Here is a 62,589-nt window from a genome sequence, read left to right as displayed (position 1 = left end):
AACAAGAAGAGCAGCTATTACAGGCTCAGGATTTACTTTTACAAGTAAAATATTATTTTTTGTCAATTTTTCATATCAAGTAACATAATGAAAATCATAAACGCGCCTCGTACACCAACACTGCAGGTACACGTATATAGGGAAACCAACTTTTTCTTCATTATTCTGATTTTTTATGTATTGTCTGAGTTGTTGTCGCACGAATGTTTACTCCATAACCATTTTGTTTTTTTATATGTCATATTTTGCCGCATTTGTTGCTTTCCCCACATCCTTCCTTTTGTCTATATTATTATGATATTCTCCTGGAAAGAGCTCTTTTTCAATAAAAGGGATCAACGAACCCATTACCTTACCTTTAAGATAGATCAGTAAACATGGGCATAACAAGTGAAACTGCGAGCTACTGCTCACTGATGATACCCCCGCCGCAAGTGGATAATATTAATAGTGTAAAAATATGCAAGTGTTCGGTCAACAGGAAGTTGTCGAGTGATGAATCTGAAAACGCATCACACGGTATAGCTGACTTATATAAATCCTGAAACCAAATTTCAGAAATCCTTGTATTGTAGTTCCTGAGAAAAATGTGACGGAAATTTTCAACTTGGCTATCATGTGTAAAATCATACAAGTGTTCGGTAAACAGGAAGTTGTCAAGTGATCGATCTGAAAACGCATCACACGGTATAGCTGACTTAGATAAACCCTGAAACCAAATTTCAGAAATCATTGTATTGTAGTTCCTGAGAAAAATGCGACGAAAAATGGTCATGAGACGGACGGACTGACTGACGGACTGACGGACTGACGGAAGGACAGACAGAGGTAAAACAGTATACCCCCCCTTTTTTTTTTTAAAGCGGGGGTATAATTATGGGTGATTATTCAGACTAGTGCACACATTTTACAGTTCAAACAAGGCAATGCCGAGCGTGGCATCCCCTCGTATGTAACATATTGGGGACAAATATGGACACTATATTTGTATATGACACATGCAGAAATGGTAAATTAAATATGCATATTTGATACATAAACTATTTTTTTAGAAATCAACCAAAACATTCAGTAACTGGAAATACCTTTAATATTGTCTTTAGAACCAGCAGGTAAAAATATGAGCAACCAATTTTCTGTGTATTATGCTATTTAAAGGAGAAAAAACAAGTCCATCTGCATGACCTTGACCTTTGGCCTTGAACGTAAAAAATGTCAGATCATTACAAGGAGGAACAATATACCAAATGTAGTTAAAATCTTTTGAAGCATATTGATTTTAGATTGTCCACAATGGTGATATTGCCTTGTATTACAACTGCCACTGTGACCTTGACCTTTGAACTTTAAAGTCAATAGCGCTTAAGATATTCTTAACGAGTAACACCATACCAAGTTTTGAGCATTTTGGTTCTAGAGTGTCCATAACAATTTTATCTACACGCAACTTACATGTAGTAGGCGAGGGGAAAATAAACTAAGTTTGATAAGAATTAGACAAAATGATCGATTTCCCGCCATGCATGGCAGACTTGTACAGAAACGATATGTTATCTAAATTCTGTTCGTATCTTTTAGACATCGTATGGCCATCGCGCCATTATCGTAATCCATCGTGTAGCCTTCGTGATCCATCGTGTAGGCTTCGGCTGAGATATGGAGCTTAAATACCCGTCTTCGGTTAACCTTCGTATGTCCATCTTTTGCTATCGTATATAATTTCGGCACCATCGTATAGACTTCGTTATTCATCGTACTTGCTTCGGTCACTTTTTGGTATTTTAACGAGATCGGGACCAACTTCGTACGAACTTACAATTTTCGCATTCGGGTGTCCATCGTATATAAAAATCGGGACAGTGTGACGCGGGCATTACGGGACGCACCTACCTGTCGGGGTGCTTCGCCGAACTATCAGGACCATTAGTTTAAACAATTATATTTTATTCAAAAAGTGCATGAAATATATTTATACAATATAAATACAGGGGTTCGGAAACAAGAAAAACTTATATAAATCCGTCTCCCTTTAAAAAAAAAAATGACAAAATTAGGAACATTGTAAATATTAGAAACTCGTATAATCTAATTTTCAATATGTAAATGTTTCGAAAATAAGATAACATTAAATCAAAATTTCAACATCTAAATCGACATCGACATACAGATAATTGTTACGGACCAAACCTCCCTGTTTCTAAAATAAATCTTTGTACAACTTTAAAAATATTTTCGTTTTCCTAATCACTGTTGATTTCACTACCTGATAACAATGTTTGTACATTATATATTGGTAGTGTAGAAATGGTTTGTGTCCTGTTGAGTCTATAATTATGACATTCTAGCAGATAGTGTTTGTTGCTCTCAACTTGCCCACATTTACAGAGGCTGGAAAGAACAATATTTTTCTAGAAAAGGTGTTCATATAAGCCACTGCAGTTCAACCAGAGTCTGACGTGAAGTATTTGGCATTTTCTGCAATCAGTATTAAAATATGTAGGGACTGTCTTAGTATCTCTTATTATATTTATCAGGACCATTCTCGACCCGTAGGAATCTGTTACTAATTGAGGATAGTAATCCGATTTTTTCCTCTTTTCGTGTCTTATCGCTGTCTGATCTCAAACGGGAGCAATTATCGGCAATGTGTGAACGCAGCATTATGCACATGCCTTGTTTATTTGAGTTTACAGTATCGGCATTTTTTGGAATGTGTAACATCATTGATCTTTGATCTCTGGTGAATATTTAAAGTAAACAGTAAAAATAAGAAATGTTTAAAACCTTTTACAATAAAGAAAACATTAGCCACTTAATGGTATATTTAAGTCCAATTGTCAGACATTGTAGTCTTGGTCGGTAACAGTCATTTTTAAGGGGGGGTTCCAACCATGTGTCCCCATTCAAATGCATTATAAACTTTTTAAAAAAGTGAAGATTACAACCCCGGGAAGCACTGACTTTAACTTCCAATGATGTATGTTTGTATATATTTTCAAAATTCTTATGTATCCTGTATAAGGGCCTTATTGACAGGTTATTTCATTGTTGTCATATGAGCTATAAGGTAAAAGAACATATACTTGGTACCAAACCGTATAATGTCAGAGGGTGGTGAAAGAGGGTTATAAACACGAGACAAGCAAAAAACGTTACACGAAAAATAAAAATCGGGAAAAACAAAACACGAAATATAAGATCGTAAATATTAAGGAAACATTTACTAGAAGTTATTAGTCAGCTGTTCTTTAAGATCATGCAGTCATTATAAATGGACATGAAGTCCCTGTGGTCACTTTTAGGGTTCGCTAGTTGCATCTAATTTGGAGACAAAACATTATTCATAGTAATTTGATGGACTTTATTGCGTACCATACATATACCATATAATTGCAAAGTTAATGTACATCAAGTTTTAATATATTTCACTAGTTTCACTTTGAATAAGTCCCAGGGTTTTTTTTTTCTTTTCATTCAATGCCGTACAAGCATGCACGAGAAATTAAGAGCACCCATACGAAACACGAAAAATAAATAGGTGGAAACACGTAGCACGCACATCGAGCCAAACACGAGAAAACGAGAAATAAAAACTCGAACACTATAACACGTGAAATAAAATGACAGGAAACGTTGCACAAAAAGAACCCTTTACCAACCCTCATGTCAGGTACATCACCATCTGCGACATTAGGTAAAAAAAAATGTATTTTATTTTTTTTCTTATAAAAAATGTTAAATGATTTTTATATCTTGTTTTATCTAATAAACGGACTGTTACTGATGTACGTGTATTCAACTGAAGACGCTTATATGAATTACCAATCCTAAGTCCTTACTCCTAGACCGAAACGTAAAACGATTTGTCAGGTAAGTTCATTTTTATCTAAATGTTGAAAGCGCATTCCGTTAACGTTAAAGTCCTATTTACAAAAAAATAAATAATTAATGTTTCTGTAGATTGCTTATTATACATGTAGTATATAAGTCTAATGAAAAATGAAATGTTATGTCTTAAATTTTAATATTGATGGGGATAATTCCCAAATGATATGAAGAGGAAATATATTATACCTAAGTTGATTATATATAATATAAAAGTAAAAAATGTTATGTTTTGCGCCTGTCCCAAGTCAGGAGCCTCTGGCCTTTGTTAGTCTTGTATAATTTTTAATTTTAGTTTCTTGTGTATAATTCGGAGTTTAGTATGACGTCCATTATCACTGAACTAGTATACATATTTTTAGGGGCCAGCTGAAGGACACCTACGAGTGCGGGAATTCTCACTACATTGAAGAACAATGTGTGGCCTTCGGCTGTTGTCTGCTCTATGGTCGGGTTGTCGCTTTGACACATTCCCAATTTCCTTTCTCAATTTTATATCATTGCCAATGAAAATCTCTCCGCCAGAGACCATATAACAAAGAAAGTTAGCAATTAAAGGTCGTCAAAACATTGAGCAAAACGGAAAAAAGAAGCGTGTGACATATGCATATGTCCGTTGTCCTTGACCCCATTTTCATGGTTGTTCAGCGATTGCTTAAAAGATTTATCTTTTCCACTTATAAATTGGGAAACTAATCATTATAAATTTGATATATGGGTTCCTTGTAAGGTCTAAATGTCCTGTCCAACAGGAAACACACGACCTTAGACAAATTCTATTAGTTAATTCAAAATTAATAAAATAAGCCCACACAAGAGAAACAATTGACTTTAATTTGGTGAGTCCATTTTAGCGACAGACTTATGAATCGTTGATTCTAGAAAAAAAAGACTTCACGGTATATAAATAGACTGACGTCACGACAATGGTTTAAGTTACACGATTACGGGTCCGTGTCTCGTATGCTGTTAGTAGTGTGCAAGTCAACTATATTTCTTGTATTAATTGTGTACGGAGTGATTGTAAGGTGCACATGTTCATGATATAAGTCTGTTAGTGGTGTATGTAATGATCGATTGTAAGGTGTAAATGTAAATGCAGCATATATTTCATAAGACCTTGATCTAATTTTCATGGTTCGTTGGTCAATTATAAATGTTCTGTGTTTGGCACTTTAAGCATTAGTTCAACTTTATTTTGTGTTTGGAATGACTGAAAAGTGTACAATACATGTCTATCGTGTAGAAACGTGTCACACCAGTCTTTAGTTACTTTATTCTCCTTGTTTATTGGTCAATGTTACGTTTCGGAAGTAATGTCGTTTTTGAAAATACTATTAGCAACACTCAAACTTTACTTGTTGGTGTATGTAACGATTGTGTTTGGCAGGGTTTGTCTGACCTTGACCTCGTTTAAATGTAAGTTTTCCTGGTTCAGTCTTTATATAATAAGGTTAATTATACTAGTACTTAAAATATGGAATGATGGAAGATGTATATGTTTTCGGTACATATTTTCTTACCTTGACCTCATTTTCATGGTTCACTGACAATCATGTTATGATTGTGATGTGAACATTTCTGTCTTGTATGCTTTGTCTGATGAAAGATATACATGTCTGTCCGACACAGATCTTCTGACCTTGATCTCATTTTTATGGTGCGTTTGTCATTGTTTCTTGCATACTTTATACAAGCAATCGGTCAACTATATTTGGTGTCCCATGAATTTAAAATTAATAGGCTGTGAATCCTTACGGAATTTAAACACCATATATTTTTTTTTGGGGATTAAAGTTTACCCGCCATTATTTTGACCAATTAATTAAAAGTTTCTAAATCCACATGTTTTTCCTTTCTATATCTATAATAGTTCCAATCGAAGAATGCATAAGTTAAGTACCATCGGCAAAAAGTCTTACTTAACATTAAATTACATCTGCTATGTCATTTATAAACCTAAGAAATAATAAGGGCCAAAGTACTAAGCCTTGGGCCCACTTGCTTTCAATATTCCAAAAGTTGATTCTGATTTTTTAAAGCACTTTCTGTTTCATATTACGTTAATAATTTTCAATCCAACCAAATGTTTTGCCTTTTTATGTCATAAGTTTTGATTTTTGCCAATAGACCGTTATGCCAAAGTCAGTCTAATATGCCTTCAAAGTATCAACAACAAAAGAATCATACAAATAATTTCTTTAACTTCGATAGCTAAACAATTTATGTTATAAGATCTCAATCATATTTTTAAATTTTGAATGACCAGGAACGAAACCTGACTGGAAATTGTACAATTATAGCATGTGTTCAAAAATGAAAAAAAAATAATGTATATTCTGTTCAAGAAATTAAATACAAATTGTAAGACGAAGTAAAATATCTAAAATTAATTTCAAATCATTGTGATTAAGATACAGATCCGGTGTCAAGAATTTTAAACGAAGCGTTGACACGGAGATGGATAAAGCCACTTACATTAAGACATTCGGTCGTAGTACTAATGTACTATTGTATCGTATGAGATATAGAAAAATCAGTCCGTTCGGTACAATTTTAACTTATTTTATAAGCAGTTTTATGTGTTCAGCCCTGTATTTTAATTCGGTTGTTTTTATATCGAACTTTTTAAAAATTTACAGAAAGCGAAACATCTATTAACGGGTCTAAGTGTCTCCTTTCTTTGGATGTTTATATATATATATTATATATAGTTTTACACGCGCTGGCGCCATGCAAGGTAAGCTTAAAATATGACACCATTATCAAGTATAAAATTTAAAAAAAATTTAAAAAAATTTAAAACATCAGCAATCAAATATTTACAAATTACGCACAAATAAAAAAAAGAATTGCATGATGATCTAGTGTTTAACCAAACTACAAAATAAAACTCATTTATATAGTATGATATGAATAAATAATTAAGGTGTTGCCAATAGTCTACTCGTGTTTAAGTGTGGTAGTATGGATAAGAATATTTTTCAGACTAGATAACTCATAAACAAGGTACAACAACTGAGCGGGCAAACTTATTATTCTTCATCGTATGGCAGACGCGGATCCAGAGGGGGGGTTCCGGGGGTTGGAACCCCCCTTTTTTTGGACGATCAATGCATTTGAATGGGGACATGTAATTAGAACCCCCCCCCCCTTTTGTCCTGGGTTAGGAACCCCCCTTTTTAAAATGGCTGGATCCGCTCCTGTTTGGTATACAAATAGAAATTGTAAAATTTAGTGAAAACGGGGGTAGAGGTGAGGTCCCATCATCTATTAATTAATTATAACCTTAGTAGTAAAATTAACAATATTTTTCAAAGTATATAACTTCATTCAAAACAAGGTATTACAACTAAGGCAAGCTTCGTAGTCATCAGCGTATGGTTTAAAAATAGAAAAATGAATAGTCAGTGCAACCAGGGGAGAGAATACGCTGAGAAAAGTTACAGGGGTCCCACCATTCTATAATTATCACCTTTCATGTCTGCCAAACTTTCAGACAAATAACATTTATCAAATTAGTGCGGTCACTGACCGATACTATCAATTATTTCGACTGTTTTTTATTTGCTAATATCATATTATATTTTCATTTTATTCATTCTAATTGATATTCAATAATCGAACAAGACTGACATTCCAGATCCTTTTTTATTTGACGTTTGTTATAATTTTGTAATGTTATTAACTTTTGCTTACCATTTTTTCAATACTTGAAATAATAATATTACAAATGTATCTTCATGTGTAATATATAATAATTTAATTATATATATATATATATATATATATGTTGAATGATTGAATGAAGGTAAAATAAAAAAAAGTTGATACACAAAATCAACGAGCTATATTTGAAACTTAATCTGATTACATTTGAGAAGATATAAGAAAGAATATTCACACAAGATTAGTTTTTGTCATTAAATCAGAATTTTTTCTTGACATTGCATTGTGTAATTGATAACAAAATACGAATAATTTATCTGAAAAGAATGTATTGAATAAGGAATAAGGAATAATGTATAAAATGTTATCTGTTAGACAACTTATTACTCTTTTGTCTTTATCGGCATGCTACATAATGTCTGAATAAAGGTTGAAACGAGAAAAAAAAACAAAAGTTGTATCTTCACAGAAAGAATTTACTTAAGAGGTCAAACAGTAAAGTTGACCTTATACAGTATAAAACATTATATAACTATTCTGTATGAATACTTGTGTGATGCAAGATGTATGAGAAATATTTTTGAGCAACACTTTTTAAAGAACAACATTGTTGTACTAGAAACCGAAGGATTCATAACATTCATTTTCTAATGTTCGTGTTGATTATTTATGTCATTATACTTAAAACATTCTTGTGATATTTTTGAGTAATATGTAATATATCTGTTGTATTTAAAAAAAAATGCATCTGGCTGAACGTAGTTTAAATGTTTTGACTTGATGAATGTTGCATTGAATAAATTTTCTTTTTTCGTTATTATTATATTTTTATTTGTTTTACTGCTTTCAGTATTATCTGAAGTGTCTTGGACTATACCCATTATACTGTTTCGAGAACCACTCCCCTCAAACCTAAATGGTTTTCAGGAAATACTCGATATGTTTCTAGTTCCTTGATCACTTAAACATTTTATTTATCTCACCGTAAGTTGACATTTGAACGGCTGTACTTAGATTTTTTTATTCTGTTTTACAATACTTACGAATATGTTCCGAACCATATCAATATTTGGACCATATGCGTGCGGTCATGACCATATGCGTATACTCATATGGTCTGACCGTGCGCGTATGATTGGACCATATTAGTATTATACTCGTTTTATTATCAACGGGCTGGACCATATGAGGTATTTGGACCATAAAGATTTTTCTTTTTAAATATCTAATCTGGAAACAGTATATCTAGTTAAAACAAAAATCTTGATTTGAAATAAATGTATAATACCATGTAATATATAAAGTCTTCAAAAACTGAATAACTGATTTAGAATATTAGCCTCCAGCAAGCAAGCCACGTTACTCATGTTTTTTTGTTGGAATCCAAAATAAAATTGAAACAAAATTAATAGGTGTTTCCTTTGCAATGTTTCCTTTTCAAAGTATATTTAGTATGTATTGTTTCTATCAATAGCGATACCTCATGTTTAAATATTAGTAGAACGTTGTAGTATAATGTCATTTTGTGATTTTCAGACATATCTCGAAATGGTTCTGTTATGTGTTTATGCTCAGTGTTAACTTAAGTGGTCGATAGAATTGGTCGCTAGAATTGGTCGCTAGCTTGAGTCTGGTTTATTAAATGGTTGATTGGTTATTCATCAATTCATTTCATTCATTCATTCATTCATGTCATTGTCTGTTTCATCATACTCATTATGACGATTGACTGAGACTGACGACATATTTCTAATATACGTCACTGCACAATTTCATATACACGTCACTACACACGACAATTAATAAGCTGCCATATTTTCACATCATAACAGACCGACAGAAATATTTGTTGGCGATTGTACGATATGAATGCTTAAAAAATGATAAAATCATGCACAGAAGACAAAGTTTATAATATATACATGCATTAATTAGTTCAAGAATTTGATAAAAATTATTTTCCACCAGTCACTCGTTTTATATGACTTTAAGCTTATATTAAAATAGATTAAAAACGAAAACGATATTGCACAAATAATATTGACTTAAATAGAATTGGTGGTTGGGTCAATTTATCATAAAATTATATAAGGGTCAAGACAAGATGACACAAAAGCGAGATGAAGATATAATATTTCCTCGGTAATGGAGGCATGTTTGTTTTTAAGGTGGGTGTACACTTAGTTATGGTAGATTTTTACGATATGAAATTATCATTTATAAACAATTTTGGAAATAATCTGTATACGCATTTTGGAGAGAGGACTTTGAGGTAAATAAATTAACAATTTAAGTTATTAATTGTCTGATTTTTTTTTTGATTTTTTTTTTTTTTTATTTATTTACTTATTTACTTGCCAGTAGAGATACAAAAGTATATCATGTATAGTATAGTAGTTCGTATATATAACTATTCAATTGAAAATTAAATCGCATGGGTTAATGTCCAACATTAATGGTTCATTTTCTTTACCTATGAATGGGCTTCAAAATCTTCTGATATGGACATAATTATCTCATTCAGTCTTCATGCTCTTCGGTATAACAATCTTCACGAAATGTGATTTGTTAAAACTTAGAGCTTGCATATTTAGAAACTTAATGCAAATCCTATTGAAAGGGTTTCCTTTTAAGAATGTCAATGGATTATCTGATATTTTACGTTTCTATTTTGACACTGACCCATTCTATATAATCATGTCGCTTTAAAGATTAGTCGAGATGTAATTTCGTGTTTCAACACCAATTTCTATTTTTTTCTAGTTATGCAGACAATACAAGGTTATAACCACATTCTTCTTCGAGAATGGTTGTTTTTCCACAGATAATGACTCACAGAGTTTGCATTGAATTGCGTTTTTCGTAAAAAATAATATTTACATGATTTTCAAAAAATCGGAACATGCCATTCTTTCAGTTCGAGCTACGGAAGTTTTCAAAATATAAAACGATTAGGTGCTCATTAGAGAGATAAATATCAAAAATTAAAACATTAAAAAATCGTCCTTTAGAAATCTATAAGAAAGCCGGATTTCCCATTAGTAATGTACATGTGTGTATATTTATAAAATATTGACAAAAATAATTATCAAAATTAATTTCACTGACCTCTATATGAAAGTGTATGACATAATTTAAATGTCCAAATGTTTGTAGTTTCTGTGTAATTAGAATTACAAAAAGGTTTTGTGAATTTATCGATAGTTTCGATTCTTGTACATGTATTTAAACGGTGTTAAATATGTCTCAGGCCGAGTGACCATTCATACAGAAAATAAAATCTGTCTAGAGGGTAAGGAATTAATGTTTATTCTACATATATAATTCATTCCACACAACATAAGGTTTTTTAATATTTCAAATTGTATTATTGAGCAGATACATATAACTTTTCACTACTGTACAGACGTATATTGATTTTACGAGTTCTCCAACATAAATGATCATAAAAACATCTGAATAAGATGATGCACGTCACAGTTGGTATGTGTACAAAAACCTTTAAATAAAAATTTAGTTTTGCAAAAAATATATTATTGGTACAAGTACTACATGTACATGTATCATGTGTCGTCTGAAAAACAGTCTGATTACATAAAATAAACATATGAACTTTATTTGTTCAAAAATTGAATTCTTTGGGTTCTTTGATATGCTGAATCTAACCACGTATATAGATTTTGGATAATTAATTAAACATTGATTTCCATAACCGTTGGCTTTACAAACTTTTGATAATAGCAAAGTCGTAATATTTATTCTTCATCTTTTAGTATAATTATAATACACACATTACATGTAAGAATGAAAAATCTACCTTGAAGAAATAGTAGGGATAAATCGCCGTTTCAATATCTAGTGCATTCTGGGTAAAATATTCAAAAAGTGTACACCAAAACCTTCTTACTACTAAATCAATCATAGTCGTGACGTTATTATTGTTTTGGGGGTACGAACAATGAAATTATCTTAAATGATCGTTCTTTAAATTAAAAGGACGATTTGAGCAGTATGCTTTGAATCGACACGTTTTAATGATACAAACCAGAGTTGCTATAAGATTTATATTAAGGAGATTGTGCAGATTTTAAAAGGTGCATATTTGTTTAAGGGCCAGCTGAAGCTTAGGACGGCTCCGGGTGCGGGAATTTCTAGCCACATTAAAGACCTGTTGGTCACCTTCTGCTGTTGTTTTTTTTCTATGGTCGGGTTGCTGTCTCTTTGACACATTCCCCATTTCAATTTTCAATTTAATCATACAAATTATCATTTTATGATATGCATTAAAATATAAAAAAGCAAATAAAATGCTAGATGCTTTCAATAACTTGTGAAATATAAAACAATTTTGGGAATCCTCAATCAATATCTCATTTATGGTGAAATATTCCAGCAAACAATATATTTTAGGATGCTTATTGCCTGAAGGCATTTTTTTAGATAGTTACAATCATAGTTGGATTGTTTGGGATAGGACAATGATGCATTTGATTTTCTAATGAGACACAATCATTTTAGATAGACAATAACTGTTTAGTGTCTTTAAATATAAGCTGTATTTGTACGAGGCTAGGAAACAAGGTGTATGCGAGCTTTTAGCGAGCTACTACACCTGTTTCGAGCCGAGTGCAAATACAGCTGATATTTAAAGACACTAAACAGTTATTGTCTTTATCCTGCAATTAATTCTGTATATTGTTTGTGTTTTGAAAGACACAAAAACTAACATATTTAGCATTTATTTTCGATTTGTAATCCCTTGAGGCCCGCGTAGCAATATCAAAATCACACATTACGCTGAAGACGGGTTCGCAAAAAAAAGAATCTCGAATGGTCAACAATAATACAATCGCTTAAGGTGAATAATTATCTATTTTAACATAACAACTAATTTCAGCAGTAAAAACAAATAACAAAACATTGTCAAATTTGAAACAGAAGTGTACGAGTTGTCCTACGCTTCAGACTTGACATTCACTAAACATGCATGCTGAAATTGACATGGTTGATTTTGTAACACAATCATACACATTCAAGTTTTGAAATCGACAATTGTCATCGTCATTGGAATGCAACAGGAATACACATTCTGAGGTCACACAGGTTCAAACAATACTCAGTCCGGCAGTGGGCGGAGTTTTAAAGCGATATCTGTATAGTATACAGATACAGCATAGCGATATCTGTAGGGCTTTATCTGTATAGTAGGACACCCAATTGCAGGATAAATAGAAACAATCATCACCAGAGACATATAATACCTGTCATCACCAAAAGAAACTTTAGATATTTAATTTAAAAAAGTGATTATCGAGCAGTACGGAATCCACTTAAGTTTGTTCTTTCCTCCGGTTTCTGTTTTTTAACCATATTTGGAATCCTCTGGTACTAGTTATTTAGTGTCATTAAAACGCTTACTTTTTTACATTAATTTATTAACTATAGCTTTGAAAATATTATCGAATCCATGTAAATTTTTCATAACTTTTGAGAAAAAAGTGACAATATGAAGGTTAACTGTATGAAAACTGTACAGAGAATCATTTCCTGTCAAATTTTTAATAACTTATATCAGGAAAACAAGCACCAGGACCATTATTATTTTTCTATTTTTTTTAGTTCCTTTATTCATATGCTGTCAATTTTTAAACGTCTTAACACCGTACAAAAATGTTGTTGTTTTTTATATAGAGTAACGAACATCCTTTAAATTGGATCGACTTCATGTGATCCGGAAAATACAGCAGTATCTACATCACACCAATCATGTACCTTGGTTGAAACACATTGATAAAGATGCAGCCATAAATGTATTGAGCGATTATGCATTTCCAAAGTTATTCCAAACCCCTTATATTTGACCGAATGGAAGGATTTGAAATGATAACCCCAAGGGTGACTGGGGTATAGAAATATGGTCATTTGGTCTTCTCCCGACCGGCAGTAAAACGCTTGCCGAAGTGGGGCGTCCGTTTGGCTGTGCGGGATGTATCAAGTTCGCAGTCACGTCCGGTCAGAAGGGGGACGTTAAATCCGATGCCTCGTGTAAAGAGAGTGCCACGCTCTTTGCACGTGAAGAACCCGTGCAACAACTCTTTGAGGGGTCCATAGGTCGCCTGTTGCAAGGCAAAATTGCTGACCCTATCCAATATACCCTCATTTTCCAGTGGCAGTCCAAATTTCCCTGACCATTATCCAAGATGGCCTCTATTGTATCAACCTACCTATTGTATTTATTGTGAACTTGTTCTCGTCCTGAATATGCATGAAATATTTGCCACTGGACGTTAAGCAACCAACAATCAATCAATCAATGAAATGATAACAGTGGTTTCCAGGACGAAAGATTAACACTACTTTTATTTTTGTATCCTGCAGGGACAACGCAGACATTAAAATATTCAATATTATACAAGCAAAAAGTACTGAAAACTGAATTATTCAAAACTAATCCAGGGGTGAACTCAGAGATACACAATTTATATATTTTCAGGTACATTAGAAATATGTTAAACAGATGTTGAGATGGAGATTACCGAACAATTCCTAACTTGACAAAAAGTAAGTTACTTCAGTTTTTCAGCAAGTAACAGGGACATTCGACTACAATTTTAATTACATGTACAGTAGGTATGCCTGGTATTTCCACAGGTTGGTGTATTCATTTGTCACTTCATCCACCCCCCCCCCCCAAAAAAAAAATGGCCATCAAAAGTGCATGCTGAAAAGGAAGTTAAACACCAATATAACAATAAATCATATCAACTAATTCACTTTAAATAGTTGCTTCTTCTTTTTCAAGTCGTGCTAATATACTGTTGTGTTGTCAGTGATACTTTCAATTAGCGCTTGGTGAATGCAATTGTCTTTTAGATTATTTTTTAATTGTAATTTTCAATGCAAAGCAGATCATAAAATCATAAAAAAAGAAATTGTGGCTTGATTGCCAATGAGAAAACTCTCCACAAGAGACCAAAATGACACAGTAATTAACAACTATAGGTAACCGTACGGCCTTCAACAATGAGCAAAGCTCACACCCAATGACATGTCCTTTATTATAAGTTCCAGAAAAAAGATTGTGTTCTGAAGCTGTTCTAATCAATATATGCCAAATTATATGAGATATAAAGGAATGACTGTAATAATAGAAAACAAAATTAACACTTGATAGAAACAAAAAAAAACAACAAGAGCTGAGCTTGTATTCTTTGCTTCCTTCGACTAACTATGATTGTCAATTTTCCTACCGGTTTTGTATTAAAGTTTAATCACGTAAACATCATATTGGTAGTGGTTTTTTTTGCCATACACCGGTTATTATTTGTACGATTTTTTGGCTCACGGGTGAACTACAATGTAGGCTGTGTTTGTCGACACGCTGTTCTATTCATGCAACTTTCGATTTCCTATTTTGAACTAATTTCGTCACCTTTTTTGCTAATAACCAAAATGAGAGATTAGTAATTATATTTTCGTTTAATATCAATATTTGTAAACATTGTTAATATGTTCAGACGTATTACAAATCTAGCAATGGCCCAAACACAGTTTTCAAATATTACAAAAATTGTTATATAGACTAGATGTCACTTGGTTATGTGTATCGTTTGGTTGCTGTCTTTGCGTCTCTTTTATCTAGACTGAAAAGCAATTATATGTTCTTTTGAAGACATTACTGAAAATGCAAATACTCCTTGAAATAACTACTTGACATGTAAATTTTGTAATAGTGATACTATAATATTGTTTTCTCTATTGTAGAATTAAGAGAGACAGTCATCCTGTTTCCATAGTAACGTTGCATAGTTTGCACCGCATTAAAAAATCTGAGGCTACCCTTTTCAGTGATGAGAATACCCAAAAGTGCAAAGTTCAAAAATAACATTATTTATATTTTATCATTTTTGCTTATATGCATATACTTCTATAATTATAATACTCGAATGTCATACATTCCAATGAAACAAATAACGGAACGTGCTAATTTTTCCACCTTCATATCTTCAAAATACTCTGAAAGTAATGGAACGCTACACCTAGAAGGCTACTTTGAGGGTGGTGCGTTCGGGAAAATATCTGTTATTGACATTACAAACTTATCGTTTTTATCTCTGTGGAATAAGAAATCTACAGTTTCCTACCAAGAAAGAAGCGAACCAATAACAGTTTCAAAGAAAATAACAGGCTGTCCAGGATTTTACCCGTACCATAAGGTGAAAATAAATGAAGTAAATGAGATTGAAAAGAAAAATCTACCGGACTGGAGGTTATTTCAACAGGAAAGGACAGTCGAAAATGTCAACTGCAGGAGTCTGTTCGATAACAACACGTTAGAACAGAACAAGACTTTAAACAATCTGTTGAAACACCCATATGTAGAGATACCGCCTTCGTCATACATAAACATAAGCAAAGACTGCGAAAAATACAAACAAGACAGAGGCTATATAACATCTTCCCTGACTGAAGAAGAAGAAAATTTCCCAATAGCTTATAGCATTCTTGTCTTCAAAAGCATACAACAAGTTGAAATGTTATTAAGATCAATTTATCGTCCGCAAAATGTATATTGTATACATTGTGATACAAAAGCTGACCCCAATTTCAAACTTGCACTTCAGGGTATAACTAGTTGTTTCGAAAATGTGTTCATATCTTCAAGATCGTTCAATGTAGTCTGGGGGACTGTTGGAGTTTTATTACCTGAAATTGCATGCATGAAAGATCTCTGGAAACACAAGAAGTGGAAATATTTTATTAATTTGACTGGCCAGGAATTTCCATTGAGAACAAATTTAGAGTTAGTGAAAATATTAAAGAGTTATAATGGAGCCAATGACATGGAAAGTACAGTGAAAAGGTCAGTGAAAATAGTTGGAATGTTAATATAACAAACATTCATGATACGTCTGAGTATGACTCTAAATGTTAATCAACGTTCATGCATGATATATGCTTTCAGTCAATCTACATGTACGTTTAGGGACGACATCAAAAAATTCAATGTAGGATAAAAAAACACTTAATTTACATAGTTTTTTCGCTGACCCCCTACCCCCTTCTTAACTTAATTTGGGAAAAATTGATTTACCTATATGGATATATGTAAAATCTATTTTAGATTAACAAAACTTGCAGCAATGTTGACTACCCACCCCCACCCCCAAACTATTCGATTTAAGTTTGTTTTTTTATCCTACATCGATCTTTTGATGTCGTCCCTTACATGTGTGCTAATATAAACTTTATTTAATATGTGATATGAAAATAAAATTACTTTTTGTGGTGTGGTTGCATATGAAACAACTAGGAACCAAACTAACAACTTTATGTCACCATAAGGTCTTCAGCAACGAGCAAAGACCATTTCACATACTTAACTATCAAATAACCCGAAATGACTAATGAAAAACAATCCAAACGAGAAAACTATAACATATAAAGAAAAAATATGTCGTATGATTGCCAATGATACAAATCTTCACAAACGGCCTTATTTATGTACAAAAAATGAACGAAAAACAAATATGTAACATATAAACAAACGACAACCACTGAGTTACAGGCTCCAAATTTGGGACAGGCACATACATAGAGAAGTTGGCGGGATTAAACATGTTAGCGGGATCTCAACCCTCCCCTAACCTGGAACAGTGGTGTAACAATACAACATAAGAACGAACTATAAAAATCTGTTGAAAAAGGCTTAACTCATCGGTTAAAATATAAAAATACAACAAATTCAGTCTACTTGTCTGCACTTAATGTCTCTTATTGATACTTTAATACATGTTTTAATAAAATAACCAATATTTTCTTAACCATGTTACTCTTGTTTTTGATGATGTCTAGTAATTTTTTTGATAGTCCCTGCCTTTATCCCATTTTATAGCGAATAGAACATACTTCGTAACCATGCGTTACCCTCACTTTTTTCCTAATTGATCTTTTTTATAGAAATTAAAGTTAAACAAAACAAAATACCGACCTCCGAGGAAAATCCAAAACGGAAAGTTCCTAATCAAATATGACAAAATCAAAAGCTCAAACACTTAAAAACGAATTGATAACAACTGTCGTATTCCTGACGTGCATGGTACAGGCATTTTCTTTATATGTAGACAATGGTCTATTGAGCCTTGTTTTACAGCTAACTTAACCTGTATGACAGTCGCATAAAATTCCATAAACAAACAGACATAATAGGTAAAAATGTCAAAATAGGGGTACAACAGTCCATATTGTGTTATAATATCAATCACCATAAAACTAAACAATTTGATTTTCAGTACTCTACGTAACGTAAGAATTTCTATCATAATAGGGCACCGATTATATCCGTTCGTTGATAAGAATATTTGATTTTGAATAAAATGAAATCTTTTCCTTGAGTAATCATGGTAATTACTATGTCGAAAACTGATTTTATCAATACATTTTGTACAAGTTAATAATGTTGACAGATATATATCTTCTAACCTTTAACTTTTGTCACGAATATTCATCTGCAAATTGATATTTGTGGTTTGATTAGAGTCCTTCTGTATTCTTTAATTTTCTAGATCATTTTTTTCTATTCTTTATACTTTTTGTTCATTGTTCTTCATTCTTTAAAATTAGGCTCTTTATTATTCTCTATTTTTAATTTCTTTCACTTGTTTTGTTTTCTATTCTTTATATTTTTTGCACATTAATTATTCTCTATTCTGTAAACCCCTATCCACACCTTCATAATAAAGTAATTATAGTCAACTTGAAAATTTTGGAGCAATAACCTTTGAAAATATTTATAGTCATTGGAATAACCATCTGTGGATTTCAGAAATATCTGTTTTTATTTTTCTATTTCCATATATCTGTTGCAAGCCTACAAGTCATTATTAAACGAGATTTTTATTAGTCAAACATTATAAAAATAAAAATTAAAGTAATAAAGCTTCACCTATAAATTCAATTACCGAAGCTTCTAAAAAGTTAGCCCGTCTAATACTAATAATGTCCTTCTTTGTCAAATATTCATTTGAATAAAATGAAGTATGTGGTAAAAGTCTACTAGACAGCAATCCGACGACATGGAAAGATAGACATCTAGAGATATTTATAAATTTACGCTGTTTTTTTAAATGAATATTACGTGTCTGTAAATCATACACGTACATGCATTGTACATGTATCTTTACCAATCGCCCGAGTTTAAAAATCTGTGAATGAATGTGACAGTAGTGAGAAATTATCACAAGTTTGACAGGCACAGAACTATCATGTATAATACCAGATTTCCTAAATAGTAAAAAACATAGATTTAAAATGATAACAACAAAAGACGAGTCACTGTGGCTCAACTTTGGTACATACATTCTTACATTTTTTGTTAATATGGTCTGTAATCGTTCTTTTTTATTTACATATATTATAAACTCTAAAGTGATAAGAAAAACGTATGATTACAATCAAAACAGTAATAAATCCCGACATTCTATTCCGGTTGACAATAAACTCTACCATTTACACTCTAATATCGGCAGTTGTCTTTCGAGTACTTCTGTTAATCATTTAAATAACATAAAATTTAATCATTACACAAAATATTGAGAGGATTCGAAACCATTAGCATTCTCAACATACATGTATGTTTTGTAAAGCTGGACATGAAATATACGTGTATAATAATTTTTCTATTGTAAAAACATTAACAAATTATACATTTTTAAAACAATTGAACAAACAAGCACCACAATACACTCAGGCAAATGGAAATAGTTTAACCCAAAGAAAAAAAAACTTTGATGGCGACCAAAAAAGCCAGTGCTTTAAAGATACATTTCCATATTGACTGGCCAATTAAAGTCTCCCGTGGAATATATAAAGTATGGCAGTCAATTTATGTCTCAAACATTTTAGATATTTCAGCTAAAAATATTTTTTTTTATATGTAACCAATTATCTAAACTCGTGTGAATTATGATTGAAAAATATGGTTATGCGTTAATTTGTTTTTCAATGAATGTGTTGTTTAATCGAAACAGTATTTATGTTTCAGAGCTAACAAAGCTAGATGGAAAGATGCACCTCCACCACCCCATGGTATCACTCCTGTAAAAGGGTCCGTGCATGTGGCTGTTAGCAGAGGATTTGTAGAATACATCCTCTTTGACAAAATAGCCAAGTCTTATTTCAATTGGACTCGAAGTGTTGAAATTCCTGACGAAGTCTTTTTCTCTACACTTAACCACAATCCACAGTTGAAAATTCCAGGCTCATACAAAGGTAAATTAAAATAGATTTACGGGCTCGCATAAGAACATTTCCTGCTATCCAAAATAGTAATGATCAGCAGCCCGTTTAACAACCTCACAGCGATAATAAAATATATTAGGACCGTACCTGCTATTCAGAAATAGTAATGTTTTAAAGTTTTTAACAACCTCACAGCGACAATAAAATAATAACCTCCGCATAACACAATAATAAAAACCGAACCGATTTATTATTATTGTTTAATTAATTGCTTAACGTCACATCGCAAATAATTCATACATGGTATGGACGAGAACTTATATACAATTAAGATAGGATAGACATAGAACATACAATTGTTCAGTTAGAACATGTCTAGGATAAGTCAGGTTGCAAGTAATAGCTAAGCAATGTTCACATATTTTCATTCTTTTTGAGACCACATATAAATTGAGAATGGAAATGGAGAATGTGTCAAGGAGACAACAACCCAACCAAAGAGCAGACAACGACCGAAGGCCACCAGTGTCAATGCAGCGAGAAACCACCGCAACCGGAGGCGTGCTTTAGCTGGCACCTAAACAAAAATGTGTACTAGTTCACAGCCTAAATCGAATAAATAAACAAGTTTAGCAAAGTGAATATTTTTCCCATAAGGAACGGAAGCATATTTAGTTCCCTTAGGAATGGCGATTGTCTGTTGGAGAAACCGACAATTCATTTGGTTCTACTGATTCAAATAGATGTACATTTCAAAGAAGAAAAATGTTTAAAAAACGGAATACATTACTGTCGTGTCATCATTATATATTAAGACGATAATACTGGTAAACATTTACATGTATTTATATCTTCCAGGTGTTCCGGAAACAGATTGTGACACAAAACCCTTTCTAACTCGATTTAAAAACTGGGGTAATCACATCTATAACTGGCCGTGCCATGGTTCGCGTGTGAGATTGGTTTGTGTATTTGGAATAGGAGATTTACCATTGCTAGCTTCAAGACCAGAAATGTTTGCCAACAAGTTCTATCTCCATTACCAACCACATGCCCTACAATGTATGGACCAGCTAATTTACAATCGAACAAGGGACGAATATTTCAATGTTTTAAAATTTGACGTTTCTAAATATCAGTCGTTAGAATTTATTAAACATACTGTATGAAATTTGAAATATTAGTATACATACGGACTTCAAATACGCAGCACTATATATCTCTTTTTATTTTCCCTTTTGAAATAAGCAATTTTAAACCAATATACAAACACACATTTCATTCATTACTTCAGTAGCTGAATAAGATGAGCTTACCATACGGAACACAGTTTCATTAAAAAGAATCCATTATATCATTTCAAGACGTCTTTGGTCATATGTCTCTCAATATAAGTAAACATTCTACAAATTACCTAAAACTCAACACTCGTCATCCAATTTGTTGAATATTGTTTGAAATTTTGTCGATTTTCAAAAGTAGGTACTATATTTTTAGTAATTTTCTTTAATATGCCTGTCGATGTTAGACATTTTAAAAATTGGCATAAATTGGCTGAAAATTGAGTTATTCTGAAAATTAGAAAAATCCTGTAACATATAATACGTCTCTATAAGAACAAAACACGATGTAATTTTTAAACTGCAAATTTTCTCTTGAATGTATGAACTCCGCGAGGAGATTGAATAAAAAAACACTTTATATGCAGTAAAGAAAGTGATTGTATGTATACGACAAATGTTGTCTGCTGACTGATAAATGCAAATGATATCCGGTTCCTTCAGTGGAAATAATACGCTGCTCACACGTATCAGAATCGATATCCAGCAAAACACGGATCAAACCGAAGTCCTCAATTTGTAGTGTTCGAGCTCTGGTCTGTTTCGTAATGTCGAAATCCTCTGCATTACCTTATCACTGCTTATGTTTGGTTACTTAACGTTGGTGTCTAGCTATTATTTCGAAAAATGAAATGTGTGGTCGTTTATGTGTTGTGGTGTATTAAAAAAAAAACAATGAACATATGCTGATTTAATATCACACACATTTTTATTATAAACATTTTTTTCTGTTCAGAAAACACCAGAAAAGAGAGGCGAAGGATACCAAAGGAACATTCAAACTCATAAGTCGAAAGTAAACTAACTAAGAAACAACAGTACATAAAACACAACATAAAAAAAGACAAGACAGAGCAACACCTTAAAAACTGGGGATGATCTCAAGTGCTCAGAAAGATGTCATTGCGAGTAGCCTGGTAATCATCTGAATATAAGTTAATACATTTGCCAATTTGCAATCATGGCATCTTTATATAGAGGACAACTATTTTATTCTGAGGTTGGAGCCTGGCAAAATTGGTCAGGCCAGAATATTCATGTCTGTGTCTCTGCGGCTCAAGCACCACTGAAGCATACATATACAATGATATAAATGACAGGAAGTTAGAATATGTTATACTATGCAAAAATATTAAAAGTGACATAAGCAATTAATGTTCAAATAGATATAGGAAGATGTGGTATGAGTGTAAATCCAAGTCACAATTTATAAAATTAAACCATTATAATATGTCAAAGTACGGTCTTCAACACGGAGCCTTGGTTCACACCCAACAGCAAGCTATAAAGGGCTCCAAAAAAAAATTACTGTGTAAAACCATTCAAACGGTAAAACAAACGGTCTAATCTATTTAAAAAAAGAAGAAAAAGAAATGAGAAACAATTATAAACTATATCAACAAACGACAACTACTGAACATCAGATTCCTGACTATATATTCCTAACTGATTCAAAGCATATAAAGCACTTTAAAACATATAACCAGTTATAGCAAATGAAAAGAAAAAAGTACTATGAATGAAGCATTATTTATTTAATAGAAAAACAAAGGATATAATATGGAATATCCATGATCTATGACATAAAATCAGTAAATGCACAAAAAAAACCAAAAAAAACCCAAATAGTTATCCATGATCCATGACAAAAAATTCAGTCAATACACAACAACAACAAAAGGACATACACAAAAAGCGAAGGAACAGCAGAGGCGGATTTAGGAGGGGGGCTAGGGGGCCCGGCCCCCCCTTTTTGGGAAAAAATTTGGATGCATATATAGGGAATCACTGAAGCGTGACTGGAGCGGGCCCCCTCTTAGGTCAGTCAGTGGGCCCCCATTTATGAAAATTTCTGGATCCGCCGCTGAACAGTGCTTGTATTGCTGTTCTTTGTCACAGACTCAGTGAGTCATTCAACACGGAGCTAAAACTCTCACCTCACTATCAGTTTAAAACACCCCTGCCACCGCATTGGGCGGAATTAATTGCAAAAGAATTTTTATGGAATTTGTAAGATGTAACACAACCTAACCTTGCCAGGTCAAAGCAGGCATAACATTGTCATAAACTACTATTACAGGTAACCATCAGTTCAGAAAATTGGTTGAAATTGGGTTTTTTTTTCACTAAAACTCTGGGATAGTTCATCCCAATAGTTTGCAACTGTGTAGCGAAAAAAAATGATATCATAGCTTGTTTATCTTATATACCTGAGGCTGTTCAAATGTTTATCTATATCTGAAGGAATATTTGTGACTTTTTTATATATTGAGCAAATTTACTCCTTAAAAATTTAATTTAGACTGAAACAAATGATAAAGAATGAGTGTTTGTCTATTCGAAAAACCTAAAAATGTGATGCACACTTTAGAATAACACGATGCACGGGTTATTTGGTGTGCACTACATTTTTTTGTGTATTTCTTAATAGATGTCGTATACGAAACATACCACCAAGTATATGATGTTTTATGTTCAGTATTTATCGAGGGAATTGCATAAGAAGCTTTTAAAAGTGAAATAAAAAAGGCAAATTTATTTTTGCTGTATATTGATGAAAAAAAGGGGGGAAAAACATGAACATAGAAAATTTCTGTTTCGGACTGTTCCACAAAGGCCTTAGCATTTTATACTTTCCCAAACTATACTTATTTTTTCACACTTTTTGAAGCACCAGTCTAATCTTGTCACATGCACATTCAAAAGAGAAATAATGTCTTTTTGTGAATATAAAAAATTTAAAGTCTGTCTTTGCAACTGCAGGTTAACTTGAGCAATTAAAGATACATGTAGCTAATACTAAAGTTTGTATCTTACTACTATTTTTATACGGTCAAAGGTGGATACAGCCCTCCCCCTTTTTGTGAGAAATTTTGTTGATTATATGAGAATCACCGAAGCATGATAGGAGCGCTCGGAGCTCCCCACTTTTAGGTCAGTCAGAGCCCCCTTTTTTTTTATGGATCCGCCATTGACAATTTAGAGACAAAGTCGTACGTCTCGATGTTTGTACATGTATTTACGGCATTCGCGATCTGTTCACATTCCATGTTAACATCGAGATAAGGTTCGTTTTAATATGCTTTTAAATATTTTAATTTCAATTTGTCAATATTTGCTGCATATATCAATCGACTCCTTCGGAAATCCCCCCCCCCCCCCCGAATTTCTCTAATCTAGCTGAATTTTTATATACGAATAACAAGCATGTTCCAGAAAGGTATAAATTAACATGATTAAACCAGCAGATACAGGAATTAATACGCATAGGCTAGCAATGATTTTATATCTTTTTTACATCTATAATATAATAATATATCTTCTGTACTCGTCGTTTGCTACCTAGACTTAAGGAGGGAAATAATAAAATTGAAGATTTTTGAAAGGAAGTTTTGTTTTTATTTCAATTTATTTATATATTTTCTATTCACCAGAACGTAATAAATAAATAATAAATAAGCATTATGTCGAGTCGGCAAAGCCAGTTATACGTTGCGTTGTAAAAGTCGGCTATATATATGCCAAAAAAAATACATACAAAAATAGCCATCGGTCGGGTTGTTGTCTCTTTGACTCATTCCCCATTTCCATTCTCAATTTTAAATTCATCAAAGGTCACAAAGTTTCCCTGAGGGAGATAAAAACCTAAGTTTCTGTATAATTTTAAAATGTCGATGTTGATGTTAAGTAGCGCCTGATTTTAATCAAGTTAAGTTCGTGACATCCCATCAAAGGCGTCGTTTATTAAAGGTACGTTGTTACCTTTGATTGGTTATAAGTTCTAATGGTTTATAGACAAAGTTTCATCCAGGCTGGTCCTCTCCCTTGCAACATACGTGTATCTGTCAAAGCCAAATAGATAAAGGACAGAGAACCAGTCTAGCACTCGTCAATACTCGGCCAATTTCGTTCATTAAAATTGTAGCGAAAACACCCGAGGCTTGCGGACTCCGTCGAGGCGGAAGTAACTTTTCTAATGCATTTTGGGTAAGCTAAACGACAACAACCGACGAACACGTGCTATTAGAATGGGGTTTCCAGGTAAGAATTAGTTAACAATACAGCTCAAATGTATGCTGGCACCTTCATTCGAAACTGCATACTCATTATTTTAGTAATGGCAACTTTTTGAAATATGCAGATTTGACATAGTGTTCACTGTTGCAATTAGATCTAGAAAAATTGAAAAAAAGGGGGGCTCACCACCACGTGGTTTCAAATGTTAAAGATTTTAAGCAGTTTATTATAATCTGTAGATTTTATATTTCTGTTATATATATCATTTAATGCATGTCGCAAATTGAGAATATATAGAAAAGATGAATTGTGTTACACGAGGGGTTGTTTTGTTTTTGTGAAAGAGACCAACAAAATCGGTCTTTTTAGCTGAAAAGGGTAGAATTATTAATATATTGAACAATTTTCTTAAAGAGTGGTCTTCTTATTTTCAATAAAACAAGATTACTATAATTTTTACTTTGAAGATTGAAGCCTTGACTTCAAAGTTTTTGTCAATATTTTACCACATGTTGTGTTTTTTGGAAACGTGTCTGCAAATAATGTAAATATGTAGCCTTTTTTACTTGAAAATTGTTTTTGATGAAAACCTAAATAACTTCAAGCACGTTATACATGTAGTCCAAATAATTATGACGTCTTGGAATAAAATTGAGAATGGAAATGGGGAATGTGCCAAAGAGACAACAACCCGACCATAGAAAAAAAACCAGCAGAAGGTCACCAACAGGTCTTCAATGTAGCGAGAAATTCCCGCACCTGGAGGCGTCCTTCAGCTGGCCCCTGAACAAATATATACTAGTTCAGTGATAATGAATGCCATACCAATTTCCAAATTGTACACAAGAAACTAAAATTAAAATAACACAAGACTAACAAAGGCCAGAGGCTCCTGACTTGGGACAGGCCCAAAAATGCGGCGGGGTTAAACATGTTTGTGAGATTTTAAACTTGCTTTGACGCCTTCCTGCAAAATTTGTAAGGCGTTATAGAAAAAATTTAAGGTTCATCATAAGGAATTGAAAAATATGGCCGTGTTTACACCTCCAAAATTACTATGAGTACAGACAAACTGGTACATCCAGGAAAGTTTTAAGGCATGGCAGGAACTAGATATATAAAAGTTATATGACTCTGTAGGGGTAGCATCAGGAGTTCCTCAAGGCACGGTATTAGGACCGCTGCTGTTCTTATGTCATATTAATGACTTACCCGAAACTGTTAAATCTCAAGTCAGATTATTCGCAGATGATTGCCTACTGTATAGGAAAGTCCAAACACAACAGGACCACCAACTACTACAAAAAGACCTTGTATCGTTGGAAGAATGGGCCACAAAATGGGGTATGAGATTTAATGCCAAAAAATGTTACGTGATGAGTGTCAACAACAAATCATCTCATTTTTATAAACTGGACAATCAGATACTGCAACAGGTACAACAAAATCCGTATCTCGGTGTAATTATCTCAGATGATCTGAGGTGGGGCGCCCACATCGCTAAAACCGTGAAGAAAGCCAACTCAACTCTAGGCTTCTTGCGACGAAACCTCCGCCACTGTCCAAAGGATTGCAGGAAACAGGCATATATAGGACTTATCCGTTCACTTTTAGAATATGCGTCCATAGTCTGGGACCCTTACTTAATGAAGGATATTAATGCACTTGAAAAAGTACAGAGACAAGCAGTGCGCTTCATCAGTGGGGATTACACAAGCAGAGAGGAAGGTAGCATAAGGAGACTTATGATTGAACTAAAACTTCCAACACTGGAAAACAGACGTCGTCACAGTAGACTTACTTTTCTCTACAAGGTGGCCGGGGAGTTGGTACCAGCTATACCGCAAGACTCAGTATTAGTTAAAGAGAGACCAAAACGACAAGTTAAACCAAAACAATTTAGTGACTATAAAACAACAAACATTGTAGACAAATTTGCTCAAAACAACAGCCGCTGCTTTAAAATTCCACCTAGCAAATCAGAACAATACAAACAGTCATTCTTTGTAAGAACAATACCTGATTGGAATAAACTACCAGACAATCTCGTGTGTGCTAAGACAATTGAGAGTTTTAAAACTTCGGTTGCTCTCGCAACGTTGGACTAATTTTCCAGCGCCTCTCTCCCGTTGCCATTGATGCCATATCCTGGCCCTGCAAAGTATTTATTCAGATTCAGATTCAGATGAAGTCTACGTTTCAGAAAATTAAAGTCTTGCCTGGATTTTGATGTTCATTTTTTTCCAGTCTGCAGAAGATAGCAAAATAAACAAACACCCGAGTTTCATTTGATACGGTCCACTCATTTACAGTTTAAACCTGTTAAATCACCTATTGTTTACAGGTGTCTATTGTCCATCTATTGTCCATTTAAATCAATACTACTCACAACATTGATTATATGAGGGGAGCTTCTCAATCGTTTTCACTACTTAGTTAATTTTTGCACCTTTTGCAGGAACGAAAAAAAATGGATAGCAAAATCTAGAAAAGTTTATAATTTTCTGAAACATAAAATGCATTTAAAATTTATATATCTAGTTCCTGCCATCCCTTAAAACTGTTGCAGGTGTATAAGTTAGTCTGTACTCAGAGTAAAATTTGGGGTGTAAATACGGCCATTTTAGCCGAAAGGTTATGATGAACCTTAATAGCCTTTCAAGACGTCATAATTATTTGGACTAGTTATACATCCAAACACAATTAAAGATAGGAATCCAATACATCAGTCATCATAATTGTTAGGGAGTACTACAATGTATGTTAAAATAAATAATTGTGATGTCTTTTGTATTTTTTCTGTGACGCCTTTCGTAGACTTCGCATTGAACCGGTATTTACTACGTGAAATTGTTTCAATTAAAGATATGATTTTACTCGAGTCTACATGTACATGGAGAAATAGTTTAAAGCATTTTGCAATTTTTGCTGACATGTACATGTTCAAATCTATAATACTAAAATTACGAGGTCCAATTTGTCAGCCGTCATCACGTAAAAAACGACGAATCAAAGCATTCAACTTTATATATAACTAATATAGTACAAAGGTGTAGATTAAAAATTACACCACTCCAGGCCCTTTTGTTTTCCATGTAATTAATATTGCTAATAATTAAGAAGTTTCGGGTCGAGTCCGATACCGATACCAATAGTATATTCACCTGTCACCTATTACCTTATCTGTACGTTCCGCATCTGACAGGCGCACCACCAAACGGTGTATTCAGGATTAATATGCTATATACACGGGTCATAATCACAGGGTTGACACTACTTAATTGTCAAATTGTTACCTATTGTAGTATTTTAATCAGTAAGACTTTCTAAGATTACAATACGAATACTAAAAATCTGTGACTAAAAATAAGGCGTGTAGGTACAGTTTTCAATTTGTTAGCGGGCATGACGTTAAACAGCGAATCAAAGAATTCAACTTTATTTATAACTCATATAGGACAATGCTGTTGATTAAAAAATACTCCATTCCAGGACCTTTTGTTTTCCAAATAATTAATATTTATATCAATAATTGATAGTTCCAGTTCGACAGGTTCAAACAGAAAGATTTGAAAGCAGAGAAAACTGTGTATCTTATAATCGGCATGACTTTATCAGATAACAATACTAATACTAAAATAAGGCTTGCGCATAGTTATATACTTTAATTTAGTCACGGACCCGCGATATCACGGGTCTGTTCTAGTGTATTTAAAAATTGAACAGTCCATCATTATTTAACTACAATGTATTGACTTAAAAGACTGAAAATTAAATGATCTGATATCTTTGTAGCATTTTCACCAAGAGGAGGGCGTGGTAGAGGAGGCGGTGATAGAGGAGGTGGACGTGGTGGCTTCAGAGGAGGCAGAGGTGGTGGTGATAGGGGAGGACGAGGTGGTGGATTTAGAGGTGGAAGAGGTGGTGGTGACCGAGGAGGACGTGGAGGTGGATTCAGAGGTGGTAGAGGAGGTAATACATACTTATAGTCAAATAATTTGCTCAATAATGTCATAAACAAATTTGCTTTTTAATTTGAACTTTGAAGATACAATGTATAAGTTTTGATCATCTGATTTACAGTATGCAATTACTTGCTTGCCTTGAGGAATCAGATAAAACACATACATTTATCACCTTGTCAAATTAACGTCAAACATATAATTTTGGGGCTGGGTAAAATCTTGGCCTTCTTATACTTTAAGGGTCCCTATGTAGGTTTCAGATTGATGAATGGTTATGGTTAGATTTGGGGATGTTTCAGGTTTTTTGGTTAAGGCTAGTGTTAGGTTTAGGAATTGGTTAGTGTAAGGTTCAGGTTTTAGAATAGTTTAGTATAGCTCTTCATGGGTTGGGACCCAGTATAAGAAATCTAAAATCTGTGATTCACAGTTAAACTGTGAGGCTTTTATACATGGAAAACAATATGGAATCTTCTTTACTGTTCTTGGTAAAAAAAATCTATATAAAGAAAAAAATACCTTTCAAATACATTGATTATTTTCCTGCAATGTCGTGAATTTTTACATGTTTGTTAATTAATGTTCCATATTCAGATTAGCAAATGTGTGAGTTGAATTGTTTCCTTAGCATTCAATGGATAATAATAAGAAACTTTTTTCTTTTGTAGGTAGAGGTGGAGGAGGAAGAGGTAAATATGTTAGAAGTAAAGGCAACAGTAGTATAATGCTGATCAATAGTCCTAAATCGTTTAAGCAACAACAAATCTATTACAAACTAAAAACCAAAGGAAAAACCATAGCTGTATATATAGAGTTTGTAATGTGTTTGCTGATATTCAATGTGATCTGTAGATTTAATAGTAAACCTACATATATATGGGAATCTTTCAATGGCTTGATTTGGGCAAGAATTGTAATATTTTATTACACTAAAATTTGTGAATAAAGCCACCGATTAAAAACCTCAAAGAATGGTACACCACGAATTACAGTACTTTCATAGTAATAGGTTTTTCAGTTTCTTAAAGTCAAAGGGTAAAACTTTGGGTTACAGTGTAAACAATTGATAATTAAACAACAAGATAATTTGTTAGTCCTATGCTGATTTTAGTTAACCATTGTAGGTGGAAGAGGAGGGTTTGCAGGAGGAAAGAAAGTTGTTGTAGAACCTCACAGACACGAAGGTAAGATCATTTAGAGGTAATTGATGATCTAAAATGTTGAAATCAGTCATTGAATCAAGTAAATCTGTTTCTCTGTGTCAAATCTTGGTTGAACCTTTCCTGTGAAATAATTAAATGTCGATAAGTTTTACACTGGTAGGACCACCATTGATTGATTGGTAAATGTTTTACGCAGGATCATTTTGGACCTACAACATGTGCTAATGGGTAATATCACCTTACCAATCTTTTCAGTAGGTTAAAAGGAAAGAAATAGAAAAGTAGTTTTAAGATTTACAGTGGATTTTGTTAAGTATGTAGGCATTAGGCAAAGGTAATATCTTTGGTAAGCTTGCTTGCTAACTGAACCGTGAAGTTGTTGTTGGGTAAGATATACTACCCATCTTTTAAAATAGCCTAGTCCTTAGACTCCTACAGACTGATAGATTGGTTATATGTCGGACTAGTCTACACTTAAAGGAGGGTAGTTTACCTAACATAACAAAGCTTCACGGTTCAGCTAGCAAGCAAGCTGACAAAAGATATTACCTTTAGCTACATACTCGTTGAAATCAGCTGTAAAGTAAAAATCTGTTGAAATATTTCAATTTGCTAAATTTGATTTGAGGAAAAAGCCAGGCAAATACCATTGCTACCTTACTAAATGACTGATGATGTGATTTTTTCAAGGTATATATGTACGTTAAATACTTGACCATAAAAAAAGAATCAAATGTTTCATATTTGAGCACTTCTTTCAACATAAGTTAAGACACTTGGAAATGTGATTAGCATATAACCTAGCTATGACAGTACACTGCTCTCATCTTATAACAGTAACTAACCCACAGTTACATTGTATGAGAATACATTTGATATTTCATGATTTCAAATCTGTATGTGCCTTAAAAGTTAAAAAATGTAACTAATTAATAGGTACATGCACATGTAGAAGAAATTGATTAAACTTTACCAAGTTGTAGAACACTGTCTAGGGAGTACATAATCTACTCCAATGTATATGTTGTAAAACATTTCCCGCAGTAATAATTTGTTTGTTTTTATTTGTAGGTGTATTTATTGCTAGAGGAAAAGAAGATTCATTGGTAACCTTGAATTTGGTTCCAGGTGAAACTGTATATGGAGAGAAGAAAATATCTGTAGAGGTATAAAATCTTGTTTTACTGGGGCCACACTTGAAAATATTTTGGTTTGCTTAAAACCCTACCCAAAGGTTGAGACTGTGGGTAGGTAGGCATTTTCCTCTTTTTTTTCAAAAAAAGAAATTGAAGTATAGCATGTTTATTAGTCTTCATGCCTATCTGATTAAAAAAACTTCTTAAATCAGGACAATAAAAGAATTTAAGTAGGCAGCTTTTTTCTGGGTAGGTAGGGTTAGGGCAAAGAAATCTATTTTTTTTGGCCTAAAAACCTAGGTCATGTTTTTACATTGTGTATAATAGATATCATCATGCATGAATGAGCCAGGTTTCTGACTGTTGGGCAATCAGCTACAAATCAATAATCAAAACTATGTGTCTACTTCTGGTTAAGAGTTAGGATTCAAGTATTTTGGAGTGAAGGAGATGTGAAACCTGAATCTGAAAAAAAATCTATATCATGTATATAGTAAACAATAAATTTAAAATTATTATTAAATTAATGGTATTAAGAGTCTAAAATTAGGTGTAGTTTAATGATTAAGGTAATAGGCAGCAGTCTGCACCTACTAGTCCAAAGACCAATTTCTTATTGCTCCAAACAAAGTGTTGCAAAAATGAAATTTTACTAGTCTGGGGGATCAGACTAGTGGCTTACCGTGCAGACTGAGGCAGTACTTCATGTCATATCTAGCAAGATGTGCAATTTTTATAACTTGTGTCAACTGATGTAATTTCATACCAGGTATATGAATGAATGTTGGTGTTGAACATACTGGTCAATGAGACAGCTACCAAAAAGCACAGCTAAAAAGAGATAAGTGGTGTATATACCAGAAAAGACCGTTACACAAAGACTCAATAAAATAAGGTCATCTAGACATCTGCAAGGTCAATTTTTGAAGTTTTTGTATAGCAATAACAACTGTCAGGTCACTGGTCTTCAGAATTATTTCAGGATAAAATCTACAGGATATTCAATTAAAACTTTTGTAAAGCAATGGTATAGTTCACACTCACTCATTCTCAGTTATATCAATAAATACTTGAATTAAAAGCTATCTAATGTAAATTTATTTATAATGTATCTTTTAGGAAGGAGAGAAGAAGATTGAGTATAGAGCATGGAATCCATTTAGATCTAAACTGGCAGCAGCCATATTGGGTGGAGTAGACAACATACACATGAAACCCGGGTCCAAAGTTTTATACCTGGGTGCAGCCTCTGGAACGACTGTCAGTCATGTCTCAGATATTGTAGGCCCAGTAAGTATAACCATCCAAGACGAACCAGTATGATACAGGAATACATTTTAGTACACTACAACATAGTGGTTTCTCTGTTTTAGCTTGTCCATAGGGTGCAGGTAACCTTTAAATGGTCCATTGTTGGAACCTTTTTGGGTACACAACCATTTCTTTCTTTTAACATGGTTAACATATGCCAATTGAACATACAAATCCATAATTTTTATTTTACAGACATAAATGCATGAAATATGACATTGCATACTCATGATACTTGATCATTGTTTATATTTGATGGGAATTATTTCTTGACATTTATTCAAGTACATATGATTCCAGTGTTCCAGCTAGGTTTTCAAAAGGGCAGGGTGCCAATCCTGAAAAGGGCATTTTTAAACGCGCGATATGATAATATGAAAAGGGCATATTTTAATAAAAGATGTTAATCGAAAATTTGTGTTTATTCGTTGAATCACAGGTTATACAAGAACAATATCTTTAGCCCATATAGAACTCTATCTTTCTACTTTTAAGGCTGAAAAACTTGTCAAGCAGCTTGTCACACAAGTTTTTTTATCATTGCTTGGCAAAGTTGAACTTTATATGCAGTATGTTTTGAAAGGAGACCTGTTTCAAACTGTTTCTATGGTCTACCACATTTTACCAGTTTCACCTTTCTACCCCTGCAGTGCTTGATGGCAATACAGCACAAAACAGCTGTGCTCAGTAAATTCACAATTTTAGGATATAAAGCAACAGTGAAAAATAGGATCAAAAATAAAGAATACAGAAAAAGATGACCAAGGCACCCTACCAACACTGCTACTAAGACCCTCTTTAACTTTTCCCATAACTCAAAATAAATACCTAAACATATATATTCTTAAGCAAGAAGTATGGAGACACATTTTAGAATATGTAAATGGGTTACTCAATGCTAGGAAAAAAATCAGATTGAGTTATCTTTCTTTATTCGGGTGTGCTCCTTCTTTGGAGGATTATAAACAGTACGTAAATATGATGTAAATATGATCACAATATGGCGGTCGATTTTGTTATTTTCATATCAAAAATGAAGGCAGTCAATGACAAATACGTCTGAATTTTCTGTTTATTTTACAGAAAACAAGTAAAACAATGCCTTCAACGAGTTTATAATGGTTTTCCAACTTTCTGTCATTACGTATCTTCCATGGAACTACGGTAAACATCGCAAATTGTGCCCAAGTTGTTGTATGCACATTTCTTCAAAGATAATTGCCGACTGACCGATTCTATTTGAACGAATTAATATTGATGATCATTAATGACCCATCCGATAAACGGATTACCTATAACAACAGATTATGACACCAGTTGTAACCATTGATTAGCTTGGGGTCGTAAACAAAGTCAATGGCAATCCATCTTCAAAAAAAGGCAGGGCGCCCTGGAAACTGTAAAAAGGGCACAGGGCGCCACTCGGAAAAGGGCGGGCGCCGCGCCCTCTGAAAACGGCCTAGCTGGAACACTGGATTCTGCAGTTGTAAAATGGTGATAAGAAATTTCCAATGATGATATCATACTTTGCCTGATAACCATGAGGGCAAAATACTGATTTAATGAGACTGAGGAAATCCTAGGGCTATACCATCAATATTAATATGATTGATTGGATAACATCAACAATTTCCTGGAACCAATTTGCAAACGTGTCGTCAGTGAATCAATTGATGGTGTCGGATCTTAAAATACAATACAGTTATCTCCTAATTTAAAGTACTGTAGAAAGTGTTGATGCATTATTCCAATCAAAGACCAACTAGTATGTACAGGAATTGTTTACCACATCATGTTGAATTCTTTGTTTTACATTTAACAAGTCCACAGGGTTTAGGAAAGCTTTATATGGTCCATTGTTGCAATAACTTTATTGTTTTTCTCCTTTTCATCGTACCAGGTCATGCAAGAAAATGGATCTTGTTGTGATGACCAACGATATAGATCTGTAAATATTTAGAAAGAAGCCTTCTCTTTTTTTAAGACACTTCATTCATCTTCATCAGAATTTTTATGCCCCACCTACGATAGTAGAGGGGCATTATGTTTTCTGGTCTGTGGCTCCGTTCGTTCATCCATCGGAGCGTCCTGCTCCAGGTTAAAGTTTTTGGTCAAGTTAGTTTTGGATGAAGCTGAAGTCCAATCAACTTGAAACTTAGTACACTTGTTGCTTATGATGTGATCTTTCTGATTTTAAAGCCAAATTAAACTTTTGACCCCAATTTCACAGTCCACCAAACATAGAAAATGAAAGTGGGAGTTTCAGATTAAAGTTTTTGGTCAAGGTAGTTTTTGATGAAGATGAAGTCCAATCAACCATAAACTTAAGTACACATGTTTCCTATAGTATAATCCTTCTAATTTTAATGCCAAATTAGATTTTTACCCGATTTCACGGGGCATTAAACATGGAAAATGATAGTGCAAGTGGGTCTTCCGTGTACTTTGAACACATTCTTGTTTGTTCCTACAGTAAATTAAATAACTATAAAATTATTTTTTTAAGGATAATATCATACTTTGCCTGATATACGTGAGGGCAAAATACTGATTTAATGAGACTGAGGAAACTTGTGGGTCTTTTTTTAGAAATGATTGTTGTTTATCAAGTTTGAAGTCATGAATAAAATTTGAATTATGACTTGTAACTTACTACAGATTGACTAAAAGAAAAGAAAAAAATGATGAAAAGTTGTAATAATATTTTATTTTTCAACATATATGTGAACAAAATTTGGCCTGGTGTCCGATTCCAATATTCAATGATTTTTCTGTATTAATGAAAAATAAATTGGAATTCTTACACATGGTTGCAATTTAGTCCAACTATTTAGCAGTTATAAAAAAATTTGAAGTCCACAAGTGAAGTAGATCTTTTTTTATAATCTCTCTGACCTCATACAACAGGTTGTTTATGAAGTTATATAAAAACAAATGCAAAATACCATGTATATATAGTTCCTTGAATTTGACTTTTCCCATCAAAAGTTATTATTATATAAAGAATATGTACTGAAATGTCTAATTTCAATAGTAGAAATGATATATTGACAGAACAGCACTGTTAAATTACCATGGTGATTTGTAACCAATGTGTTTTAGTCACTATTTGAATAATTTACAATGTTTAAAGACTATAGACAGATGTGAAAAATTATGATACGTCTTTTAAAAGAATGTTTAAGTTGTAAAGGTTAACCAAAGGCCTAATTAAATACTTGAATTTATACAAAGGTTTTCAATGATGATATCACACTTTGCCTGAACAAAATGAGGGCAAAATACTGATTTAATGAGACTGAGAAAACCTTCATGTATAATAACTAAATATTTGTTTGCACACTTGTCTTAAAATTTTAGAGAGCTTGGTGTCGTGTAGTTCATGGTTGGTTTCTAGACTTTGAGCTGTCCAAATTGTTGTTATCCAGTCCCTTGTCCAAGGTGCAATTTTTTTAAATTTTATTCGTTTTATGTTGTTTACTGTAAACATGGTAAATTCAGAAATTATTGCGATGTTTTTATTATTGCGTAAAATGTGACAGGGTTATAATCGCAATAATTTAAACTTGCCTTTGAAATTTCATGAATTAAACAGGATTTTTCTCAATATCGCAATAATTAAATCACATTTCAGTCTAAAATGACAAAATCACAATAATAAATGCATGCAATAATTTATGAATTTACAGTAAACAATATTAAACGAATAAAAATAAATAATTGTCCACATTAAATATGATACACATCAACTTCAGCCACATGTTCGTTATGATGTAAACTATTTGTAATTATATGCCATCTCACATGATCTAAAGTTGTAATCCAAGATTTCAAGAGTTATCAGTAGTAAACAAGTGGTGCATGGTGTCTTTATATGAACTGACTTCTTTTTGTATTTGTTAACAGGAAGGTTTGGTTTATGCAGTAGAGTTTTCACACAGAAGTGGTAGAGATCTGATTAATGTAGCTAAAAAGAGAACAAATATAATACCTATCATAGAAGATGCTAGACATCCACATAAATATAGGATGTTGGTTGGTAAGTAGAACATTAACTGTGGAACCAATGATTAGTATGCAAATTTACAACATGTTCTGTGGTTGCATCAATCGGTGTTGAAAAAAATGCACGAAATGCAATCAGAACCCTTATGGTACTGGCTTGCTTTATCTTCCAAGTTTTAACACTACCTTTGATGGATACAAAATGATGCAGTTATATAATGCTTTTGTATATCCTCTCCAGGCAATGTCAGTCAATTTATTAATAATTTGGTTTACTTAGATGTATTTAAGTTACAATTTGATGTCACTGTTATTAAAAATTACATAAATAATGTTTGGTGTATCGATCTCTTACAAAATTAGGTTCAGCTACAAATGTAAGATCATAAACAAAGGAAGATAACTCTTAACTGAAATTTATATAATTTGTCTAGCTAAATAAGATTTAGGAGATAACTGTATTGTATTTTAAGCTGGGACGGCATCAATTTGGGATTTGATGATTGCAAATTAAGTTTACTGGCGACGCGTTAGCGGAGACAGTAAACATGTATTTGCGACCATCAAATATCCAATTGATGCCGTCGGAGCTTAAACATGTTAAAATACAATATTGTTATCTCCATTCTAATGAAACTGACAGAAAACAACATTAAAACATGTAATTAAAATCTGCAATATGTCGTCTGCACTTGCGTGTACGTCCCATAGCATCAATTGTCAATTGATGCCATGTAAAAAAGTGACGTTATCCAGTCAAAATGAACGTTGCAAACGTTGTTGCATTAGAATCAATGTTATATTTTAAATTTGCAAAATTGTGAAATGAAAGCAATCTTAATCCTTTTATTTTCTTTTATACTGCACTCGTTCTAATTGAGCAGTCAAAATGGGTTGACAGTATAATTCTATGTCATATACAGTCACTGACCCGATATCACTTTTCCTCATGAATATTTAAATAGAAGTTGCCGAAATAATATTTAATTATTTATACGACCTCTTTAACCTGTTCTCGTGTCCAATGCATACAATGATGCGTGAAATGACTCAACCTTGTTTCTTTTGCAATTATTGGAAAAACATATATATTATTTGTTTATATTTTTTGTTTGCAACCTATTAATCATTATGTTTTATGCTTATGGTTGATATTTTAGTCCATACTCTAACGATTTCGTTCACCATTGAGTGTGGATTTCAACAGGTAAAAATGTACATTTCATTGTCATGATTGTGTTGTATATTTCTCTGCGAGCATGATATGAGGTCTTTTTAAATATTTAAATCAAATAAATAACCTAAACGCATTAAACAGCAATTGAAATGTTGTTTTTTAAGATTGCAGTATAAAGACAATAATAGTGCATTGACTTGACATATCAACGATATAAGGATTTGGCCCGAAACTGGGAAATAGCTTGACACAGCCTCGCATTTCCCCGTTTCTGAGCCTCACCCTTTTATCGTTGATATGTCAAGTCAATGCACTCTTATTGTCTATATATCAACTAAATCTGAAAAAATGGGAAGCATCATTTTCCTTGTCATGTGACATTTACACCACACATATGATAGTTGATGCTTGTGAAACTCCTAAAATAACAAATGTTACACGTACGACACATTTTTAATTGATTTAGGTCAATTATATAACAAACTTGTCTATGTGAACAGTATTTATAGTCTACTCATTTAAAATCATCCTGAAAATATTTAAATTTCATGCATCTTTTTGGATCTTTAATTTCACAGAAAAGCATTATATATATATTGTCAGCACGATTTAATAACAACATTTTCGTATTATAACATCTTATATCAGTACCGTTGTGCAAATCTTTAGACTGATATAATTTTTTCCTTATCTGCATAGTATCACCTATTCTAGACGATCAGGTACATAGTAAATTTGCTGGTTGGTCGTTTTAATAGACTTTTATATATATATATGGGCAGGAATTCGCTAGTGAAATTTTAGGGTCAATAGTGTTTATCCAATTAAAAAATAAAGAAATCATGCAAATATGGAGAATAAACATTGTTTAAATATCAAAGTGGGTTAGTCTTTATTGCCAAATGCAAAAAATATGGATCCAATTAAAAAAATCAAAAAAAAATCAGCACTTGTTATGTGCTGGTAGTTGAAAACTGTAGACAAAAAGTGTGACATTTCTGCAGTGGCAAAACCCCTAGTCATATTTAGAATATGCCTGAAGAATTGTTCTACTATAATAGTTGAAAATCAACTGCAAAATGATCCGTCTATCATTTAGAAACCCCATTTTGTACAGAATCCGATTATTGCTGCAAATAAAATACGTTTGAAAATGGACAAGTGCATGTAACTTTTCCCGTCAACAAATGTTACATGCACCTTTTCATTAGCTGATTAGCTTTGGAAACAAGTTATTGGTCCAGGATGGCAAATTTTGAAAGGTGTCAACAATGGGTACAATTTGGATTTCATGATTTTTATCAATCAACTGAAGTTTGAAAAATATAGAAGGTAAGAAAATTTATTTCATTTTCGTGTCAATACTGCCCAATAATACTCATCTTTTTATAACAGTTGTATACTTTTTATAGTAAGCATTACCATAATTATTTTTTTCTCATTTCAACCCACTGACAATTACATTAAAATGTGGCTTTGTAATCTTTCACACTAGGCATCTACCAGTGATCAAGCAGATGATAAGAGAGTGGGACCAGGTTAATTTGACCTCACAATGAAGTGTTACATGCACTTTCTGTGTAAATTAGGTTCTTTGATAATGATGTGTGACTTGCTTTGCAATTTTGTCCAAAAATATAAGTTTATCTTGTATTTAAACAGGTTTGACCCTTACGATATTCATTTTATTGCTGGAGAGATTTCTGTACATAACATTGACACGAAAATATTTACCAAGGAAAGGTGTCTATGATACATGCAAAAGCTTTTTTTTGTACGGTTTGCCTTATCAATCTAATTTTTTACATGAAATACCACAGATTAATTGCCAATTTGATTAACTAGTACTTGTATTCATTCTCAGCATTATAAAGATAACTGGCCACTTTATTTGAAAACATAAAATGTAACATTGACACCAGAATAAAAACAATATTACTTTATTACACTTAAAGCATAATTGGCCAGTGCATAATATTAAATCAAATGTAAATTTATGCTGAATTCTTAACAGAGAAGTTGTTGATCTTTCTTGATTTCTAGACTTTACAATATATACTTGTAATTCTTATCGTTTAAAGGCATGTAACATTGACACATCTTCTGCGTCCAGGTTACATGCTACAACCTAATAAATGTGCATACAATTATTTAATCAATAAAATCTTGTTGAAATTTAAATTTGCTTATTAAAATGATATTAAAGAAATAAATGAGTTTTAAATATATGTGTTTATTTTTTTCCTGATTGACTAGCAATTTTTCCTCAACATTTGTTGGTGTTCATGTCAATGTTACATACATAACCCAGAATTATAATGTTTTAAAAGCATTGATTTCCAAACCTGTGTTATGAGCTTTAAAATGAGTTTATATGAGTTTATAAATGACTAACATCTGAAATATTGTCATCACACAATTTCTTTGATGCTCCTATGATAACTTTATGAGTAACATGGACTACGATTTTTGTATCAGGTCTTTTTTGTGTTACATGAGAAGATTTTACTGTGTTGAAATCAACAGTTAATCTAATTTTTAATATTCAAAGTTATTATTATGATACCTATTTTAAAAAATAATGTATAAAGTAAACCCAAATTAAACTTTTTTTTCATTAAGAAATTGTGTATGTAACATTGACAGAGTCTATTATTTAGACTTTTACATGTTCAGGCCAGTGTTACATGCGTAAACAAAACTTACTGCCATATGGAGCTATTATCTTATTTTTATTTTACAAAATAAAAGCGTTTTCATGTTTTCCTGTTTAATTTGTCTTTTAACACTAGTTAGTAACATTGACAACAATATTTTGTGTCAAGATTTTTTTATGTTACATGCAAAGGTATTACTTCCTTAAAGTCAGACATTTATATAACATTTTATAACCTAAATGATTAACTAGATATTACTGGGCAGCAATTATATTATTTCTCCAAAATTGACTATTAAGCACACCACTTTCATCTTCTGGTCTTCATGTATGTAACATTGACATACAACCTTTTACTTTTCTGTCAATGTTACACGCATTAACAGAACTGATAACATTTACTTACTCCTTTGCTCTATAAAGAGATTATTGATAATTTTACTTGTTTTACCACCATCAAACTTCATCTTTATTTCTAAATATAAATATTATTTTTAGAAGTGTATTTTCTTCATTGACAACAAAATTGGTGTCAGTCTTGAAAATTTACATGCAATTTTTAATTAAAAAAATCTACAGGCAATATAAACCTAAGAAAGAAAAAGATGATCAGCAATAAATGTGATGAAGAAAACTCTCAGGAAGATGCTGCAAAAAGATACTGTCCCTGTCAACCAGTCAGATGGTGATGTCCCTGGCAGTCAGACAGATGGTGATGTCCCTGTCAGCCTGGAAGATGGGGATGTACATATCAGTCAATCAGTTAGTTGGTGATGTTCCTGTCAGACAGTCAGTCTGTGATGTTCTTGTAAGCCAGTCAGATGGTGATGTCCCTGTCAGCCAACAGATGGTGATGTCCTAGTCAGCCTGGCAGATGGTGATGTTCATATTAGTCTGTCGGTTGGTGATGTTCCTGTCATTCAGTCATATGGTGATGTTCCTGTCAGCCAGTCAGATGGTGATGTCCCTGTCAGCCAGTCAGATGGTGATGTCCCTGTCAGGCAGTCAGATGGTGATATCCCTTTCAGCCTGTCAGATGGTGATAACCCTATCAGCCTGGCAGATTATGATGTCTGTGTTAGCCAGTCTGATAAGGTCCCTATTAGTGAGTCGGGTGGTGACGGTGCTTTCAGCCAGTCAGATAGTAGTTCTGTGTCTGAAAACCAGATGATGGTGACTGTGTATGCAGACATACTAGTGATCTCCAATTTGACCATTCTACAGCAGTGTAGAAGATAGTTATTTCAAAATCTTGTTTATTTATCACTTTTCATTCACCAGTAAACACATGTGTCATGTGTATTTACTGATGCTCATTATAGAAATCATGAGGAATTCAATTTGTAACATTTTTTTTAATGGTTATGCCAATAATTGACATTCCAGAATATCTTTTGCATTATAAGAGGTTCAGGCTCCTTCTGATTTCAAAATAATAATAATAAACTCATCATGGATACCAGAATTGAAATTTTGTAGGCCAGAAACGCTTTTCGTTTACAAAAGACTATTCAGTGACGCTAATGAAACAAAAAAGTAAAAGAAGGCCAAATAAAGTTGAAAACAGGACTATGGTCTAATGGGTGTTGGTTTTCTCTTCTGAATTGTTTTACACTGGTCATTATGGGGCCCTTTAAATTGTGGCTTCCTGTAGTTTAGGTAATATAACAAGTTTTCAAGATGAAATGGCATTGAAAAATCGAAACAAGATATTTGAGAGTTTCTATATTATTGTAAATTTTATAATCTATGCATGGATTTTGGTTCTGATTGAAGGTAGATTAATTGTTGTTTTGTTTTTTTCTTTTTTCAGATAGATAGTTGAAGATGTTGGAGACAGAAAACAAGAAACAAGAAACTTGTTTTGAATGTTTGAAATAAATTTTTTTGTTTAAACCTTAAAAAGTTATCATAAATGTAAGATTAACCAGCAGAAATAAAACGAGATATAGGGTAATATGTCTATCAGACAACAACCTCAAAGATGAAACCCAAATTGTTCTTTATAGAAGTTATGTAAACGATTGAAAATAAGATTCTCAATAAATGCGGCTGTATCAACCTCTCGTAGATTTGTTCCATATTTTGTCTTGGTTTTTCATACTATTATTTTAAGTGTAACTGTGTCACATGAATGAGGGATACATGTAATCATTTTGTACCCTTGCTTTGTCAGTATTAGTTATTGAGTGAGAAACTTTGTGGATGCTGATGGTTGTATGGTTGTCTCTTTATCAATCTCATCCCTGTGCATAAACAAACAGGTTGCTTACTTACTGATATAAAAATGTTTCATGTTGTGGAAATTTTGGATGACTCCTTCATCAATTGATCTATCTTTGGTCTTAATTTTATTTTTCTGGTTATTTTGACATTTGAATATCTTTTAATTTAGCCTTCCATAGTGTACCACCATGAACAAGCATAACTACTGGTATAGTTAAAAAAATATGTCTGCTGTCGGAAATTTAGGTGAATGGTTTTGGTATTAACCACTATTTAGATAATATCATATGTGAGAAATGTGGCAGTATAATTGTATAATTTACATTCAGATGGTTGTTTGGAGGCTTTTTATATCTTTTAAGGTCAATTCTGGCATGGTTCATTTTTCATATTTTTTGTGTCCACGTTACATGCAACATTTAAGTCACTATTTTATGACAGAAATGAGATAATTGCAAAAATATTAATACAATTTTTTGATGTGAAGGTAACACAATGAAAAAGAGCCTTTACATGTTCAGAAAGAAAATGATTCTTACTGTATTTATCTCTTAAACATTGCATGTAACATTGACAGAAAAGTAGAGGAAACTTGTTTTCACAAAATTTCTGAAAGAAATGAAATTATACATTTTAGAGTTTTGATGATAGACAATGTTTTGTGATCAATATATATGATGTTGAATGTTGAATAAGTTAAGGAATCATTAATCTCAATTTGGAAAAAGTGTCCATGTTACATGCTCCAAATTCATTATTTGCTTTGGTTCCAAACTGACGCAAGTTTAAAAATGATGTTTTTGGTTACAAATAGAAGGACACCATTTGTAGCAATAATTTGTAAAAAATTTAGAAGCTTATAATGATTTTTATTTTTTTCTTACAATGTCACACTAAAGTAGCATTAGCGAATTCCTGCCCATATTATATATAGACATGTTTTTCATAGACATATTTTACAGGAATGATTTATTAAAATACTCCTGGATGTTAAAACAAACAATAATCAATCAATCCATATGTTTATAATGTAGTAAAACCATAATACATGTAGATTAACATTATAGATATTGAGGATTTATCGTTGTATATAATTGTACTTGTAGGTATGGTAGATACAATATTTGCTGATGTAGCACAGCCTGATCAAGCCAGAATTGTTGCCATCAATGCCCATAATTTCCTCAAAAATACTGGTCACATTGTTATTTCAATCAAGGTATATTTTATTTACAAGAAAGTTTTCTTTATGGTAACACCTTTCAGAAGAAAGTCAATAATTGTACAAATCTCTACAAACAGAAACTTATTTTCTAGACCTTGAATATTAAAAAGTTTGTAAAAGTTTAGAATAAGTCTTTAGATAGTAATGTCACTAAGCTATACATTACAAATTTTTAAAAATTTGTTAGAAAAGTCAGTTGATTTCACTGGCAGACCTATTTGGAAAATCACCGTGATTTTTGTAAAAAAATCGGTGTTTTTTGGACAATCTGCGCGGAACGGATAATAAATAGAGGTTCATCGTAAATTTTCTGTTTTACAGAATATTTTGCGTTTCTCCGGAGATTTTCCGTGTCTCAGGGAATTATCCGTTTGTCCGATAAAACGGGTGTGTATTGAGTCATTGATAGAACCAGTGATGCGTGAGCGACGGTTATTAAAAGGTCGGTTGTATAATCCGTTATGCGTGAGCGACGTTCAATCATTAATTGATCGTTGTATAATCCGTTAAGTGTGAGGGACGGTTGTATTGAGGTACAGATTGTGATATATGTAGAAGTTTACAGAACTACTAGTATCATTAATCGATTGAGATATAAGGAATTTTCAAAAATTTATCACATAATGTTTCTGTAAATTTAGAGAGAAAAAGATTATATATTTCTCGGGGTGAAAGGTTTACTTTTATGATGGAAAAATACATGTGTATTTCTGAGGCCGCAGATCATTTAAACTTCATTGGCAAAACGGAATTTTTAAAACGGTCTTGATCACCTGCTGATCCATTAATCTTTCAGAATGAAATGCACATTTATACCTCTTGGGGTTGAAGGCATATATTAGCAAAATTAACAATATGCTACGATGAGATAATAACAGGTTGCGAATTTTAGTCCGAATGTGTATATATATGAGCATATGGACATACATTCATCTTTATAATTAATCAGTTCATCTGTCATTTGTTTTATTAAATTACTTTTCAGTTGTGGTATAAATACAATTTTATCATTGTGTAAGACGATTTCATCGTAAATACTTCAGAAATTATAATTGATTCAAGAACCGTTTATTGGAACAAAAATAAAATGAACGGCCTGGAGGAAGTTCTAACCTTAGTTGATATCAGGGGTTAATTGGTATAGCAGTATGTTACGTAATACAACGATCGTCGATGCATAATATGCATATGTATGTATATAGTATGCATGCAACTGGATTTCGACAACTCGTGGGTTGTCTTTTAGACAAAGAAGTTCCATTTTAAAGATATGAAAGTACGCCAATGCACGTCTTGTAAACTAATCTGTTACTTTTTGAAATATAAATAAGTTATATTTAAAAGATTGGATGGTTATTTCACACCTATCAAAGTTCTTCTGTCATCATTACTGTTTTTCAATTATTTGAGAGTTCGATCTTAAAACTAAGTTCGTCCTGACATTTATGGAATATTTGCCACTGGAAGTTAAACAACCAACAATCAATCATCTTATTACAAAATTTAAAATATGCCTGAGCGATAATATTCTTTTAAATTTTAATGTGAAAGACAGTTTCTCCATTTATAAGAAGGCACTTCCAGGTCTAATGTTAAGTGTATCTACATCCCGGGATTGAGATTTATTTACTATACTAGAAAAAAAAAAAAAAAGAGAAGAAATGATGATACATTTTTTTTTAATAACTAAATAATTAACGTTAAAAATATATGTAATTAACTTGATCTAAAACTTGACCTCGCTCATAATAGAGAATGTTAAAAATCAATTGTGTCGACTGCACGGGATTGTCCAACGGCGGGAAATACCCTGTAACTATAAACACAGGTGATGTTACTGACCGATTGTGGAATGTCAACTCGGGGTTAAAGTGATGTGTAATGATTGTGCGCTTGAAAGTTGAGGCTCTAGTAGGTTCATTTCAATTGATAATCGATAATCTAAAATCATTTTTTTTTTTCAAATCAACGATGAAGTTTTAGATATTATGGAAGGGATTTTTTTTAAGGACAACGGAGGTACCTTAAAAGTCTATAGGAAAATATACAAATAAAATAATATAAAACAATTTCGAAGGCCACAACTTGTAATCTTATAAATCAATGATAAAGCGACTTCATCAGTATTAACAGTTATAAGATTGCAATCAGATGACTTTTAATTTTGTTTGTGTTTCAGGAGTGGGAGTGTATAAGATTAACTTATATTACAATGTTTGTTTATATTGCTTGACCCTTATGGGTGTAATTTTGCAATAAAGATTAAAAATATATACTTTGGATGTTCCATTCTCAGCATTGTTTCTGGTCTGTCTGTTCGTTTGTTCGTTCGTCCGTCTGTCCCGCTTCAGGTTGAAGTTTTTGGTCGAGGTAGTGTTTGATGAAGTTGATATCCAATCAATTTTAAACTTAGTACACATGTTCACAATGATATGATCTTTCTAAATTTAATGCCAAATTAGAATTACCTCATTTCCTCAGTCCACTCAGGGACTTTCTATACTAAGTAAAGAAAGTCCCTGGTCTGTTAAACATAGAAAATGATAGTGCGGATTGGGCATCCGTGTATACTAGTGACACATTCTTTTTTTTTAATTTATTACACTTGTTCTCAGTGGCAGATCCAGATTTTTTTATGTATAAGGAGAGGGGAGAGTAACTGATAATGTCATGAGAGGACCAGCTCCAGTCATTCTTAAGTGATTCCCTATATAATCAATATTTATTTTTCAACAAAAGGGGGCGGACACCGTGTCATTCCCCTTTTATAGCCGACTGAGAAACTCAAAGGGCTGTTTAGGCAGTCAATGTCGTCAAAAACTTCTATGTGTTGTATAGCCAGTCATTGAGTCAGTGTCGTTAAAAACTTCCATGTATATCAATCAATCAAATCAAGACTATTAAAAACTCCCATTAACGCCATTCCCCACTAAATCCGGCTCTGGTTCTATTAATTTCATTACTTCTTCAACATACTAGTATCGGGAGCATGTGAGTATGGTAGCACTCCGTAGATAGGTCTGTAGTTTTGCATGTATGACACTAACAGTTGGCCTAACGTATTAGAAGGCCAGGGTTGGAAGGTTATTCAACATTCTGTGGCTCAATTGTAACTATATTTTCTGTGAAGTGCTACCTAAGCCGTGTCCTGGTGAACCCTACCCATTTTTTTTTAAAGGATTTTCCAATAGCACATCGAAACACTTCCAGCATTCTACATTTTTTTCACCAAAAAAATTGTACCTCAGCATAATACAGGTCATGAGGTACATTTGTTTGAGGAGGGGGTTTCAATTACTGTTTAATTTCCTGTTACTACGAATTTTCGGGATTTTTTTTCCATCAGATTTGCCCTCTTGTCTTTTCTTTTAACTCCGTGTAAACCCTCACACGCGATGTTTACAGAATTATTTGTTTGAAAAATTAAATTTGTTGTATTACCTCTTTTATCAAAATAATATTTAGTTAGCTTTATTAGCGCCTTTTCAAAGTCCAAGCATTGAACATTGCAAACACATATAGATATTTTCAAATGAATTAGAAAATATCTTCCCAAATCGACAGAACGAATAGAGAGATATTTGCCACTGGTCTTTACCCAGTTAACGATTCACTCTTAAATGCATTTCTCAAAAAACGATGGGAAACAGAAAAAAACCAGACTATATCTTTTGGATAAACAGCCAAGGACATTTCCAGACATGAATATAACTGCATGGACCATCGCTTACAAGTTTTGTGACAGAACAGGCTTACAACTTTACTATAGTACATGTACAGTGCTTAGAACTCTCATAATTTTACTCCAGTTTACATAGTGCATTATTTTATGTTTTATGATAACAGAACTGTGTTTTATCAAGGTTTATCATGACTCGTATGGTTTTATGATAACTGATTTCTGAGGAATATGTTTAATAGTGTAAACTTTATTTAAAGATACGTTTTTTTACAATTGGCGCTAAAGAAAAGCGCCATATGAATATTCATGAACCTACAACGATTGCTCAAAATCGTTATTTAAAAATCCTGTTTGTGAGATGCAGATTCATTTCAATACCGAAATTTCGTCTATATATTAAGTTTCACAAGTGTATAACACGGAGAAGCTATCAGAAGGTACATTACTCCCATTTTGTTTGGGTGTGAACCATCGATGTTTACAGCAATATCAAAGAATAAGATGATGATGGTAGAAAGAACTATGGGCGTCATGTGGCAAATATTACATGCATATCGGACCATGAGTTGTCAATCTGTATGAAAATATTTCCAATACAACCATATTATTGAGAAGGAATGTTTACATGCTCTCGTACTAGTATTACAGGGTTCTTGTGTCGTTCACCTTAGACACACATCTTTTTAACGATGTTTAAAAAAAAAAGACAGAACCAATTTAATGTCATATATCCCTATTTTGTAATATAACTATAACAAGAATACCCCTATTTAGCGGACAAGCAGTTTATTCTTTTTTCTGTTATTGAATATTGAATACCAAGAAGGAAAATAAATCCCGAAATTAATTTGAAACTTTGATACTCAATAGTTTTCCAGCAAAATATTCACATAAGTTAAATATCGACCTGTATTTAATTCAAATAAGTTTTCTTCTTCTTCTTCGTCCATCGACATCCCATGATAACATACTGTTGTCATACGAGGACTAGTTTATTTACAAAACTTTTAACCCAAATACTAAACAAAATGTATGTTTCTTTCTTATGTTCAATGTAAAAATGTATATAATTTTGAATTGCAACTATTTATTAGTTCCGTAACTTTCTATCAAGGCGTATAAAAGAATGGTCGATAAGTGCGTATATTTTTGTTAAATCAATATTTCTTGTACGTTTCAAACTGTCCTTCACTTTTGAGAACGAGTACTTACATTTCCCCAAATTTACTCTTGGAAAAAATGTGAAAAAAGATTTTTATTTTATCAAATCTTTTTTTTTGGAATTATTTAGATTTTTATAAATAATATTCTTTACAACAGAAATGTAATTTATAAACAAGCTTATGCGTTTAGTAATGACTAGTATATCTGACACGCAAGACAGAGATTTATACTATACACCTGATAGTTCAAAATGGAAAGTTTCAAGTTATCGGTCGTATACACTGATCAATACCCTTAGAAGTGAAGCGATGCATGAACTTGCAAGTCCGACAGGAAATCGCTTGAATACCTGAACGGGTCACCTCACAATACATTTGGGAGTAATACCTTTAGCCATGCTGGTGATCAGACAAGGGAAGGTACAAATTTATTTAAATAAGTTTATTACATAAAAGAATTATGAACAAATTAGATTTTCGAAAATAATTTTCACGGAACACTTATTTACGCCCATTTATGACTTTGAACTATGACTTTTTCACCAATTCCCATATAAACAGTTAAAAACGACAGACCTTGGTTACCAAGGTATAGCTGACTTATATTAACCCTTAAACCAAATTTCAGAAATCCTTGTATTGTAGTTCCTGAGAAAAATGTGACGAAAAATTTTCAACTTGGCTGTCATGTGTAAAATCAAACAAGTGTTCGGTAAACAGGAAGTTGTTGAGTGATGAATCTGAAAACGCATCAGCTGACTTATATTAACCCTTAAACCAAATTTCAGAAATCCTTGTATTGTAGTTCCTCAGAAAAATGTGACGAAAAATTTTCAACTTGGCTATCATGTGTAAAATCAAACAAGTGTTCGGTAAACAGGAAGTTGTTGAGTGATGAATCTGAAAACGCATCAAGTTCCAAGTATAGCTGACTCATATCAAGCCTGAAACCAAATTTCAGAAATCCTGGTAGTGTAATTCCTGACAAAAAATGTGACGAAAAATATTCATGGGACGGACGGACTGACTGACAGACTGACGGACGGATGGACTGACGGACTGACGGAAGGACAGACAGAGGTAAAACAGTATACCCCCTTTTTTTCAAAGCGGGGGTATAATTAAATATCTTGCAATGCAAAGCTAGTTGTGTGCGATGATGCGTAGCTGCATGGTAGATTACCACGTGAATTAGATCATTTTGATTATCTTTGAATTCACCACAGTCGCTTGAATTTTAGTGATATATGTATGAAAAACAAATTTAAAAAATACTGTTATATGTATAATATATATAACAGTATTTTTTTAATTTTTTTTCCATACATATATCTCTAAAATTCAAGCGACTGTGAATTCACTAACACGTGGCTGTTGACACATTACACACAATATACTTAAAATACCTGGGGCAATTTACACTTCTGGTTTATTGTCCCTTTAACCAGCCAGTGTATCTGTGTATGATGTATTTATCTACCGTGCAAGGGTTGTGTAGCCAGTCAAGGTCGTTAAATGTATCTCTAGCTCCATTGACAGACTCCAATAATATATTCGAAAGCGGATCCCGGATTTTGAAAAAAAAGAAGGTGGAAGGACGTAAAGACAACATTACAAATTGGACTAGTGTACATATGCAACATTCAATCTATTTCTTGTGTGACAGTTTACTGACTGTCAAACCCGTGTTCAATTTATTATTTTGATATGGTTCCATCATTCGAAAATAAGTTATTAAAATCTCAGTAGGCTAAAAAAAAAAAAACTACTGGATTTTACCCACAGAGTGCAACAAACACAGGTCACGGAAATGGTCTCTACTACTTCAAACTTTGGCAATCTAAAATGAAATCTAATCAGTCAATTTCACAGTATCACAATTTCATGTAACAGAAGAAGATGGTGCCTTGAAGATAGCTGAGTAAAATAAATATTTTTTTAAACAAGATATATGTAGGGAGCTCTATTTTTAATCAACCCGCGCATGAACAGATTCATTTTTTCTTGTATTTACTTCCTGAATGACACGACTCTAGAAATGTTTGCCACTGGACATCAATTTAAAAATTAAATAGAATCAGACAGTCATGCTCGAGCAAATAACATTGAGAACGGAACTTTATAGCAAGATATATACTATAGTGTATACAGATTGTATTTGAACACATACGAGGGTCTTGAATATTGTCTTATAGTTGTAAGTAATTTTTCTGTAGTCTTCATATTTTCCCCCATTATTCTATTTCTTTGTTTTCTTGGTGTCTATTTTATTTACTTTTTTGGCCCTTTGTTGTGCACTTTTTGTCCATATATATTCTCTCTTCTTATATATAAATCCTATTCAAACCCAAATAAACATACACAATCAAAATGTTCAACTCAAAACCCTAGTTGACTTGTCATTCATGGAGTTTTTCTCAACCGTTGAGAATATAACAAATGCTAAATGAGTCCGTTTAAAAAAAAGATGTGGTGTGATTGCCAATGAGAAAACTCTCGTTAAGAGACCATATGCCACAGAAATTAACAACTATACATGTAGGTCACCGTACGGCCTTCAGCAATGAGCACAGCCCATACTGCATAGCCGGCTATAAAAGGAGAAAAAGTCTAGGAGACCATTACTGATATTACATATATATATGATTAATGTATCACGTATACGTCTGATGCTTAATTGTTGGCTCTGCTGGAAGGCAAAATATTTAGCTCTTTACTGACTAGTATTTAACAACTGAAACTAGATAAGTTATGAAAATCAAGGAATCTATACATGCTATAACAGCAAATTTGAATGGAACCAAAACGCAAATTAGTAAAATAATAAGTATACAACTTGCATTCCAGCATTTTAATATTGGTAATTATTAATGATGTAATGCGTAAATAAGTTATCCTACACAGTGGAACAAATGGGAAGCCAAAGTACGTTAATGTCTGGATTAATCTTCTGCAAAAACAATGTCATTTTGTTTATTTTATCTGGTTAAATCTTCTGACATCAGACTCGGACTTCTTTAGAACTGAATTTTAAATGTGCGTATTGTTATGCGTTTACTTTTCTACATTGGCTAGAGGTATAGGGGGAGGGTTGAGATCTCATAAACATGTTTAACCCCGCCGCATTTTTCCGCCTGTCCCAAGTCAGGAGCCTCTGGCCTTTGTTAGTCTTGTATTATTTTAATTTTAGTCTCTTGTGTACAATTTGGAAATTAGTATGGCGTTCATTATCACTGAACTAGTATATATTTGTTTAGGGGCCAGCTGAAGGATGCCTTCGGGTGCGGGAGTTTCTCGCTACATTGAAGACCTGTTGGTCTATTGAAGACCTGTTTCTGCTGCTGTTTTTCTATGGTCGGGTTGCTATCTCTTTGACACATTCCCCATTTCCATTTTCAATTTTATATCAATAAACTGACTTAAATAAAATTTAAGCAAGTTAAACTGTAAGCTTGCCGCCGTTGATACCCCCGCCGAAATATTTCGGTTCACAGGAAGTTGTTGAGAAATGAATCTGAAAACGCACCACACGGTACAACTTACTAGCATAAACCCTGTAACCAAATTGATAGATACGAAAAAAATTTACTTAAATAAATGTTTAATTTACATGTAATGTATGACGTACTTAAAATCATCTTTGTGTAAAGAAACGTTTGAATTGGCTGATCTTTTTGTAAAGCATGCTATTTTGACGGTTACGGATTCAGACTCATTAAAGATGCATTTCTTTCTAACACAAACGATGCAAACGGCTAAGCTCGCACATGTTTTGATTATTTCTTTCAAACACATACGTTTGCAAAGTTAAAATAAACTTTTACAAACTATGCAAACGCTAAAAATGCGTCTGCAGTTTGTCGTTTGTTAGTACAAGCATTTGTTTCTAACTTCAACCTGATTAAACGAAGTATTTGTTTCTACGTTTGTAAAAAAGTCTTGATTACCAACAACATGTGCATGCATTATTGAAAATTCAAACAGGGTCATTAAAGATTTATCAAACGATGTATTTGTTTCTACTCGTGTATCGTTTAGAAAACAGTAACACACGCGACACAACGTTTACAAAATTCTTGTTAGAAAGAAATGCGGCCTAAGAAAAATCTTATTAGAATCACAAGAAGTTCTGATAGGTCGTAAAATATACTTCCCATCACTTTATTCTTTTCACATGTCAATTTAAAAAAAAAAAAATCGCAACGATGTCATAATTGAAAGCACGAGGAAGGCTGACCAAAATGTTCAACTTGCGGCTAGTGATTGACAGGTATGATTATATCTTGGGGCTCTTGTGGGGAGCGTGGTGTCGGACGGAAAAAAGATTTCCAGTATTCATATATATATAAATGTCGATCTGATGTGGAAAATTGTGAGTTTTTTTTTAATAGCACAAAGAAAAAGACGTTAGAAGAGTAACAATGTGTAACTATAAACGAATTACTCGTTTATAATCTACGAGACTGATCAGATCGAAGTTTGATAAAAAAAAAAAAAAAAAAAAAAAAAAAAAAAGCATTCAATATCAAACCTTCTTGGTTGGAGAAAACATATTCAATGTATACCTGCAAATATGTCTTAATAAATTATATTGTGTATTTAAATTATCTCCATTGAATACAATACAATTTATTAAATGTATCTATGATATCCTCCATAAATAAATATCTGTACAGGTAAAGTTAAATTCGGATCAACAGATTGATTTACGACCTTCCGCTTGTCCATGTTGTATTGCAAAAATATCACAGCAGGTGTTACTCACACTAGACAAGTGTAAAATCAGTATGACATTATGTCGGATTACGGCATCTGCAGTAATTAAGACTCTGTTTTTACAGGAACTGATTTATCTTATCATGACAATAAAGAAGATTTTTGTAAGGTGAACATATTTGTAGTATTGCAAAGTTACCACGTGCACTTTTCCTGTTCATTGGTCACATTTAAATAGATTATTCTTTATTGAACTAAATTCGATATTTAAATTGCAAGTAACTTAAATATCAAAACCACCGCTTTTTATTTCTCGACTGAAAAGGGTAATAAGACGGTTATTTTTATCTGACTGTAAACATTGTATATAATCACAACGATCTATTAATAACCGTTGCTCACAGATAACGGATTATACAACGATCTATTAATAACCGTCGCTCACGCATCACTGGTTCTATCACTGACTCAATACACACGCAGTTTAATCGGACAAACGGATAATTCCCTGAGACACGCGGATAATTCCCTGAGACACGGAAAATCTCCGGAGAACCGCAAAATATTCTGTAAAACAGAAAATTTACGATGAACCGCTATTTATTATCCATTCCGCGGAGATTTGCCAAAAATCGCGGTCATTTGCCAAATAGGTCTACCAGTGTTTACAGTTTATAAACTCTCCTGACATCGGAGCTGTGCATTTTTTGAAAGGGAAATTTTTACACATGAAGAGAAAATATCTCAATGATAATCTTAACTTCAAATAAAAAATTTAGTGTGTATATTTTCTTATATTGCATTAGGGGTCATCCATAATTGTCAACCATTTTCCAAAGTGTACAAAACGTACACTTTTTCAGACCCCCCACCCTCCCTCAAAAGTGCACATCAACCATTTTTAGATTTCAAGAGAAGAATCAGTCATTCTTAATAAAAAGAAGATCCTGTCTATTATATAATAGTTGAAAGTAGAAATTTGCATTGAATAAAAATTAAAACATATCTGACTGTTTTATTTGATGACATCTATCTTTGATGCTTGTGTTTTGTCAGAAAAAAAGAGTACAAAGATTCGTATTTCCCCTATCACACAATGGGAATTGTAACTCCAATAAAAAAGGGCACCTAGAGCATGCAAAAGATTAACAAATGGGCACATAAATTATGCTAAGAATTAAATAAAGGGAAATGCATGGTTATATTGCATTGGTAAAGTATGGACTGACAGTTGTTGATGGAATCAGAGCTCAAGACAGCAATCAATAAAAGGGTAATGTTTTAAAACATTTTGAGTTTTTAAATTTCCCGCCCATATTTCTATTCAAAACGTCCCTGTAAATATGCCATTCATTGCACTATTATCGTTTATGTATATATACTGTAACGTGTACATATATTGAATATTTTTTTAAATTAAAGTAAGGTTAAACACATATGGAGGCTTAAATACTAAGAAAAAAAGTTTACTTCCGGTTTACTGGTTTACTCTTTTGGAATGCATTACAAGGAAATAATCGGACCAGTTTAAAATCTTTTCACAAAATGGCGTCTTGTCAAAATCAAAACATTCAAAGAATTTAGTGTTTCCATCGATTTTGTTTATTAAACAGAGTAAAACGATAACGATCTATAATAAAGCAGGTGAAATTGACAATCGGGGGTACTGAGAAATGCTTGCAAACTTTTTGTTTAAATAATTTTACAAGGTCACATGGTTTGATCTTTTAATCGTTCAATCCCGATTGAGTAGAATTATGATATCGAAATAAATATCATTAAGTGAAAATAATAAAGAAGAAATAAGAAGAGAAACACACCCAAGCCAATTCTCGATTTCATAAATCGACTTTCCCTACGGAAACGATATAAATTCAAGAATTTAAAAAAAAAAAAGCGTACGGTAAAAATGTTGATTTTTTAACCCCCTCCCCCCAAGTGTACGTTTTGTACACTTTGGAAAATGGTTGACAATTATGGATGACCCCTTAGTGATTTATTGAAATTCATCGTTCATTTGTATATAAATTTGACCAAGTTTTTTTCATGTAATTTCAGCATCCAACTTATCAATATCGAAATGATGCAAAAAAATCAATGCCCCAAAACTATTATGTTAGGGCAGAAGTTGATTAAATAAAGCTGACGATTATTGATAAGCAACAAATGCAATGATATTTAATTATAAATACATAATGTATTCATATACATTGATAAACATGCATAAGTACAATAAGATTTGGGGAAAATGTGATAGTTTATTTTGCTGGAATCTGTGAGTGCCAAGTTAAGGTATGTTGTTTAAATATAGCACTTACTGTATTAATTAAATAAGACTAGAACTAAAATAAATGGCCTGGTTCCTAATCTGATGAAATCCTTTCATGTTGAAAGCTTTTTTTTTCTTTAAATTATAGCACCATCTATGGTTTATTATACATTTAAGGTCCAGGAGTCGGTTTCACAAAAAAACTTACGACTAAGAGATTTGTCTTAAATCATGAACAAATCAGTATACTTACGATCAATCTTAGTCTTTAAGTTTTTTTGTGAAATCCACTCCAGTTTCCTAAACATGACTTACACCCTATCTTACATGTATGAGGAAGCAGTAGTAAATAATCATTTTTTTTTTTTTTTTTATTAAATCCTTAAGTTAAGAGTGTGAAAAGGGATTGAAATGAAAAAAAAAGAGAAAAACAAGATTCAGTAAGAAAGAGGCATAATGAAACGGCATTGCTGTAATGTGTTGGATTTAGTAGATTATGGGAACACCATCAAAGTTGGCAGTATATTTGAGAGTTTATATGAACTGTTTCATTTGGCTAGATAATTTAACTGGAATGAAAATCAGTACGAATAAGCTATACTTAGGTTTAAAATCATATTTTAAAAAAGGGAGTAGAAGGCTACATTTAAGAAATATACAAGAAATTATGAACAAGCAACAATTGATTTTATTTTAAAGGCTAATTGTATCGACTCGACAGCTGAACCTGAAGCAGTATTTGCAGGAGAATTAAACAAGTTGAAGACAGAGAAGATCAAACCACAGGAACAGTTAACACTGGAGCCTTATGAGAGAGACCATGCGGTAGTAGTTGGAATATACAGGTAGGTTTTTATAAATTTTCTGAAGTGGTTGGAATTTAATGGGTTAGTAGTCCCCTTTCATCAAAGCAAAGGGAATTTATGAATTTGGTTTGTCTGTCTGTCTGGTAATCCGTCTTGTCATTTTGGCAAACCGATTTTCCACACTTTTTTTCCTTGTACTCGAAGAAATTGGTTTGATATTTTGTATATAGTAATAACATGCACAGTTACAGATTAAGTTTTTATTTTGTTCGGGTTGATGATTTTGTGCAGAATTATGGTCATCACTAAGAATTTTGCGTAAATAATCAGTTTTTCAAATTTTTTTTGGAAAATATTTTTAACTATGACAATTATTATAATTATTAAGTTCTAGAACATGAATTGTTAACTGCTTGGGTCTATGGATTGCAATGCAATACTCTCAGAATGCTTCTTTAACAATGTTCTGTAGTGGTTAGAACTAATATATTGGCAGGTGAATTTATATCACTGTTTTCTAGTGGTTGGAATTGACAGGTATCTTTAAAATGATGTTTTGTAGTAGTTGGAATTTTCTTGTTTATTTACAAGACACTGCAAAATATGCAATGTAATTGAATAATAGTGATACTAGAAATTTATTTTTGAAGATTTATAATACTTTATGGATGATAAATTTCTATTAGAAGAATGTTCAAAAATCTTATTTTATAAAGGAAAAATCACATTTGTCAGTTTAATATGTCATTGTATAATCAACCATAGCTTTAATTAATTAATAATGGAATTTTATTTATCTTTTTAGACCTCCAAAGAAATGATACTGATGACAACTGAAGATATACATAGATATATATTGACAATACAAGTCCTATTCTGGAGACCTTTATCAAGATCAATTGTGTTTTAGAAAGGAACTTTTAAAGACAGTACTATTGAAAGATCTTACTGTACGGACTATTAGATTTATGTGTATTGTATGAGAACATACATCAAAACACATAATAAAATTTAATTACATCATTTTATTTCCTATTATAGACTTGCATAGATTACTGCTTCATTAATTCATGATTAACATGACTGGCTTTTCTGATATATATTGTGTTTATAGTGATTTAACCATTACTTTAATTTGAGTGTTCAAAGATAGTTTTGATAAAATGAATCGACTAAATTAATCACAAAAAAAGGTGATTTACAAGACAGAGTGAGTGAGAGTCTTGATTTTCTTCTCAATTTTTTTATCATCAGAAACGACACATTTTTTGTGTCATTTTAGAAACTTTACTCTGTTCAATCACATACCACTCCATTGTTGAATATCATTCATTATTTTCTTCTCATTTCATTCAGTTTTTAAATGCATCAATCATTTTTTTTTAGTAAACATAATTTGTATCACACTATATATCATGATATATTGGAACAGCAATATGATAAAGAGTTTTGCGGGATTGAACATTTATCTTGTAAGATGGTGTAGGATTGTAATATTAAAGTAAGTTGACTTTGCTTCAGTGGTAGAAGTGATGGACTTACATTTGACACTTTAAAATAGAAATTGAGAGTTTTTTTTTAAAGACTTGATATTTCCATGCAAAGTTAACACTGACATTGTGTTATGCTTGTATTTACATATACCATATAGGAAAGTAAAAAAAAAAAACGTAAGGATCAGGATGAGTTCAAGAATTGGAAATTGTTTAAAAGTCATAATTGTAAAATTTGCAATGTGTACTAGGTATTTTAATACAGCAAACAAACTTGAATTAATCTTTAATGTTTTTATTGAGTGATTAAAAATTGTTAAGTTTATTATGAATCATGAAAAACCAGAATGTTTGATCATGTATCACGATAAAATTTAAAGAAAATTTGTGAATAAATTTTACCAATATGACCTCATTTGTTTTGTAAGCAAAAAGCTTCCAATGGCATGTTTTCCTAAAATATAGGCGGATCCAGGGGGGGGGGGGGAGTTGAGTTTACAATTATTCCTAAAACTAGTCTAACATAGAATCTACCTAGCTGCTACAGCATTGCTATATCTAATCATGTTGACATTAGCACCTATAAGTCACTGTATAGCCTACACCAATTAGCAAAACTCTAACATATAGTAGAGGAAGGCCAGACATAAAAAAAAAATGTAAAACGATTTAAACGAGAAAACCTACAGCCTGATTATTGGTCAAAACAATTCACGAAAAAACGATAGCACCCAACAACCATGTAGTTGCAGGTTTCTAGCTGGGACAAGCATATATGGATTATCAACACTGCTTTCATGCTAAATTTTATGATTAAAGCTAGTTGAATGACATTTTTTATACGTTTATATTGGCGCTATGTTGGACTTGTAAGAAAATCGGGATATTTGAAATATAGGATCCATAGGGGCAGCCCCGATGTTCCGACACCCCACTGGTCCGACGCCCCATTGATCCGACACACCAATAGTCCGACAATACAATTAATCCCGACCAATAGTAGTAAGCTGATACACAGAAACTTACTAATTTGTGAACCTAGTGTTACAATGTAGACCAGTTTTTAAAGAGCAATCGGGGACACATCGATAGTACTATTATGTAAATGTTCATCTTTACGAGGAACAACATAAGATAACTTGCATACCTAAACTGTGAACACACACTTTCCACATCAATGAACCCGCTATTTGAAAGGAATTGCTTACCCCTCACCCCTCCATTGCTGGAGATGCAAACAACAATCTTCACCTTCAACTCATTTGTCCTATCAGATAGATCTATTGTATTTGAAATAAAAGTGAACACAAATTCAGGAATTTTGGGACTTGGATCAAGGGGTACCCCTAGAGTATCTATATAAAAGGCAACAAAAAAATCGACCTATAAGTATATAAGAAAATAGGACAAAACAAATGTTCAAGTAAAACAAACCCTATACAGTATTGCTTAGTGGCCAACTGAAACACGACTCCGGGTGCGGTAGTCTCTCGCTGCATTGCTGGATTTAACAGTGCTTATTTGATTTCAAAGGGGGGTTCATCCGAACCCCCTGGCATCGGGTATGTTATCCCTATGTTCTATGTTTAGCCATGTCGGCCATGTTGTTTGGTAGGCGTGGTCATCGATAGGACACATGTTTTAAACTAGATACCCTAGTGATGATTGTGGCCCAAGTTTGGTTAAACTTGGGCCATTAGATTCAGAGAAGAATTTTTTTGTTAAAGTGAACAGACGAAGACGGACGTCGCACGCCAAGTGATGAGAAAAGCTTACTTGACCTTTCAAGTCAGGTGAGCTAAAACTGTACCTATTTATTAGAATATGATAGTCATATTACACGGGGTCTATAATGAACAGCTTGATTATCATTGAATAGAATTAAGGAGTAGTTGATAACAAAAATAATAATTTGTAGTAAAAGTTAAGAAATCAGAGGATAGTACTGTAACAAAATCGACGTTCCTCAATTAAAGTTTTTATGATTTTGCTAATTTTCATCTAGGCTTCAACAAGTGGATATATGAAACACCTTTTAGGAATTAATAAGTCAATTGCAATCCCTGAAATGGAAGTTGTTTCCCCTAAAATTATGTGATAACGTTGTTTTAATCGTGCCGATATATATATATATATATAAAAGAAGATGTGGTATGATTGCAAATGAAACAAATCACAAGAGACCAACATGACACAGAGATTTACAACTATAGTTCATCGTACGGTCTTCAACAATAAGCAAAGTTCATACCGCATAACGAACTATACAAATCAGTTAAAAATGGCTTAACTCATCAAATGGACAAAAATACAAGTGGACGTGGCCGGGTACTTGTACATCCCAACAAGAAATAGACACTGGGAACAAATTTGTTAGCGTGTTTTTGAGTGTAAATTTTATATATCTTTAATGTACGACAAATGCAGTTTGCAATTATGTCTTTCAGTATTTCAAACATTTGCATAGTTATATATAATGTCATAACCCATGTTAAAAGTGTCGGACTAACGTGGTGTCGGATTATTTGGGTGTCGGAATATCGATATTCCGGTGCGACCCCGATACATATACATATAAGTGGGAATGGATATACACGTATTTAATATGAAAAGAACCAAAATATGTAAACTGAAGAACAAAATCTCATTCTGGATACTCTCAAGAACTAATAGCTTGAAAGGCAAAATGTATCAATCATCAGCAACAAAACCGGATTGATCTAATTGAGCACAATCTTGCCAGACCAATTGCAATTCCAAGTTTTGAGGACAGATAAACCATGTTATTTTGAATACAGTGAAACCTGTGTTAATCGACACAACAGGGGACCAGATTAAAATGTCGGAATACTTAGCGTTTTTTCTGCAAGCCCTTAGGCTATTCTTATTTTGGATCAGAAAAATGTGTCTGTTAAGGCAGAATGTTTGTTTACTCGAGAGTCAGATTAGGCAGGTTACAATACAAAGTTAAAAAAAAAACCGTTATTATGGAAGCCTTGGGCACTATACAGACGGTACCTTAAGAAATGTGATATTGGCTGAACTGAATTCGATATGCTATCAATAACAGAGTATGTTGCCAGTTTTAAGTTATCAGAATGTTTCCTAAATCATAATACCCTCATTTTCCCTAGCCAAGGGTTACGATCCACTGCCCTCTCTTTGCTAGTGACGATGTAATACACTACTAAACATTGAGCATAACCAATACAGAAAACATTAAACAACTTTAAAACCATAGAGCATAATCCGAACGGTCTATTTCGGTTAAAACACAATTTGGCAAAGACTATAATCTTAACAGAATGCCCGTGAATTTATGTTCAGTGGAGCATGTTGTCTTGGCTTTGTCCATATGATCTTATCCTACGTCTTTCTTGGAGTCAAATTTTTTTAATTTCCAGATAAAATCGTTAGTCGCTTGCTAAATTGAACTACATATATGCCAAATACAGCTATTGTGATCGATTCTATCCCTTTGCCTCGGGTAGTGAGTAGAAAGTACCGGAAGACAATAACGATCAAAACCAAGGAGTAAACAAAGTTAATTTGATTGATTCATAGCCCTGTCTTGGCAACGTTTGAGAAAGCAGTATTCCTCGTTCAACTAAATCAACGTACTTTGAGCTAGCTCTAGAGTAACGCACCAATTGAGACACATATATACTCCATGTGCTGGTGCCGCTGGGATGTTTCTACACAAATGGAAAGTCGACTATAGAAAAATTGAAATCATCGCGTTTTTCATACATTTTGATATTCAACCTACCATCAGTAGTCATTTCGAGAAAAAGGTCTAAATATGAAGCAGATTTATCTGTGTCGGTAGTATCTTTAATTTCAAATTCACTTGGATATATTAAATGTAAGTGATCACTGAATCTATTGTTTTTAAGAGAGAGTACACTATCAATATACCGAAAGGTGAAATTAAAAGACTGGGCTAATTTCTTTTCTCCTTTCTGAACAAGCCTTTGGATAAATTCTGCTTCATAGGAATATAAAACAAATCTGCAAGTAGAGGCGTCGCGTGCATTTGGTACCTATTTAAAAAGACGATCAAATTTTTTTGAACATAGTTAATATAAATAAATGTTTAAGTGAAGGCACCCGTGTTCAGATCACTCCCGGTTTTTGGTGGGCTTCGTGTTGGTCAGTTTAGTTTTGTATAATTTGGATTTCTTTTAACAGTTATTCACTTTTTGCCATGGATTTGTCAATTTGTTTTTGATAATTGAGTTTGAATAAATTTCAATATACCGAAAGGTGAAATTAAAAGACTGGGCTAATTTCTTTTCTCCTTTCTGAACAAGCCTTTGGATAAATTCTGCTTCATAGGAATATAAAACAAATTTGCGAGTAGAGGTGTCTTTTGACAGTTTTTCACTTTTTGCCATGGATTTGTCAATTTGTTTTTGATAATTGAGTTTGAATAAATATTTGGCATT

At 32.8% G+C, this 62,589-nt stretch overlaps 2 protein-coding genes across 5 annotated transcripts; both read left to right on the top strand.

Moving 5' to 3' along the window:
* Positions 1-3,776: 3,776 nt before the first annotated feature.
* On the top strand, positions 3,777-20,972 carry LOC139523682 (beta-1,3-galactosyl-O-glycosyl-glycoprotein beta-1,6-N-acetylglucosaminyltransferase-like). Of its 3 annotated transcripts, none has more exons than XM_071317888.1 (5): positions 3,777-3,870; positions 14,048-14,115; positions 15,319-16,417; positions 19,598-19,824; positions 20,653-20,972. In XM_071317888.1, the coding sequence occupies exons 3-5, from the start codon at positions 15,405-15,407 to the stop codon at positions 20,961-20,963; spliced, it is 1,551 nt and encodes a 516-aa protein (XP_071173989.1). In that variant the 5' UTR covers positions 3,777-3,870; positions 14,048-14,115; positions 15,319-15,404; the 3' UTR covers positions 20,964-20,972. The 3 variants fall into 3 exon arrangements, with proteins under 3 accessions (XP_071173989.1, XP_071173988.1, XP_071173987.1); XM_071317887.1 differs by lacking the exon at positions 3,777-3,870 and adding an exon at positions 9,640-9,722; XM_071317886.1 differs by lacking the exon at positions 3,777-3,870 and adding an exon at positions 9,735-9,826.
* Positions 20,973-25,030: 4,058 nt separating this feature from the next.
* LOC139523681 (rRNA 2'-O-methyltransferase fibrillarin-like) lies at positions 25,031-58,551 on the top strand. 2 transcript variants are annotated; one of them, XR_011664662.1, is made up of 11 exons: positions 25,031-25,175; positions 28,947-29,123; positions 29,782-29,802; positions 30,238-30,297; positions 31,348-31,442; positions 32,532-32,702; positions 36,630-36,762; positions 43,894-44,006; positions 55,632-55,865; positions 56,542-56,687; positions 57,454-58,551. XR_011664662.1 is itself a non-coding variant. In XM_071317885.1 (10 exons), the coding sequence occupies exons 1-10, from the start codon at positions 25,163-25,165 to the stop codon at positions 57,467-57,469; spliced, it is 945 nt and encodes a 314-aa protein (XP_071173986.1). In that variant the 5' UTR covers positions 25,031-25,162; the 3' UTR covers positions 57,470-58,551. The 2 variants fall into 2 exon arrangements, 1 of the variants encoding a protein (XP_071173986.1); XM_071317885.1 differs by lacking the exon at positions 55,632-55,865.
* The last annotated feature ends 4,038 nt before the right edge of the window (positions 58,552-62,589 follow it).

The sequence above is a fragment of the Mytilus edulis genome, chromosome 5 (assembly GCF_963676685.1).
Source record: "Mytilus edulis chromosome 5, xbMytEdul2.2, whole genome shotgun sequence".
In the NCBI taxonomy this organism is placed as follows: Eukaryota; Metazoa; Mollusca; class Bivalvia; order Mytilida; family Mytilidae; genus Mytilus; species Mytilus edulis.
The sequence above is the reverse complement of the archived record's forward strand: the minus strand, read 5'-3'. Positions and strand labels throughout refer to the sequence as shown.

Bases quoted from the DNA above. Each gene is read 5' to 3' on its own strand.
- LOC139523681 (XM_071317885.1), top strand. The intron at 29,124-29,781 runs GTAATACATACT...TTTCTTTTGTAG, and splicing joins ATTCAGAGGTGGTAGAGGAG to GTAGAGGTGGAGGAGGAAGA. The intron at 32,703-36,629 runs GTAAGTATAACC...ATTTGTTAACAG, and splicing joins TCTCAGATATTGTAGGCCCA to GAAGGTTTGGTTTATGCAGT.
- LOC139523682 (XM_071317888.1), top strand. From the start codon at position 15,405: ATGAGAATACCCAAAAGTGCAAAGTTCAAAAATAACATTATTTATATT. The intron at 16,418-19,597 runs GTCAGTGAAAAT...TTTATGTTTCAG, and splicing joins ATGGAAAGTACAGTGAAAAG to AGCTAACAAAGCTAGATGGA. The intron at 19,825-20,652 runs GTAAATTAAAAT...TATATCTTCCAG, and splicing joins AATTCCAGGCTCATACAAAG to GTGTTCCGGAAACAGATTGT.